This window comes from Neomonachus schauinslandi, chromosome 4 (genome assembly GCF_002201575.2).
Source record: "Neomonachus schauinslandi chromosome 4, ASM220157v2, whole genome shotgun sequence".
In the NCBI taxonomy this organism is placed as follows: Eukaryota; Metazoa; Chordata; class Mammalia; order Carnivora; family Phocidae; genus Neomonachus; species Neomonachus schauinslandi.
This window is the reverse complement of record NC_058406.1, coordinates 77,550,276-77,622,364: the sequence shown is the minus strand read 5'-3', so window position 1 is coordinate 77,622,364 and position 72,089 is coordinate 77,550,276. Positions and strand designations below refer to the sequence as shown.

Here is a 72,089-nt window from a genome sequence, read left to right as displayed (position 1 = left end):
GGGCGCCGGGTGAGGCGCGCACCTGGGCTCCGCCGGCTCGGGGAGGCTGGGGCCGCTGGGGTTGCGACGTCGCCTCCAAACCTGCAGCTGCGGGCCGCGCGCCTTCAAACACTTGGCAGGTGCAGCTTCATCCCGAGGGACGCCTCCGTCAGTGCTCCCGGCCGACAGCCGACCTCTCGGACGCACTGGACCCCTCTTCGTTGCGGGGGCCAGGGGGGTGCAGAGAAGACCAGCACCTCCCTCCCAGCCTCCCCCAGCCTCTGGCCCCCCTTCCCCCCACGCCGCGGCCAGGTGAAGACATAGTTTAATGAGAGATTCGCTTTTCCAGGGTTCTGGTGAAGGTAGTAGTAATAATTCACTTAGCTCTGAGGCTTGTTGACAGTAGGTTCTCTGTTGCTGTGAGGCGCAGGACTCCACGCTCGAATTCGGCTTTGGAATAAGGTATGCGTTCTTCTTGCTGAAGATTAATCTGCCTCAGTGTATTTGCCTGAAGACTGATCACTAGTTTGAGGTGGCAGAGATTAATCTGGAATTATCCATGTGATACATACTCGGTCCTCAGCTGGTCATTCCTGAGTGGAGAGTCAGGGTGCCCAGGGAATTGCGGAGGCATATAGGCGGTATAAGACGGTTTGGGTGCTGAAAAATAACAGTGAGTAAAAACAAACCTTTAATTTAGGAGCCGTGTGACTTTGGGGAAGTTACCTTCTCTGAGTCTGTTTATACAGCTTTGAAGCTGAGTAATGATAACGGTCTTCATCAGCTCACTGTGCGGATTAAAAGAGATAATATAGGACAACGCTATATCAAGATTTGATTTTATTTTTTTTTAAAGAATTTATCTATTTGATCGAGCACAAGTAGGCAGAGCGGCAAGCAGAGGGAGAGGGAGAAGCAGGCTTCCCGCTGAGCAGGGAGCCCGATGCGATGCGGCGCTGGATCCCAGGACCCTGGGATCATGACCTGAGCCGAAGGCAGCCGCTTAATGACTGAGCCAGCCAGGCGCCCCTTTTTATCAAAGATTTTAAACAAATCTTGATTAAAAGAAAAACTGTCTTATGCCATATTATGATATCAGCTGTACTCCTAGGCAGTTTTTGCTCTTTTATATAAGATGCTGATGGTAAACTATGCAGGAGCACATGACGTCCCTCTGAGTATGCTCTGGGCCTGTGAGCACCCATCAGATGAGAACTCTTAGTTGTAACTTTAATAGGAACCAAAACCTCTACCATATTCTGTGAGCAGGTTCCATCCATCTCAGTTTGTATACCTTTTTTGTTTAAACCACCCCACTTAGACTATTTCTCCCCCAAATAAATATTTCTGTATTTAGTTCTATTCTTTCAATTTCCTCCCAGAGCTGCTGGGTTCAGTACACCATTTTCCCTATATATTGACAATATTGGGTGAAATTTTTGCTCTCTTGTTTGACTACAACGCACTTTAAAGTAGTGGCCTTCGAAGTGTTTTGACTTTGGCAAACCCAGTAAGAAATTTTACCTTGCAGTCTAGTTAATAGTCCATAAGGACAGAAAGTAGGATGAGTGGTTGCCTTGGGCTGGGGTAAGAATGGGTAGTGACGGCTAGTGGGCACATGAAGATGTTCTAAAATTGGATTGTGGTGATGGCTGCAGAGCTCTGTAACTCTTTACAAAAAACTCTCTAAAAAGCATCGAATTGTGCACTTAAGTGAATTTTGTGCATAAATTATACTTCAATAAAGCTGTTAAAATATATCTCAAAGGTTTAATGGAGATATTAACCTTTAGTATATACTGTGTATTATGATTTTTTCTATCCTATTTTAATTTTTAAAAACTATTTCTTAATGTAACGAGTCCACAGTTTGAAAAACACACTCCACAGTTTGAAAAACATTGTTCAAAGGACTAATTCTAGTTTGTTGGGGGGGGGCGGGGGCTGCTACATAAGAGGGACAAAATAAGCTAGAAAACATTTGAGGAAAACTTGAAAATAGGGCAGCATATTGTAGGAAAATAGGACAGTTTAGTTAAGGAGAGACATGTTTTGTTTCCCTGTAAAACAAAACAAAACAAAACAAAACTTTGTAACAAACAGAGCTCCAAATTGGGATATGCTACTTGAAATGGTTTAGCCTTGTAGAATAAAGAAACTGAATAAATCACTCATTATTAAGAAAATTTACACATTAAGTAGGGAGTTAGTTTTCCTAAAAGGTCTCTTCTAGTACTAATGTGTATGTTTTTTTAAAATTCCATTATCTTTTAAAAAATTTTTTTCACTAGAACTTTATGAAATCAAATCTTGTTTTTTAAATGAGCCATTATAGGACTGTTCTGCTCAGTTCTTTGTTGTAAGAGTATTTGGCCAGATGAATCATGTAGTATATTTAAAACTCTTATATGGCTCCAGATCTAATGATACACTACATTATGATGATACTTACTTCAGTGATCCTATGTGTATATGATAAAATGAAGAGAACTAAGAACAAAATACAAGGTTAATGTTCAGTCAATATAGATAATATATAAAAGATTAGAAATCATTAGGTTTGTGATACAGTCAATGAATTTCTCATTGTAACATTGACTGTTCTGTGATTTGTCCTGACATTTTGCAGAATCCGGTATTAATTAAGTGGTTTCAAGAAGGGGGTGAATACTCTGAAAATATACTTACCTTCCGGAATTGGACTTTTTATCAGGAAAGCTTTAAGTACGCAAGTGAGCCATCCTTTCAGAGGAAAAAAAATTTTTTTTTAAGATTTTATTTATTTATTTGACAGAGAGAGACACAGCAAGAGAGGGAACACAAACGGGGAGCGGCGGAGGGAGAAGCAGGCTCCCTGCCGAGCAGGGAGCCCGATGTGAGGCTTGATCCCAGGACCCTGGGACCACAACCCGAGCCTAAGGCAGCCGCCCAACAACTGAGCCACCCAGGCACCCCCAGAGGAAAATTTCTTAAAATTCTCCCATGATTTGAGCCAAAGCACTCTTGATAGAATTGTTAACTTTTAGTCCTGCTGCCCCAACTTTTACCATTTTTGAAAAGAATATTGACTTGTAATTCTGTCTGGAATAATTATCAACTAATTTTTATTTAATATTTTAAATTTGATTATAAATATATTTTCCATGAAGATAGAGACCTTGTAGATTGAATTCATGTGGATTATTGTGGACAGCACGTAAGTTTTTGTTGTGGCTTATGAAGCTTAATGTAGATGACTCTGAGCTCTTAAATTGATAAACCAGTTGTCCCTTGTAATTATCTGTAGTAAGATAAAAGCAGTAAAGTGCTGTGTCAGTTTTTATCATAAGCAATCATAGATCAGTGAGTTCAGAAGTTTAGTCTGGGTTATTGCTATTAGGAAAGTGCTTTTGCAGTTTAGGGACTTGATCCCAGTTACTCATTTATTTTTTCATTGATTGCCCACAGAATGCAAAGCACTGTGTCCTTGGATGTTTATAAGGTAATGATTTCAAATTGCTAGTGTTGCCCATTAGTGGTCATAAGTCAGTTTGGTGAGCCATAGAACAGCATGTTTTTTTTTTCTAATTAATAGAAGCCATCAGAGTGCCTAGCATGTAGTGAACATACCATTTTATAAATTTTTTGTTCTATTTATTTAGGTCCTTACTCTATATGTGAATGTATGTAGGTCTTACTTTGGAGCTCTATCAGACAAGTTTGAAATACACCAACATAAGGGATGAAAGATGCATGAACAGTTTAATGGATTTACAACATACTATAATGTTAGTGTAAACAAGTTTTATTTGTTTGTATAAGAAAACATTGAAGACCGGTTGAAGGTATACCTAAGTGGTAGGAAATGACATATGGGCTGATATTATGCAAGTTGACTTACGTAAGATAGGACTGTGGTAGTTCTCAGACTTTACATGTTGATTTCTTGGGATGCTTGTTAAAATGCAAGTTCTGCTGCCCTTAGAGTGATTCAGCAGGTCTAGGATGGGGCTCAGGAACTGGAATTTTTAATGAACACCAGAGGTGAATAATGGAGTTCCTCTGGCCATACTTAGACAATCATTTATTTGTCTTTGAGGATTATCTCATAGTGGTTAATACTAATTTTAGTCAGGCTCCCTGGGCTTGAACTCACGTTCCTCTATTTATAAACCTTATTCTTGAAAAATTTTGTTTCTTTGTGAATGCTTTTATGTCTCAAAGGCTTACTTAAACTTTCATTGGTACAAAGACACTTTAAAAATAGATTACTGTATTACATCAGCATTTGAAGATTAAGGTAAAAACAGATCTAGGGGTGCCTGGGTGGCTCAGATGGTTAAGCGTCTGGCTTCAGCTCGGGTCATGATCCCAGGGTCCTGGGATCGAGTCCCACATCGGGCTCTCTGCTGGGCAGGGAGCCTGCTTCTCCCTCTGCCTCTGCCTCGCTCTCTCTCTCTCTCTCTCTCTGACTCTCATAATAAATAAAACATTTTATAAAAAAAAAGATAAAAACAGATCTAAACTTGTCTTTGTTGAAGAAAACAAAAACCTTGTAGAACTAAAATTTTGTTTTTTATGGTTTTTCCTATTCACATCTTCTTTTTCCAACTTATCAAACTAATATATTCTTATTGTAGAAGTACAGAAAGTGTATAGAGTTTGATTAACAGTTTCAAAATGCATTCCTTTTACAGCTTCGAGATTGTATCCAAAAGACCTTGAATGAGTGGAGCTCCCAAATCAGCCCTGATTTGGTCAGGGTGAGTAAAATGTGGATGAAGAAATCATGTAGGTCAAAAGGGAAGTGCAGTAAGCAGGAAATTAATTTCCCCAGTTTTGACAGGGAAATCAAATAGGCAATTAGCACAAAATTCCCTGTGGCTGATTTACTGAGATGGCTGTCTGACCCAGTATGCTTAAGCATAAAACAGAAAATCCAGGATGTGTCACCAGCTCTTCAACTAGACTAGATACCAGGATTCTCGGTGCTTAATTCCCATCACACTTTCTTCACTGTGTTCCAGTTTATATTTGGTCTAATAAAGAAATGACTATTTAACAGTTTTGGTTGTTAAATTGCTGTGGTAGAGTATCATAATAATATAGGCACTAGAAATAATTTTTTTAATGTCAGTTTCGAGGGAAACACTGGGTGTTTCATTAAATGTTAATAAGTGACTTATCATAAATGTTAATATACAGACCACCTGTCTGCAAACCACTCTTTGGAATCCAACTCAGCCAAAGGCTCATAACAAATTACATCGACTACTTTAAAACTATGGACGAGGACACGCGCTGGAAACAGTTGTTGCCGTGGGCATTCTGCAAGTTTAAACTCCATAGCTGCTAGGCAGATGTTGATTAATGTCTTCTATCAGTCTCTGTTTCTCTGAAATGACCATTTGCCTCTATTTATGCATGACTGACAAACACTAAGCCCTTGATATGTGCCAGGCATTGTAATATGCTCAAGAATTGTGGGAAAGGCCTCACTGTTTACTGTTTTAATCTTGTAAATGTGAGTTGATGTATTTCTGATTTATATATACTAACATCTTACCATTTTCCTCATAAATTATTAATTATAATGCATTAGAATTGCCTTTACTTTTTTATTGCACTCAGAAAAAAAGTCTTGGTTTAGAATGTTTGTGATTAATATAGGAAGCTTTTAACATGTCCTTATGCAGAATGGGTAAATATTTTCATTGGTTTCGTTTTTAAGTAAAATTATGTACTATGTTAGTGGTTATAACTCCTCACCTGCTGCCCCCACCATCACCATTTGTTTGCATTCCTCTGAGTACCTGATCAAAATGAGATCCTTTTCCCCAGAAAATGGATACACAGCATTTTACCTTTGTTTCAGGGCTTACAAACCTTTTGAAGCCCATCCAGACATCAGGTAAAGAACCCTATTATTTTATGGGTTCTCTGTTTCTAAAGGGCATTATGGACAATAAAAAACATATAGCTAATTAAAAACGTTAGTTTTATATTTACTGTAAACATTGTTTGTTATAGGAATTTCCAGATGTCTTGGAATGTACCGTATCTCATGCAGTAGAAAAGATAAATCCTGATGAAAGAGAAGAAATGAAAGTTTCTGGTAAAGTCCAGCCTTTACAATTTATTTTGTTATACAGTGGAAATGATAGTGAGGTTTTGTCAGGCAGGGAGAATAAGCCTTTCTTTGCTTCTGGTAATGAGTGAGTCAGTCACTAAGTGTGAGAAATAGAAAGATTCTTTTTTTTTTTTTTTTAAGATTTTATTTATTTATTTGAGATAGAGAGTGAGTGAGCAAGAGAGAGAGAGCACAAGTGGGGAGGAGAGGGAGAAGCAGGCTCCCTGCTGAGCAGGGAGCCTGACGTGGAGCTCCATCCCAGGACCCTGGGAAGGCAGACACTTAACCAACTGAGCCACCCAGGCATCCCTAAAGATTCTTTTTAAACATAATATAAACTCCCAAGAGGAGGTTATAGGAGGTCAGTTTTGGCTACTTAAGTGGAGTCAGAAGAGGACTTCACCTTCCTTTTCTTCATGATGGTCTCATTAATTTATATGTCAGACTTCAGGAATATTAAGATGGAGGAAATGGAAAGAATAAAGGGAAGGCTTAAGAGCAGTGTCTATCCAAAGCAAGCATAGGCCCTCCCTTCCTGGTGGAACACTGCTGAGCAATGGCTGAAGTCACCTGGAAGTGTAGACCAAAGTCTGGGCAACAAGTTGCACGAAGAGAAATAAAATCCATGATATAGGGCTCCTGGGTGGCTCAGTTGGTTGGGCGACTGCCTTCGGCTCAGGTCATGATCCTGGAGTCCCGGGATCGAGTCCCGCATCGGGCTCCCTGCTCGGCAGGGAGCCTGCTTCTCCCTCGGACCCTCCCCCCTCTCATGTGCTCTCTGTCTCTCTCATTCTCTCTGTCTCAAATAAATAAATAAAATCTTTAAAAAAAAAAAAAATCCATGATATACCCCTTCAACAAATGTATCAAGTCACTATTTACCAGAGACCATGCCAGCCTCAAGGAATGAAAAAATAAAGAGACGGGCTGTTCTTGCCCTCAGCTTACTGTCAGCATAGCATAGTCATTAAAAGCTTGAACTTAACTAGATCAGAATTCCTCAGTATGCAGAGTAGTGACTGGTATAATCTTGGACTAACAAGTTATTTGACCTCTTTGAGCCTCATTTTCTCATCTGTAAAATAGGGATGCATCTGTTTCAGAGGCTTCTTTGTAAATTAGATGAAATAACACAAAAAATGCACTTGGCACAGTGGTTGGCAAAAAGTTAAGTGCTAAGTAGCTGTGATTTATTACCATTTGTAGTTTTGTCTTGGTTGTTATATTTTATTACGATGGACATGTAAGGTGAGATACATACGGCATTTTTTTTTTTTAACTCAACTACCATTTATCAAGTCTTGTTTTGTACCAGGCACTGTACTTAGCACATTTTGGTTATATTTCTTCACATGATTCTGAAAACAATTCTACAAGGTAGGCCTATTATCCCCATTGCACAAGTGACGTTAAATAACTTGGAAGTTGTCTTATAACCAGTAAGTGGTTGAACCAGGAATCCATCCATGTATGCCTGACTCCAAAACCCATTTTTTTCTATTAATTTCATATTGTTATTTGTGTTGGAAAGGAATTAAAAGCAACCTCCTCTCTGTGGTTGATTGCAGTTCCTCATGGTTTAGATCCATCTTGGAGCTCTTACAGGTTGACCTCAGTTCCTAGCGGGCTTGAGATTTTTTTTTTTTTTTTTTTTTTTTTAAAGATTTTATTTATTTATTTATTTGAGAGAGAGAGAGCACATGAGATGGGGGAGGGTCAGAGGGAGAAGCAGACTCCCTGCCGAGCAGGGAGCCCGATGCGGGACTCGATCCCGGGACTCCAGGACCATGACCTGAGCCGAAGGCAGTCGCCCAACCAACTGAGCCACCCAGGCGCCCCGCGGGCTTGAGATTTTTAATAGGTATCAAAATTCTCCCCATATGAAGAGCTTTCCTTTCTCTACCTATCTAAGAATGCCTCTCATTTCGGAGAAGGACCATTTCAAATGGCACAAATTCATGGCCAGAGGGATAGTGGTAAAGGAGGGTTTTCATGGAGTATAACTATGGGAACTATGGATGGATTAAAGTGGTGAAGACTGACTCTCACCTGGTTGGTAGGGGAGTGGTGATGACTTTTAAATAGAGAAGTCAAGTAAGGAAAGCAATGCTTTAGGAAGATTATTTAGTAGTAGAAAGGAAAGGACAAATAAATGTACAAGGTAAATTTGTTATGTTTGTTGAATACCAGGCAATTTACATATACATAGTTCATTAGCCCTCTTTTCTTTCCATTCCCTTTTCTGATTTTCTCAACTACTACTCTACCTATTTGTTGAGTAAATTTAGATTTTGAACAGTGAATTTACATAAAGTAGATCTATGTAAATAAATTTGAGTTTGAATCAAGTTAAAGCCTCAATTTTAATAGAAAACTACTCAGCTTTCCTGGTAACCAAAGAAATGCCAATTAATGCAGTCCTGGACAGGTATATATTGTACATACTAAATTAGCAAAAACTATATATATTTTTGATAGTGTTGTATATTGTTAGAGCAATTCTTAACTTTTAGTTGTCTGGTAACTGGTACAAATCTTTCATATAAAAGTAGGAAGTAAATAAAATAGAACAAGATTCAGGGCACTTGGGTGACTCAGTCCATTAAATTTCTAATTTCGGCTCAGGTCCTGATCTCAGAGCCCTGGGATGGAGCCCGCATCAGGCCATGCTCAGTGGGGAGTCTGCCTCTCCCTCTCCCTCTGCCCCTCCTCCTGCTTGTGCTCTCTCTCTCTCTCTCTCAAATAAATAAAATCTTAAAAAACAAAACAAAACAAGATTCACAAAAAAGATCATACCCTTTGACTCATACACATTCCTGACAATTTGTCCTTGGAAAATGCTTCAGCAGAAAGTTGAGGTTACCAAGATGTTTATTTTAGTTAGCATTGTATATGATAACAAAAAACTGGAACTAATGTAAATGTTCAAAAAGTAGGAAATCATTTGAGTTATACCCTATCAAAATTACAGAATAATGTTTAACCACTAAAAATGAGTATGTAGGGGTGCCTGGGTGGCTCAGTGATTGTCTGCCTTCGGCTCAGGTCATGATCCCAGGGTCCTGGGATCGAGCCCCGCATCGGGCTCCCTGCTCCACAGGAAGCCTGCTTCTCTCTCTCCCACTCCCCCTTGCTTGTGTTCCCTCTCTCGCTGTCTCTCTGTCAAATAAATAAATAAAATCTTAAAAATAAAAAAAAATAAAAATGAGTATGTAAAATTATTCATTAAAAATAGAGTATACAAAAATCTAAACAGTGACTGCTTTCAGTGATGAGACTATTGGCAGTTTTTTTAGTCTTTCTACTCTTGGGTTTTCCTCACTTCTCTTTTTTTCCCATTTTTTAAAATTTAAATTCAGTTAATTAACATATAAGGTATTATTAGTTTCAGAGGTAGAGTTCAGTGATTCATCAGTCTTATATAAGACCCAGTGCTCGTTACATCATGTGCCCTTCTTCATGCCCATCACCCAGTTACCTCATCCCCCAACCACCCACCCCTCAGTTTTTCTCATTTCTAGAATGAATATATATTACTATTATGATAAAAAAAATGTTAAGAGAACTAAAGATGTAAAAAAATATTACATAAAGGTAAACTAAATAGAAGTAGAATAAATGTTATACCCTGCCTCATATGACCAAAAGCTAGAAGCTAATGTCTAAAAATTAAAATGGTTATATTAGGAAGGTGGGATCATGGGGTTTTTCTTTTTGTTTTTCTTCACATTACAAGCAGTTTTAGCTTAGCCTTTTATTTTAGTTTATTGGAGAACGTATATAATATGTTCCATTAATATTTAATTCATAAAAATGTACATTTTGAGTAATTTGTATATTTATGTGACCTGCCTTCTAACAAATGGAAAATTAATATTTGCTTTTTTTTTTTACAAATGGATATTTTTTAGCAATTGGCATGTAATTTAAAAATTACAGGGACGCCTGGGTGGCTCCGTTGGTTAAGCAGCTGCCTTCGGCCCAGGTCATGATCCCAGGGTCCTGGGATCGAGTCCCACATCGGGCTCCTTGCTCAGCAGGGAGCCTGCTTCTCCCTCTCTCTCCCTCTGCTTGTGCTCTCTCTGTCAAATAAATAAAATCTTAAAAAATAAATAAATAAATAAATAAAAAATAAAAATTACAATGGAAGGGTACTTTCATGTCTTAAAATGAAAACTATAAAATTATGTGAGTAGGAGGGCGCCTGGGTGGCTCAGTTGGTTAAGCGACTGCCTTCGGCTCAGGTCATGATCCTGGAGTCCCTGGATCGAGTCCCGCATCAGGCTCCCTGTTCGGCGGGGAGTCTGCTTCTCCCCCTGACCCTCCCCACTCTCATGCTCTATCTCATTCTCTCTCTCAAATAAATAAATAAAATCTTTAAAAAAAAAAAATTATGTGACTAGGAAAGGAAAAATAATTCATTCAGGATTCTCTGTCAACTTAGTATTGTTGGCAGTGTTAATACTGTCTAGTAGAATGTTACCCAAATTTAGTAATCAGTTTTGTTTTCTTTTGTTACCCAGCAAAACTCTTCATTGTAGGATCAAACTCTTCATCATCAACTAGAAATGCAGTTGACATGGGTAAGCAAAAATTTAACTCTTTACCTTCATAACTTTAAATTAGTATAGGGGTAGTAGTTATATCTTGTGTTCAGGACCAGGTGAAAAAGAAGATGAGCTCATTCCAATTTTACTTTCTAAAGTTCTAGCCTGATTAAGGCTTCTGTCAGATCATATTGACTTACGTAGGTTCATATTTTGATATATATGAGGAACGTAAAAGATGTAACATAATTGTTAACTATACGTTTGGAGATGAAATTCTCCTTAACCATATTCTTAGCCCTTGTAGTACTGTAGATGAAACACCATGACCACCACCTCCACAACAACAAAACAAGCACTCTCATCTTTGTTCGGCACTTGGTCAGATGATTGTGATGTTACAGTTATTCAACATTTTTTCTTTTAAAACATTCTTCCAGTATTATAGGTGTTGAACATTTAAATAATTAGCTCTTTAAGATTACTATGGAATGGACAATAATCATTTAAAATAAACCCTTTAAGTTATTTTTACAGGAATTAAATTATCTACCTCTATAGATTAGGACCATAAATTTAGTTTTTCAGAGTCTCAAGACTATTCTTTGCCATGACTACCAATTACAGAATATGAGGTCAGAATTCTTGTGATCATACGTACAAGATACTAGTAGAACTGGAGAAGAAAATTTTATGAAGATAAAGAAGCTACCAAAAAATTCCTGGGGCCTAGGAAACAAGGAGGCCTGTTCTCCAGAAGGACTGTCAGAGCTGTGAGTCCCTAGGAAGGAGGCAGGTCAAAGAAACTGACCTGTCTGCCACACAGACCAAGTAGATGAACAGGGACTTACACTTTTTTAAGAGATGGCAATGTTCTAAATGATAGGTAAATTATGAAACTGAATGAAATAATCTGCTATATTAGAAAACTAGTGAACTGTATGGACAGAATTTAGTGGAATACTTGAAAGACATTACTTGTTTTCATTATGTAACAAATATTTATCCTATTGTGTTTTCCTTCACATCAGCCTGTTCCGTCCTTGGAGTTGCACAGCTGGATTCTGTGATCATTGCTTCACCTCCTATTGAAGATGGAGTTAATCTCTCCTTGGAGCATTTGCAGCCTTACTGGGAGGAATTAGAAAACTTGGTTCAGAGCAAAAAGATTGTTGCGATAGGTACCTCTGACCTAGACAAAACTCAGTTGGAACAGCTGTATCAGTGGGCACAGGTAAAGCACAGCTAGATCACAGGCACTCTGGGAGGAGCCTGTCATTTACAGTCTTTGCTTCACACTGCTTAGTGTCATGCACAAGAGTGGACACTTAGAGTGGGGGGGCTATTCCAAATGTGGGAGTTTTGAGGCAAGCTCTATCTAAAGCACTGGCCTTTTTCATCTCAAATATATACCTAATTGACCTTAATATTAATCTCATTTAAAAGGAGTGACAAAAACCCTAGAAAATGTGTCCTGAAGCATTTATAGCCAGCATGAATTCAGGCCATTTCCTTCGGTTTTACTTTTGTGATAAAAATATTACATTTTGCTTTAGATATGCTTAGGTCTTGGTTCTGATTTCTTAGGTAAGGGAATATCATCTGTAACAAATATTTTGCTCTTACTTAAAGATATAAAATACTTTTGGTTCATAGAATTTGATAAGGAATAAGTGTCGTAAATTAATCACCACTCTCTGGCCTCTAATAATGTACAATATTATTAGGGAAATTGCTTACCAGTATTTTACCTTTACCCTCTGTATTTTTCTTTATTCCTTTTACTTCATCCCCAACCTTCTTTGCAGAGCTTTCAGTTTCTTATGGGCAGGAAGACCTTAGAGAAAGTATTGTTCCTCCTCCCTTTGACTTGGTGATAGCCAGAATGTGGCTAAGATTCTGCTGGAGAGACTTGGGTGATCTGGAATGTATCTGTAAATTAACCAAAGCAACTATTGGAAGTTATCGAATTCTTTTTCAAAATGTGTCTGATTTATAACCATATTTTATACTTTAACACTAAATGTTCTTACCATTTCTATTTGCTCCTTTACCTTTAAGACCTATTCCCTCTTGAGCTGGAATCATCACACTTAGAACCATGTTTGTTTCTGAGGCAAGTGTATTAGATTGCAGGAGAGTTTCTAAGGGTATAGCAGTATATTGGCTTTTCCCTCCATCCTAGAGCTTTCCTTTCCCTGTTATCACTGACATGAGTTAAGAAAGCATACATTAATATATTCATATAAAAATGTTTTATAAATTTTAAGCACTATAAAATGCAGTCTTTCGTATTTTCTAAAATTGTGTTCTTTTATTGCTTTCCACTTTTTCTAGTACTTAATTTAGTGCAATGTCATGATTTTTTTCACTTCTAGGTAAAACCAAATAGTAACCAAGTTAATCTTGCCTCCTGCTGTGTGATGCCACCCGACTTGACTGCATTTGCTAAACAATTTGACATACAGCTATTGACTCATAATGATCCAAAAGGTAAGACTGAGATTTTCATTTGTTGATTGATCATGAGCTTTTGTCTTACAAGAAGATACTTGTTAAAATTTAATTTTTAATTTTGTACAATGATAAATGCTACCTAGAACTTTTCTTAATAGTCCAAAATATATATGCATTTAGTTTCAGAAAGCTTTATTTTGTCTGTCAGTGAGCAAAAAATTGAAGGGATCATTTCCTGAACATCTAGTCTGTTGAAGTTTATAAATATTAAGCTACACAAAAAAGATCTTTTAAGATATTCTAAATAGTATCATATAAAATCTTGTGTAGTACAGCAAAAATGGTACCAAACAGCCACTTAAAGAGGGTATATAGCTGAAAAGAGAGGCAGATAAAATTTAATTTGAAATTTAAGCATCTTAGGATAGGTAATTGATTAGGTATTTTATTAATCATTTCTATCAAGACCTATATGTTTGGTGTCAATCAGAAACATTATTTGATTAATGAGAATGTCTTGTCCACCTTCTGTAGTATAATGTTTTATCAACATTTTACAGGATAAGTAGAAAAGCTAGGAAGAGAATGTTTTACACTTTATACGTATTTATTTAGCAGTCTGTCCCATTCTCATTTTTTCACTGTTTTGTAGGAAGAGGAGTTTTAATAGTTATTGCTCCTCAAATGTTAGGCATCATGCTAAATGCCTTAGAGGGATAATCTGTAATCCTCACAACAACTGAAACTAGGCATTTTATTGTTGAGGAAATAGAGCCTCAGAATTCAAGAAACTAGCCAAGTTCACCCAGCTGGCACGGGGCAGAGTTTAAATTAGGACTTGGTCATGGCTGAATTGGGAGGCTTTCCCCCTATTCTGTACTATCTTTTTAATTTGAGATGTTAGCATTGTAGTATTTCAGTCTGAAACCTTACTTTCTTATCAGTTTCTATTTAAATGATACCAGAATAGGAGAAAATGACTTTTGCCTCTCCCTTCAGTAATTACTTTCATAAGTAATTAGATTCACTAAAAAAAAGTCATCTTAGTGAAACTCTAACAAAGAACTTCTACGCCGATTTATTCTGAAACATAAACCATTTTTTTTTTTTTTAAGATTTTATTTATTTATTTGAGACAGAGAGAATGAGATACAGAGAGCATGAGAGGGAGGAGGGTCAGAGGGAGAAGCAGACTCCCTGCCGAGCAGGGAGCCCGATGCGGGACTCAATCCAGGGACTCCAGGATCATGACCTGAGCCGAAGGCAGTCGCTTAACCAACTGAGCCACCCAGGCGCCCTGAAACATAAACCATTTAAATTCCAACTTTATGTTAGCAGATATTCTATCATTTATCTATTTACTTTGGAGGGGGGGCTCTTCCAACAATAATTATTATCAACAGCTGATGGATGAGCCTGCACCCCGTTCTAGCTCCACTTGAAAAAAAAAACTCTTTCCTTTTTCTAGTAGGAAAGGAAATAGGAAAAGACTAAGTTGTCTGGTATTTTATTTCCATGGTAGATGGAAGGCATGTGGGTATGTGCTAATGTATTGTTCTTATTGAAAAATAAATTGTATATACATATGAGAAGAGAAATTTAATCCTTTTTTGGTATGTTTTTGCTTTACTGACATAACTTACATTTGGATGTCTTTCTAATTTTAATCCTAAACTCTTTGATTAGAATTTATAGGCTGATCCTGCATATACCATTAATGAATCTTCAGACACTTTGATCTGTAATGAAGCAATTATTTCCTTAAAAGATTTATTTTGTTTACTGATTCTAAACAGTTCACATAGTTAATTTAAAAGTATGTAATTAAGTTGATGAATAGCATAGCTCTCTGATTATGTGTCACATTTTATTTTTTAAGCAATCAAGTTGTAAAACATTTAACTCTACTTGTCATCTAAAATAGAGTTTTGTTTATAAGTCCCCTCTAAAACCCTTCCCCTGTTCTAAAATTACCCTATTCTTCAGAAAGTGCTTATTTTCCATTACTCTTTGTCCTAGAAGTTGTGGTAACAGTTTAACTACAGTCAGGGTGAAATTGTGAAGTAGGTGATCCTGACTCAGAACCTTTCCCTTTTTATTTGTTTTACCCTCCCCTCATTCCCATTAAATCTGATCTGCCTTATGCCTCATTCCCTCCAGGTCCTGTTCTCTGTCAGATAGACTGATACACAAATCCATGTTCATGTTACTTTCCCAAAGAGATATTTGCCTTCCATTTATGAAAGTTGCCATTTACTGGCTGCATGACCTTGGGCAAGTTATCTAACCTCTCTGCCTCAGTTGCCCCCTGGAAAAGGGGAGAATATTATCTATCTTGTAGGGTTAACATGTAGATTAAAGGAGCTAACACATGTGAAGTACTCAGAAAAGTACCTGGCACATGATAATAGCTAACATTTACTGAGAGTTTACTATTGATGTTATTCAAATATCACACAGTTCTTTTGGGTCAATTGGGTCCTATAGTGCTCCCAAATCATACTGTATAGATGGTCACTTAGTCTCTCTCTGTGTGGTTGGTTCTGACCGTGGTAGAATCTTTCCATATTGCTTGATTGATTCAACAGACATTTGCGTACCTACAATGTGTCATTCATTATTCAAAGTACTAGGAATGTAAGGACCAAGTCAGATAAATTCCAACCCTCATGGAATTTATATTCTGGTGGGAGGAGATGGACAATAAGGTAAATGTTAAATGTGAGAAATGATCGTATGTGCTATGGAGAAAAATTGGCTGAGGAAGAAAAGAGTGCCCAGGTTAGGGGTTGTTTTATATAGGGTAAGTCAGGGAGGCCTCTCTGCTAAGGTAACGTTAATCAGAGACCTGCAGGAAGGGTGAGAGCCCTGCGAGAATCTGGAAGAAGAGTGTTCAGGGAAGAGGGAGCAGCTGACTCAAAGGCCCCAAAGTGTGAGTGTGCTTGAGGATTTCAGGATACAGGTATGAGGCCAGTGTGGCTGGAGAAGATGCAGTGAGGGCGGGAGTAGTACATCCGAATAGGAGTCAAGGGCTTGGATATCAATGTGGAATTAGAAAATAATTATTTCATCAAAGAGATGCAAATAAAAAGATAACCGTTGCCAGAGTTTTTAAACGATTGCTGGTGCTCGTGAGGATATGATAAGATTGGCACTCTAACATTATCAACTGCTAGTGGAAGTGTAAAATATAGCCTTTCTGGAAAGCAATTGGCAATATACTGTCTATCAAGCCTTCAAAATGTACTTGTACTTTGACTTTGTCATTCCATAGCCAGGCATGCATTTTAAAGATGTTCAGCATAGCATTATTTTTATTAGCAAAATACTAGGAAAAACCTAAATTTTTTGGTCAACAATGAGGAAATGTATAAATTATGATATCTATATAATGTAGTATCTGGATAATTATTAAAAATGATGCTTCCACAGAATATTTAATTACATGGGAAGATTCATAATAAAAGTTGAAAAGATAAGTAAATTAGGTTGTAACTACAGCATGATTTTCAGTTTTTGACGTACGGAAAGGTACAGCAAAAAGTTGGAAGGATATACGTGGCAATGGAAGTAATCTATCTCTGCTTGATAGGATTATGGATACTTTCCTTTTTCTTCTGTGTATGTACTTTCCTGTATTTTCACTGGCTCTACATTAGAATTGCCTGGAAGTCTTCAAAAAAAAAAAAAAATTGCAGGCTCCACTCACCAGAGGTTATGAAATAAATAGGCTGCGGTAGAGGTGTAGGGACTTTCTAAAGAACTACCTGGATCTTTTTGATATTCTGGTTCAGATTCATAGCACACATGAAGGAAAAGCATATTTTATATTCAATTTTGAATTGTTTCTTTTGTTGTATTTAAATGCTTACCTACATGGTAAAGTGCTGTTATTTTCAAACTTAACACTTTGGGTTTTTATTTGTTTGTTTGTTTGAAGAACTGCTTTCTGAAGCCAGTTTCCAAGAAGCTCTTCAGGAAAGCATCCCTGACATTCAAGCACATGAGTGGGTGCCCCTGTGGCTACTGCGGTATTCGGTCATTGTTAAAAGTAGAGGAATTATCAAATCAAAAGGCTACATTTTACAAGCTAAAAGAAGGGGTTCTTAACTACGACTTAGGATCATAACCTACTGACTTGTATTTTCCTTGAATAGAAGATAAAATTGAGATGTATAAAAATTAGTTACTGCCTGTAAATGGTGTCATGGAGGCAGATATTCTTCAGTTATATTTGACAATATGTTATCTGTCAAGATTTGAATACTTCTCTTGCCTCCATATCAGTTCACTCACATGAACTCCACTGTATTGTTTTCATTAAACTATTGTTTTCTAATTGAAATTGTCTATAAAGAAAATACTTACAATATATTTTTCCTTTATTTTTATGACTAATAGAAATCAAGAAAAATTGTTGTTAGATATATTTTGGGCCTAGGTATCAGGATAATGTATATACATATTTTTTATTTCCAAAAATTAATGGCTTCTTATTCTATAGTATAAGCAATTTAATTACAATTGTTAAAACTGAAATACTGGAAGATATTTTTTTCTGTAATTGATAAGATGATTATATCCCAGAGTAACTAGAGTAGCTGGGATCTACTAGTAATATAAGTAAAATTCATTTCTTCAATACATGAATGAAAACTTAAACTTAACTGTCCTTGCTTGTAGTTTACCTATAATGATTTAATCTTGTATTCTTGTGCCATATTTTCCTTGCTATTATTTCTAAGACAAACCAAAGTGAATCTGAAAAAGGAGACTAGAAGCTTTGAAATTATTATTTGGGGGTTTTATAAAAGCAACTATTATCTCCAGATTCTTTTTAATACTTGATCCATCCTTAATATTTTGCTATTCATTCAAGAATATTCAATAAGTATTGAGTGTTTACCATGTGCTGGACACTGTGGGCTCTGGGGAGAAAGGGGACACAGGGAGTCAGAATCAGTTGAGTAAAATGTGTAATATTTGTTCCCCACTAATAACTGACTTGAAGGGACTAACAGCCAGAAAAGGAGTGAAAAAAATCTTTAATTCAAGGCCAACGTTGTCTATTTAGACAACTTTTTTTTGAGATACGGTCTTAACTATTTAAAAGCAAAATGATATAATCAAAACTTTAGAGCTAGAAGAGCTCATAGATTATTTATTATAATTCCTCATTAGTTTAAGAACCAGGAAATAGCAAACAAATAAGCTGTGGCCTTTGATATAGACTACAGGTCTCCTTAGGTCTATAAATTTGTATCTGTAACCCAAATAGTTTGAAAAGTTCTTCAAAAATCTCTTGTATGTAGGGCGCCTGGGTGGCTCAGTTGGTTAAGCGACTGCCTTCGGCTCAGGTCATGATCCTGGAGTCCCGGGATCGAGTCCCGCATCGGGCTCCCTGCTCAGCGGGGAGTCTGCTTCTCCCTCTCCTGCTCCCCCCTATTGTGCTCTTTCTCTCTCTCAAATAAATGGATAAATAAAATCTTTAAAAAAAAATAAAAGAGCTGACATTTCAGCTGAATATTTAAAAAAAATCTCTTGTATGTCAATCAGTACCTTTAAACCATGTGTCTTAATACATGGTTTATAAAAAAAAACTAATATAGGGTACCTGGGTGGCTCAGTCGGTTAAGTTTCTGCTTTCAGCTCAGGTCATGATTCCGGGGTCCTGGGATTGAGCCCTACATCGGGCTCCCTACTCAGCGGGGAGTCTGTTTCTCCCTCTTAGCCTCCCCCCTGCTCATGCTCTCTCTCACTCTCTCACGCTCTCAAATAAATAAATAAAATCTTTTTAAAAAATAAACTAATATATAAAACTAATTTTGCCCAAGTTTTTTCAACTTAGAGAAAAGTGGTTCCATATTCAAAGTCAATACACTAGGGGCACCTGGGTGGTGCAGTTGGTCAAGTATCCGACTCATGGTTTGGCTCAGGTCATGATCTCAGGGTCATGCGATCAAGCCCCACATAGGGCTCTGACTCTCAGCGCCAGAGTCCGCTTGGGATTCTCCCCCTCCCTCTGTCCCAACCCTGCACGCACACGTGTGTCTGTGCACATGCGTTCTCTCTCTCTCAAATAAATAGATCTTTTTTTTAAAAAAAAAGGAAATAGAGCAGACTCTTCCTATCCTAAATAATGTTTTGTAGTTTACTGGTTGGATAATTTGATCATAGAATTGTAACATGAAATCAGCTGATTTATTTGTTAAAATTCATTTAGACTTAGAGCTTCCTAAAGCCTTATATAGCCTTTATATTAATTGTATATAATGTTATGGAATGTATATAGTTAACTTTTTTATTTGGAAATGTGTAACATTTTTTCATACAACATAAGTCTTTAAACAAATGTTCATTTTAATTTAAGCCTAAACAGTGAATTGGTCAAGATATTTTAAGAGGGAACTTTATATCAATTTGTTGCTTTTTAAAACCCTAGACTTATAAAAATGGATTGTTTGAAGGGTTATTTTGAAAATGGAAAAAAAAAAAAAACTTATGTTACTAATTGATACAAACTTCAGAGGAACTTTTTTTGTGTACTTTCTCCCCCCTCTCTTCAGAAGCAAGATTATAGATTCATTTTGTGAAGGGGATTGTGTATGTATGGAATTTTAAAAAGAGTTTATTTGTTTAACTTCTGTACCTTTAATTTCTGTTATTGAATAACCATTTTAAAAAAAATGATGTTTTAAGACTTGACAATTTTCCAAACTGGTGTTCACATCTTTTTTTTTTTTTTTGTAAACTATCAGAATATAGTGAATGCTTTTCAAATATTTAAGGACTTAATGTTTAAAAAGCCATAAAATAAAGAACAGTAATACTACCAAATAATTGCTTAAAGCTGAAAGCTAAGTTATCAATAGTGTATATAACAGATATGTTTTCTGGGGAGAGGTGTATCCAATGACTCAAGGTAGAAAGAATTTGTGTAATTGTTTTTCTTTTTTTCAGTAAACATGAAAAGCTACAGTTTATTACATTTACAGAATGCACTGGAGCCTTACATTAACACAATGTACTGTAACTTAGAATTTGTTCTGTGATGAGTCTATCTTATATTCTCATCCAAGAAACTGTAGTCACCAGAAGGACCAAGGTGTCTTATAAAATATGTTCACATGGTGTAAATTATGCAGACCACATCAGTACGCTAGTAGAGTATCCATTTAGGGATAGCCAGTGCTATCCCTAGATTGAATCACAAATAGCTAATAATTTTTCTGTTCTCAAAGAAAATCACTTAAACAGCTATGTGTGGAATGGAAAATAAAGCTACTCTATTTTGAATGAATGGTCAGACTTTTCCCTACCAGAGCCAAGTAGTAACTGAAATAGGATCTCAGTTTTCAGTGATAAAAGGTCTAAGATTCATTTAATTACATCTCATTTTTGAACAGATTTTCTTTCCAGCGTTTCTACCCAGCATTTTCAGTATTGGGGAATGAAATGATTGACAGTTCATCTCTCTGCCAATTGTACATTTAGAGAAATTTGAAGTTGTTTTAATGAGAATTTAAACCATTTGTTTTCATAATCAACTATACCAACTTTTGATTCTGAACATATTTTTTAAAGTTAACTTCCTAATGTACCAGAACTTGTACCTGTCATTTCCTCATAAAGTTGTTGATGGGATATGTCAGTTTTATTTTTGAAAACTATGTAACATAACTTTCATTAATATTTTTTATAGTTTTCAGAATTAGAAATACACTTAGGACAGGAAAATGTTTTCATTAGATGTGTCTATAGTGGTGTATTATAAAATACAGGCAAAATATAAAGCATTAATATTTATAATAGTCTTTAATTTCACCTATATTATGAGTATTATGAATTAATTAAAATAAAGTGTGTTGTATATTGTTTAATTGAGTTGTTTGGGTAGTTGAAAGCATCCTAGAGTATTGATTTTGACCTATTTGAACTCAAACTGAGTATGGTTTGAAGATAAATTATGAATAATTTTTAAATATCCAAGCCATAAAGCTATTCATGCGTTCATTTATTCAAAGACTTATCAAATGCCTACTATATGCCAGCCACTGTGTAAGGTATTGGCAGACAGACACAGAAATAAACAACCTCTGTCTTCAAGGAGCATATAGTATAGGTTGGCGGGGGGGGGGGCGGGGGAGAGAGATCTGTACATGAACAAGAGTGGTAGAGTCCATGTGTTAATGATCAAAGTGGGGAAAAGGGATTGGGGGCAGATAGAAGGAAGTGGGGCTAGGGACTATCTACTGCTAGGAGACTTCCCTGAAGAAATTAGCCTTAGAGTAGGATGAGACTGGGTGGGCATTCTGGCAGAGGCCTTTGTTTGCCTTGTTTGTAAATAGGCTTTTATTGAATGATGAACAATTTATATGTAAACTTTAGGATCAGTGAAAACACGTTCTTAAAGAGCTTGCCCTTACAGATAGAAAGGAATGGCTTCTGTTGAGACAAGAGTAAGTAAGGTTGGAAACGTAAAATTTTATTTGAAAAAAGAGGCTAAAACTTGCCCAAATCCCCCAAATAGAATATGGCTGTTATAGTTTCACTACCAGAATAGCCAAACAAAACTTTAATATGTAAATCTCAGCAATGAATAAATGTATAAAATGTCATACAAGATTTTTATGTGTCTGTTGGTCCATTATTTTGAAAGGTTCATGTTTTACAATATGCATTACTTACTTTGACTCAGCTGTGTTTTCCTTGTTTCTTTCCTCACTGTTGATTCCTGCATCCTACTCCATTTAAGTTCGCTTTTTTCTAAGTATGTCACTAGTAATTCTTTCGCTGAAGGTCTTTGTCTTTGGGCACAGTAAACTTTGTAGGTCCCGTTTGTCTGCAAATGTCTTCATTTTGTTCTCAATCTTAAGTGATCATTTGACATTATAGAATTCTAAGTTTCCAAATACTTTCCCTGAGCAATTTGAAGATAATATTCTGTTGATTTCCAGCATATATACTCTTCCTGATGAAACTCTGGATTTCCTTCCCTAAAAGTAATGTCTTTTTCTCTAGTCTTTTTTTTTTTTTAGTTGAAAATTTCGACTTATTTTGAGGTGTATGGAATTAGAACAAAGCAGGAAAATTAAAACTGGCTGCAAAGCTTTTTGATAACAAAAAACCATAAAAGAAAACACTGATAACTGGATTTAATCAAAATTTAAATCTTCTGTTCCTCAAAAGGCACTTAAGAAAGTGAAAATACAAGCCATAGACTGGGGGGAAATATTTCCAATACATACTTCTGATGAAAAATAAGGCATAATCAAATTATTTTTAAATTGCACTTCAAAGGACACTGTCAAGAAACTGGAGAGACACCCCACAGAATGATTAACATATGAATAGCCAATGAAACATTAAAAGATGCTTAACATCATTATCAGGGAAATGCAATTTAAAACCATAAGGAAACATCACTAGAATACAAAATAGCTACAATTTTAAAAGGCTGACAGTACCAAGTGTTGACAAGGATATGGAGCAAACAGAATTCTCATATTGCTGGTGGGAACGTAAAATGGTATGACTACTATGGAAAATACCTTGGCATTTCTTACAAAATTCAGTGTTCACTTACCATATGGCCCAGCAATTATTCTCCTAGGTATACAGAGAAATACAGATGTCCAAAAAGAACATATATAAATGTTTATAGCACTTATATTAGCTGAAAACTGGAAACCACCCAAATGCTATTAACAGTTGAATGGATAAATGAACTGTATTATAATCATACAGTGGATACCAAGCAATAAAAATTATATACAGTAACATAGATGAATCTCAGACACAAGCTGAGTGAAAGAAGCTAGACATGAAAGAGCGTGTACTTACATGAAATTTTAGAGCAGACAAAATTATTTGGTAATGATATTTATTGCTGTTTCTGGGTACCTTAAGGTGTCTCAAAAGGTTGCAAAGTGTCAGCTGGGATTACAGTCTTACCTATATGCTTGATTGAGGTGGGTCTACTTCCAAGCTCGCTCATATGGTTGTTGGCTAGACTGAGTTCCTTGTTGGCTATAGGCCAAGAGGCCTCCCTCATTTCCTTGCCACATGGCCCTCTCCATAGAACAGCTCATAACATGCAACTAGCTTCCCACAGAATGAACAGGTGAGACGGTGCAAGAAGGTGGCCAGCTTTTTGGTAACCTAATCATGAAAGAGATCTATCACTTTTGACATTCTTTTCATTATCACCAGGTCCAGCCCCCACTCAAGGGTTTGAAACTGGGAGATGGGATCATTGGGGACCATCTTAAAGCCAACTTTAATTTTACATGTAATATGTAATAACTACATATTAGTTATTATGTAGCAGAATAACTACAAGTAGTAGTTATTTTTAGAAGGCTCATGAACTAAAACTCCCATCTTTTGGTTAATGCCTGAAATTCCAGGGAGAGATTCAACGTTTCAGTTTAAGGGTTTAATTAGTAAAATATTGACTATCAAGGGAGAGTTTCCCTTTGGGCCTGAGTGATAACTACTGTATTTTCATACTATATCTACCTAAAATTGTGTATTTGCCCTCAATCCACATTGGGTAAAGAGGGTAGGCAAAAAGGTAGAAATGGAAACAGGGCAGACCTGGGAAGCCCACTTAAAACAAAAACAGAACATGGTGCAGTTTTGCCTATTATCAGCCAACCTGTTGATAGTAGACCAGCTCAGTCTTCTCAGATTACGAATATGTACTGACGTTTTAATTTGTATTTTGTTTCTTAATCTTGTTAGATTGTAATGTTTGGGAGTTTTTGTTTTACTTTAAAATGGCCATGCTTGCAAGTGAATATTACACATTGATTTTTTAATATTCCCCAATTTTCTATACCCACTCCTGTGATCTTAATTTCATTTTCATGCATTTGCTCATGTTAAAGTTGTAGAGTTCATGAGTTAGTGCATGTAACCTCCAATAAGTTCACTTTCCTTCCTCTACACCATTCTACCTTCTCTTGGAATCTAACCTGTCTTATATTCTTCCTCTTACATGGTCTCACTGCTACATGGCCATACTAAAATTCCTTCTTTGGGGTGCCTGGTGGCTCAATCATTAAGTGTCTGTCTTTGGCTCAGATCATATGATCTTGGGGTCCTGGGATTGAGTCCTGGCATTAGGCTCCCTGCTCAACGGGGAGCCTGCTTTCCCTCTCCCTCTCCCCCCTGCTCATGCTCTGTCTTGCTTTTGCTCTCTCTCTCAAATATATAAATAAAATCTTTTTTAAAAATAATAAAATTCCTCCTTTTTGTGCCTTACCACATTCCCTACAAGGGTCAATCTAAACCTTTTTCCATCCCTCTAAACAGATGAATCTTCTGTTTACAGAGAAGATTGAAGTTATCCATCCAAAAGCCCCTCTTCTTCCCTCCACTTTAATTTCCTTGCATTCACATTCTCTTTCTACTTCAAATATTAACTCTTCCCTCCTGCCTCAAAGAAAGGAGCATTCTTCTGTGTCTAACTTCATCTCTGTTTTTTTATTCCATTCTTCAGTTGGATTTGGCTCAGCTGCAATAACAGAAAATCTCCAAATAAGTGACTTTAAAAAGTGATGAATCACTAAATTCTACACCTGAAATTAATATTATACTGTATGTTAACTAACTGGAATTTAAATAAAAACTTGGGGAAAAAAGGTGTTTCAGGTGAAACAGATGTAGAAGTGCGCTGTTGAAGACAGATATGGCAGCTCCATCAGTTGTCAGGGACTCATGTTTTCTTTCTCACTGCTCTGCCATCCCTAAAGTGTGGCCCTTATCTTCACTGCACAAACTTACTGCTTGAAACCTGAGAATACAGCTTTCCAGGGTGAAAAAGGAAGTTAAAGAAGTCAGGGAGGACCTCCTCTTTTCCTGTGTCCCTAAAGAACTACACAACAATTTATACTAATTGGCCAAAATTTAGTCAGTCACATTTGGCTGCAAGGGAAACTATGAAAGGACCTATTTAGCTGGTGGTCATGTACCCAATGAAAAAATCTGTGTTTTGTGACAATAAGAAAAAAATTGGTTTTCTGTTACATAGATTTGGTGAAGAACTCATCCTTTCTTGCCAACAGTAGCCCTTTCCATTCCCCTCAGATATATTCTAACTCTCCATACTTCATCCTAAAAGAACACCAAACACCGTCTCTTGATTCTGGTCATTCTCTTCACTGCAAGAAAAAAAAATTTTTTTTTATTGCTCTCCTTTAAAACTTAACATTTCTGGGGTGCCTGGGTGGCTCAGATGGTTAAGTGTCTGCCTTCCGCTCAGGTCATGATCTCAGGGTCCTGGGATTGAGCCCTGCATCAGGCTCCCTGCTCAGCAGGAGTCTGCTTCTCCCTCGCCTGATCCCCCTACTTGTGCTCTGTCAAATAAATAAAATCTTTACAAAATAAATAAATAGGGGTGCCTGGATGGCTCAGTCGTTAAGCGTCTGCCTTCAGCTCAGGTCATGATCCCAGGGTTCTGGGATGGAGCCCCGCATCAGGCTCCCTGCTCAGCGGGAAGTCTGCTTCTCCCTCTCCCACTCCCCCTGCTTGTGTTCCCTCTCTGGCTGTGTCTCTCTCTTTCAAATAAATAAAATCTTTAAAAATTAAAAATTAAAAAAATAAAATTTAACATTTCTTCTTTTCTGCTTATTTCCGATTCCTAGTCACCATCTTACCTTTAGACAGCCTCCTAGTCTCTGAGTTTCTGGAACATTTAAAAAATACATCTTTACCCTAACCGAGTCTTTCGACTTTATTAATAAAAAATTAATATTTAATTTCACGAATAAGACAAGAGTACGTCGTTACAAAAAAAAATAATAATGCAAACGCCTCACTGGGTCACACCCATGACTACATTAAGACCAAACATGAGAGGATGGTTGAAGTTGGAAAGAAGATGCGATTTTCCAATTCGTTTGTGTTAAACTGGGACGAGGGCCCTCCGTCACTGCGGTTTCGCCGCCCCAACGAAGGTGTCTCCCTGCCAGAGGCCGGTGGGTCTGAATTTAACCGCACTGGAGTGAACGTTCGAAACCGTGGCCTTAGGAAACCCTAGGTCAGACCCCCCCTCACCCAGGTCCGTGGGCCGGAGGCCAGTACGAGATTCTCGTTAGTTACGGGATCCTCGCGGAAAATGCGAGCGAGACGCTTCTTTGACGTATTTCCGGGGCGCCGGAACAGAGGCAGGCCGAGGTGGCCGCGAGCCGGGAGGATGGTGGTGACCAGGTCTGGGAGGCCTCAGGCCACGGTCCAAGCCACGTTGGCTGAAAACTCCCAGCAGAAGGTAGGAGATGGCAGAGCGCTCTCATTTCTGCCGCTGCTTCACAGAGCGGCACTTAGGGTGATAGGGCGGCGCGAAGGTCTGGCGGAGCAGCGTGAGGAGGAGCGGCGGAAAGGGCCCGAGCTTGTCGCGCGCTGCTGTGTCAGACCCAGTGCTAAGCCCGTAGCTTCCTCTTCAGTCCTCGCTATGGTCGTTTAAGACAGTCCTTAGCATGGAACAGAGAGGTCAGGTAACTTGCTTTGGGTAGTTCACCTTCGTAATGGCAGATGAACAGCTGAGGCCTTTTAACCTATTAAAACCGTACGAAGGAGGCTTAATTTCGGCTACCAAGTGTGAGTCTTAACTATAATTAGGGCTGAAGAGGAGGTTACCGTTGTCACGTGGGGAGCTGGTAGTGGCCCCACAGCACTTTATTCTGGAGTGGGGAAGGCTGCAGTGACGCCTCCTGGTGGCTCTCAGTGGTTCTAGTCGTCCGCTGGCTCTGATTCTGCGACGAAGGGAATAGAGCGTTAATTCATTTATGTATGTAAAGGTAAGGGTAGCGAATGATTCCATTTGTGTGTGTGTTCCTAAACACATCTGTGCTCAGTTAATATTTCTTCTCTCTTCCTCTCTGTGTCAGAATGTAGGTCCACCAAGCATATTTGGCATTTGATACTTACCTGCAGAAAATTTTTTCAATTAATTGTTTTGCTCCCTAAAATTAGATCTAGGTCTCGGGTGAGGCGAGTGAAGCAGGGTCCTGCAAATGCAGAGTCAGATCCAGTATATGTTTTTTGTTTTTTATTGTTAAAAATCATGGGTACTGGTGGTTGTGAGGCAGGGCCTTGCAAATGCAGTGTTCGATTTAGTATTTAGGTGTTTTGTTTTATGGGTGGTGGTAGTGGTTTTGTATTAATCTTGTTTACTGAGTTTTTTTAGTATCCTCTTAAAATGTTCTCCTGAGAGGAGTGCCCTAGTTCCAGTCCTACCTAAATTACAGTGTATTTATTCTGGCTTACAGAATTCTGCTAAAAGAATTCACGCACATCCAAAAGTCAGGAAGGAATGTCTACCTGTTGACCCAACTACTGCTGAATCACAGACCACTAGGGTACAAAGTCAAGTCTCTAGAACTCCTAAAACCAGAAAGAGGAAGAGCGAAACTACAGTCTCATTATCTGAAATAAACAAACCATCTACTGATGGAGAGACCTCTGAAGCAGAGTCAAATTGTTCTTCTGTATCTGAGCTCCAGGATCCCATTTTAAGAGTAACTAGGAGACGGCAGATCTTAGTTGCATGCACTCCAGTGCCCAGTGTTCGGAAAAGGCTGAAAATAACTCCAGTAAATCAGTCTCATATTGAAGAAGACAATGACGATGACTCTGAAGCTGAATCACATGTCTCAGGTATTTCTAGAATTGTGCCGCCCACAGTAATAACTACAAGGACCAGAAGAAGTAAGGCTAAATCTGTAAGAGACCCAAGCCAAGAATTACATGCAGAAGCTATTTCTGATGCTGAGTCATCATACTCAGACATTTCTTCATTTTCTGGAGTTGCAACTATGAGAACGAGAAGTATGCAGAAGAAATTAAACGCACAAACTGAGGAGAAAGATACTGACATTGTACCAGAAAATGAAAAGCAAATCATAAATGTGCCTATGAATTCAAAGGATTCAGATACCAGACAAACAACTTGTTTACTGGTAAGATCTCTTCCTCAGATAAATAAGCCAAATTTCTATAATGAAATTCATAATGACTTCGATGATGATTCCTTCCACAGAAATTCAGAAAAAAAACAAACAGTGCAAAAATGCCAACGTTTTAATATAAGAGAAGAGAAAAAGGCCAGTGTTGCATCTCTCAAAGAAATAAGGCAGAATAGTAAGAATTTAGATGAAGAAACCAAGGGAATAGTAGATGAGGAAAAAGAAATAAATAAGAAAAATTCTCAGTTGGAGAGCCTTTCTGAACCTCAGGACACTGGCATTCAGCAGTTAGTTTCTCAAAGGCATTCAACCCCCCAAAATAATAAGACCACATCAGAGCCCTCAAATCTGAACTGTGAGGCTATAATGAAATCATTAGCTCAATCATTTGCAGTGGTGGAAGTGGACAGATGGAATGAAGAGAGAAAGAGCACCATAAAAACAAGTGACTTGACAGGATTTGGTGATACTGGTAGTGATGAAGAAGAGTGCACAGTTACAGGTATCAGTGAAGATAGGAATGAAGGAAGGGATGTAGATTTTGAGTGTGAAACCAAACTATTCAAGTCTGAGCTCCACACATCCCTGGACAAAGGTGATTCTGTTTTATTAGTTCTCAGCAGTGATGAAAGCCAGCAGTCTGAAAATAGTGAGAATGAAGAGGATACTGTGTGTTTTGTTGAAAATAATGGTCAAAAGGAATCATTAAATGGAGAATCAGAAAATATGTCATGTGACAATGCATTGTTTGTAATTGACACAACTCCTGGATTGAGTACTGATAAACATTTTTACTTGGATGAGGGAGACAAGGCAAGTGAGGTTGCCATTGAGGAGGAAAAAGAGGAGGAAGAGGATGAAAAAAGTGAAGAACCATCAGACCATGACAGAAACAAAGATAGTGAGTTTAGTGATGAAGACGAATTACTAAATAACACAAAGTCTAAACTGTAAGTTTTACCTCTATTTTTAAAAGTAAGTTTTTGATACATATTTCAAGCGGCTGATTTAAAATATAAAAATATAAAATATTAGAAAACATGAGAATTGAGAAAGCTACTGCCTCAGGTTCTTTATGGAAGAGCTCTTTAAAAAAAAAAAAAAAAGATTTATTTGACAGACAAAGCGAGAGCGGGAACACAAGCAGGGGGGAGTGGAAGAGGGAGAAGCAGGCTTCCCGCGGAGCAGGGAGCCCGATGCGGGGCTTGATCCCAGGACCCTGGGATCATGACCTGAGCCGAAGGCAGACGCTTAACAACTGAGCCACCCAGGCGCCCCTGGAAGAGCTCTTTTATCCAGCATTTCCCTAGTCTATGCGTGCCTGTTAGTCATATTTCTCCCACCAGTGATCTATTCGAAATCATCTAAGATTTTCCTGCATGATTGTTAAGAGCAACATAAAAGGGAAGGAAAGGAACTTTTATCTTTTCTCCAACCTAATTGTAGAGAAGTTGAAAAATAATCACCTATAATCCTGTCACCCATTGAAAAGTGCTAACTTTGGGGGCTATTTCTTTAGTTTCTTTTTTTCTGTTTTAAATTTGTTTTTCTTAGGCACAGGGCTCTGGTGGCCCTGTATCCACTGGAAATACATCCTTGGCCAGAGTCTATAACAGATGCCCAGTTTTCACTCTAAACCAATGAAAGAAATCTCTGAGGCTAGCCTCAAGCATATTTATTTTTTAAAAGCCACACTCCTCCCCAGGATAATTCTAATATACCTTTAGGGTTGAGAATCACTGCCAAACCACTGCAGTAGAATGATTTCACTTTCCAGTAGAGGTTGATCAAAGCTTTCAGCTGCTCAGTTTATATGAATAATTAGGGAGGAAAGTATCTGGAAGTCCAAATGTATTTGCTTATAAAAAGGACTTTTCAGTAATATAAAAGTAGAAATTCTTATTACATAAATATAGCAGGAGCCCAGATCCAACTGATTTGGTAGATATGGGCTATGATTTCTGTATTTTTGAAAATCTCTGGTGAGAAATACAGATGTTCACCACTGTTTAAAACTCACTGATTTAGGGCCGCCTGGGTGGCTCAGTCGTTAGGCATCTGCCTTCGGCTCAGGTCATGATCCCAGGGTCCTGGGATCGAGCCCCGCATCAGGCTCCCTGCTCAGCGGGAAGCCTGCTTCTCCCTCTCCCACTCCCCCTGCTTGTGTACCAACTCTCTCGCTGTGTCTCTCTGTCAAATAAATAAAATCTTTAAAAAAAAAAACAAAAAAAACTCACTGATTTAGAGGCACTACCAAATACCCTTATTTACCCAGAAAAACATTCTAAGTTTGGATAACCTGGAAGTTCAGAACCTGTCTTTGTCATTGGGTTTTAGAGATAGAGGTATGTACGTTTGTTAACTCATCTGTATATGAAGTTGAGCTGAATTGCCAGATTTATCTCCTCTTTGCAATTCTTTTCTTTATAAAATCCCTTTATGAAGTCTACTGGCATATAGTCTTAATCCTCTTTAAGTTAATCTGAGGAATAGATTTAGATGTGCTCCCAAAAAACTTTTTTCATTCATTATTCATCCTGGAATTTTCTTCTAAATGATTTTACTAGATTTAAAAACATGTGTTTCAGTTTTTCAGAAACTCCATTGTAAAAATAAGATGTCATTTTTTGGGGGGTATCATTGGCAGTAAAAGGGGAGAGAAGAAAAAAGTAATTTTAAAAATACAGCCTCAGTTGTTTCCATTTTGATATGATTACTTGATCTTTAAGTGATCATTCTCTTTCAGCCTGAAGTTGACAAGCAGTAGCATAGACCCTGGTATGAGTATCAAGCAGTTGGGTGGTTTGTATATTAATTTCAATGCAGACAAACTACAGTCGAACAAGAGAACCCTAACACAGATCAAAGAGAAAAAGAAAAAAGAGGTAAGTTACATAGTGTACTATTGGTTTTCATAGAACTAACCGATCACTTCTAGACATGATTAGTCTTTGGTAAGAGACTAATTTTCCTGCAGTGAAACCACATTAGCCTACCGTGCTCCTTTTTTCCCCTTAAAGTCCTAGCTATAAAAGATAACACTTGAAAAATAAATTAATACAGGATCAGCATTCCTCTTGCACCCATCATTTATCCTAGGGGTTGTGTTTTCTTCTCTTTTCTTGCTGTATTTTTCGTTCATAACTGGTATGGATACTGTTGAGAATCTGAAAACTGTGGGTGCCAATTCCCCCCACCAGGAAAAATATACATGTTCACATAGGCATAAAATTGTACATGAAATTTCAGAAGGGAATTACAGGGTAGGTCATCTCATCCAAACCCTCAGCTTAAGTCTCATGGCATGGCTTCTCCAAATCTGTATTCTCTAGCCTTGCTGTCCTTCCAGGTCTTTAAATCCTGTTGTGTCTCTCGTCTGTTTATTCGTATGTGCTCAGGCACCTGACCTCCCTAATTGCCCTCCTTCGCTTCCCTACCTGAACCAGCTGCTACTTTAGTATTCTCTGGCCTGGTTAATGATGCCAAACTCTTTTCCTTTTGCAGTCAGTCACTGAACCTAGCAGATGCTGTTGCTAACATACTCTACTTTGTTCCCTCCTTTTCACCCCACTGTCACTGGCCAGTGGCAGGCCTTTGTTTTTCATCTACACTTCTGCAATAGCCTCCTTACTCTTTTCTCCAAGCCGCCCTCTGTACTTTTGGTAGATTTCTCTTTTTAAAAACAAAAAAGGGTACCTAGCTGGTTCAGTCAGAAGAGCATGCAACTCTTAATCTCCAGGTTGTAAGTTAGCACCCCATGTTGGGGGTAGATACTACTTCAAAACAAAACGAAATGAAACACAAACCTGACTATGATATTCTCCTGTTTAAGTCCCTCAAAACGTTCAAGGTGCTTCTGTTCCTTCAGCTCTGTCCACCTGCTATGTTCTACCACTGAAGACTACTGTAGTTCCCTGAACATACCCTGCTCTTTCCCAGGCCAGTGCAGAGATCATAGATCACTGCCTTTGGGAAACATTCTCTGACTCTAGTCCTCTCCACCACCTCCTCTGTGCTTCTGCAACACCAAGTATAGATTTGACTCATTATTGATCATATTGTAATTGTCATTTTACTGTTTTTTTAGCTTTATATTCCTAAAACAGGATTTCTCAACCTGGGCTGGATGATTCTTTGTTGTGGGAGGCTGTCTTATTCATTGTAGGATATGTAGCAGCATCCCTCATGTCTACCCACTAGTTGTCAATAGCATCCACCCCCCCACACCCCTCTGCACATACACCCCAAAAGTGTCTTCAAACATTGTCATTTGCTCCCAGTTGAGAACCACTGTCCTAAAGCTCTTAATAATCTGGCAAATAAATATCAAGCTCGAAAGTCTAGACTGCTTCTCTACTATCTAGAAACTTCTAGGGGATTTGGGGATTTCTGAATTGATAATTTCAAATGTTACCAAATCAGTATTTCTGTGAACTGTTTCGAGGGCCAAGGAGCAGTCTTCTTTAGTTCATACCCTATGGGAGATGACGAATTATCCTGAAGACCTTTTAGTGACGTAAACAGTATTAATGACAGTATTTGTTCATCCTATGCAAACAGAATGCAGCAGTCATTTAGGAAAAGATTAACAGGTTTGACTACACAAAATTTTAAAACTTTCACAATTAACACCTTAACAAAGACAAGTAAAAGACCATAGGTTAATACCACTAAGATACAAAATACCAGTGTTCTGTGAATACAGGTGTTCTCCCACAAAACACTTATACATAGCTAATAAATACACAAAAAGATGATCAACAGCAAAGGAAAACAGCCATGAGGCACCAGTGAGAACACACAAAAAGATAATCCCAGTGCTGGTGGCAATGTAAAGGAAAAGGGCACTGATTAACTGTTGGTAGGACTTAACAAATTACTTGAATGCAAGGCAATTTAGCAGTACCTGTCAATATTTAAGTGATGCATTTTGGAATCATACAAAAATAATCACAAGTGTGCAGAGATGATGTTTACAGTGTTCAATGGAAAAAGGTTTGATGGAGACTTAAACTAAATGTCAGAAGAAAAATGTTAGTGTGTAACAGCTATTAAAAGGAATGAAGTTGATCTATGTGTGAATTAATACTGAAAGAGCATCTAAGATATATTGTTGAATTGCAAAAAGATTTATCTAGATAGATGTATATGTTGTTTAATCGAATCTGTATCACTGTACGTATTAATAATACAGTCTTCTTAGATCCGAAGAAGCTGTTTTACCAACATCAAAAGAACTTATTAAAGACTAGTTAGGGTTGGTTGGTTGGTTGTTTTCAGAGACTTCAAGAGCCATTTTGGCATTTGTTCCTGTTGACTTTATTTTCCAGTTTGGTGCAAGTGGCTGGTTTAGTAAGCCAATAAATACGTTAGACACATTAATGTAAATCTGATATGTGCTGATTCAGTTTAGAAAAAGAAATTTAAAATAAATGAAGTTTCCTAAAATAATCCTTCAGTGTGCCTTCTAAAGCATTTTTATTGTGATATAATTTACAGACTTAAGGACCGAAACAACTTTGCAGTAGTATGGTTGTGTATAAAGAGGGTTAATATATTTGGAGTAGTCGTCAGTGTGGGAGATACTTCTCTTATAAGGCAAGAGATGTTGGAAAAAATTATATGGTATCTGGGGGTGCCTGGGTGGCTCAGTTGGTTAAGCGACTGCCTTCGGCTCAGGTCATGATCCTGGAGTCCCGGGATCGAGTCCCGCATCGGGCTCCCTGCTCGGCAGGGAGTCTGCTTCTCCCTCTGACCCTCCTCCCTCTCATGCTCTCTGTCTCTCATTCTCTCTGTCTCAAATAAATAAATAAAATCTTTAAAAAAAAAAAAATTATATGGTATCTGATACTATCTTAAAACCACTTTAATATTTTTATAGCTTTTGCAGAAAGCCGTCATTACTCCTGATTTTGAAAAAAACTACTGTGTCCCACCATATAGTGAATCAAAGCATCAACTTCAGAAAAAACGCAGAGTAAGTATAGTGACTCTCATTATTTAAATTGTTGAGGTGTGTTTGACTATATATATTCGGCTTATACAACACGGTTGTATAATTTAAAAATATGTATTTTCGGGGCACCTGGCTAGCTCATTCAGTAAAGCATGCGACTCTTGATCTCAGGGTTTTGAGTTCTACCCCACATAGGGTGTAGAGATTACTTTAAAAAATTAAATTTTAAAAAATAATAAAAATAAAATCTTTAAAAATATATATTTGCAAAGAAAGTTATCACAAATTTAAGGGCCCATAAAATATAGTTCCATAAACACAATTGATATAGATTTTCACAAAGTGAAAGTGCACCAAGTGGTGCACATAGAGAACAGCTTTTTTTCCCCCCCTTTCTTAAAACAGTGACAGCCAGCATATAAGGTCACTGTCCATACTTCTTGGCTTATAGGTACTGTTCACCAAGAGCTAAGAGCTCCATTGCAGGCCTTTGTAGGGACCTTAATGTAGGCACCTAAAAACCCAGGCCTCTGTAGTCTGCCCAGTGAGAGGATAGGAAACTCTTTTCTTTTGTAAAAATAGGGGATTGTTTCCATCTGCCATTTCAGCTAATAAGTGTAAAGAAGTTATTAAGAGAGCTTGAAGGAAATTTGAGGGTGGTGCACCAGTAATGTCTCATCACTAATAGGGAACATGCTGGCACATGGTAGACACTCCATAATGTATGAATGAAATAAAAATAAAATTAAGTAAATAACTTGCTAGGAGTTTCCAAAAAAATGTAACTTTTTTTTAAATTTTAGAAATAATACAGATTTCTGGACTTGTTGGAGTGACTTTGAGTCACCTTGGTGACTGAATAAAATTGTTAATATTTAAATATAAGCTCCAGAAGTGAAAATGTTTTTATACATTATCTCTTGTGTAGGCTGTACTGCACAATAAAAATTGAAGCTGTGTATTGTTCTCCCAGCAAGTCCGCCCTTCTTTTTTTTTTTTTTTTTAATTTTTATTTATTTTACTTGAGAGAGGGAGAGAGCACAAGCTGGGGGAGCAGCAGCAAGAGAGGGAGAGGCAGACTCCCTGCTAAGCAGGGAGCTGACTCGGGGCTCAATCCCAGGACCCCAGGATCATGATCTGAGCTGAAGGCAGACACTTAACTGGCTGAGCCACCCAGGCGCCCCTGCAAGTCAGCAGTTCTTACTAAGATAAAAAAAAAATAAATTTTAAGGAGCCCTCATTTATGAAACTGATAATACTGTGCCTAATTTACCAAAGAAAACACTGTGATTTAGCTTCTTTTATGAAAAGTGAATCTGGGGACTAATACATTCTGTTAAGTAACCTCATTTGTTTTTAATTCATGAAGTTTTTTGTGTATATCATTTTGGAGGGAATGAGATATAGTTTATACATTGCTTATTAAAGTTAGAATTTTCTGTTTAATTATTTTTGAAATCTGAATTTCAGAAAGAACGACAGAAAACAGCAGGTGATGGCTGGTTTGGTATGAAAGCTCCAGAATTGACAGATGAACTAAAAAATGATCTCAGAGCACTGAAGATGAGAGCTAGCATGGACCCAAAAAGGTTTTACAAGAAAAATGATAGGGATGGCTTCCCCAAGTACTTCCAGGTATGAAACAAATGGCGGTGATGTTCTGTGGATTTTAGTTCAGAAGGCATTATAGTGTTCTTACTGTTTACTCTTTAAATAGGTGAATATTTATAGGGCACATCTGCTTACGCTGTATAATAATGGGCAGAACCCAATTCAGACAACCTTTTGGCCACCAGCTTGTAATGGCATTCCATATAGAGAGAAGGTGTTGCAGATAGTAACTAAGTTTCCAGGTCATACCTCTAAAAGTTATGGAACCTCTAAGCTGGGTGTACCATATATGAATAGTATTAGCCTAACAGTATTAGCCTAAAGTTTCCAGGTCATACCTCTAAAAGTTATGGAACCTCTAAGCTGGGTGTACCATATATGAATAGTATTAGCCTAACAGCAAGAAGACTTACATGATGGAGGAGGAAATAGGGAATCATTTGCACCAAACTCTTCTTCTCCAGATAAAGGGGCATCCCCAGGCAAATGCTGAAAATAAGTTAAAAGTTGGTTTTCAAAGTGTTTCCAGATGAAAATCCAGATGATTCACCCTCTGGTAGCCGTCACCTTCATTCTGTTCTTTCTTGTCACTTATCTGAATTACTCTAATAGTCCTTTACCTCCAGGTCTGCTCTCTGTCTGTAGAATAGAGTCTATACAGTCTGCACTCAGACCCGCTCACCAGCTCTTCTGTCACGTAGCCCTCTTAAGCTCCAACACACTTGGAGGAACCTTGACTTCCCTTAGGTAGAGTTGGTCACTTTTTTTTGAGGGCATCTATAGTGTTTTGTTTAGCATAATAATTATGTTATGCTTTAATCTTTTAGTTACTTGTCTGTGGATTTTCCTTAAGACTATGGGCTCCTTGCTGGCAGGGACCAGATATTCTTTGTCTTTATTTCCCAAACACTTAGCACAGTATGTGGCACATAGTGGACACTGTAAATTTTACTTGGTTGAATGTAGGAACAAATGCAGAGTGGTTACTAAGAAGGTTCTATGCTGGTAGCATTTATGATGACCTAGGAGACCAAAGAGGTATATAGTAGAGTTTATGTGTCAATTTTATTAAATTGGGAGACTAAAAAAAGAATTGATATTCTCTGTCCCACTTTTCTAGTTACAGTGTTCATCAAGAATTTACTGTCCTGCCTAGTGCTAAATTATATAAAAGGATTTTTGGCCTTTTATTATAAATTCTAATGAAATGTCATTAGTAGGACCCAGTGCCAATTGAATAAGTGACTTATTTTTGCTTTAAAAAATGGCAAACTGACTTTAGTATTGATATCATTTAAGTTGTGTTTTCCATTCCTTTCTATAAATAGACTTTGTTAGAGCTACCCTGAAATACGAAAGCAATTTAGCATTCAAGTATTGCATGACTTATTTCAATCAATTGCTCATAGATTGGAACCATTGTTGACAATCCAGCTGACTTCTACCATTCACGAATTCCCAAAAAACAAAGGAAGAGAACTATTGTGGAAGAATTGCTGGCTGATTCTGAGTTCAGAAGGTAAAGGAATTTATGTTTCACTTTGTATTATGTATGTTTTCCTTTAGAATATACATAAACCTTAAAATTTCAAGTAATTTTTAAATGGCTTTAGCACAGTGTCTCAACAGCAGCACTATTTACATTTTGGGTGGGATAATTCTTTATTGGGGGGAACTGTCCTGTGTATTGTAGAATGTTTAACAACATCCCTGGCCTCTACCTACTAGATGCCAGAAGCACCCCATCCCCAATTTGTGACAAAAATGTTGGGCGCAACATTTCCACATATCCCTTGTTGGGCATAAGCATTCCCAGTTTAGAACCATTGCTTGAGATGGAAGCTTGAAAATATTTGACTGGCTAGAGGAGAATGAGCCTGCAAAGGAGACTAGGAAAGAATAGCTAAGAGGTTATTAAGAAAACCAGGATGGCATAGTGTCACAGAAGTCAAAGAAGGAGAATATTTCGAGCAGATACAAACTGGAGGGAGTGGTTAACAGGAATAATTGCTGCTGAGAGATCAAATTGGGTGATGGGCATTAAGGAGGGCATGTGATGTAATGAGTACTGGGTGTTACATACAACTGATGAATCACCAAACTCTACCTCTGAAACTAATAATACACTGTATGTTAATTAATTGAATTTAAATAAAACCAAAAAAAAAAGAAAAACTAAAAACTTCCTTTGGATATACATGGAGGTCAAAATATTCTTGCCAGGAGTTTTAGGGGAGTGATGAGGAGGAAACCAGACTGGAGAGGATTGGAGAGTTTGTTGAAAATGAAGAAATGGAAACAGTTCTTTGAAGTTTGAGAAGAGGGAGAGAGGCAAGACTAGTAGTAGGCATGGAGTTGGAGGTTTTTTTTTAAGATGGGAGCATTTGGGAATATGTTTAAATGTACTTGAAGCAGTTATGTATATATTATAGGAGATTTAAAAGCATACCTCATATAGAAACCCTTGTTGAACTTCCAGATTGGTTTAATAGCAAAAGTGAAAAGAACTGTTAAGCGTTTTAAAAACTTTGTCAGCATGGAAAACAGATTTAACACAAATGTTATGTATGTAAGCCATTTAATTAGTCTGGGTAATGGTAAAGATTTTTAGAAATAAGCAGTGCTCTTTTCTCACTTATTACGCTCTCCTTGGAAATCTCATCCCCTGCAGGGTTTTAATTATAATGTATATACTGTTGGCTTCCAAATGCAGGATGTGTAATCCAGATCGCTCCTGAGTCTAGACCCACATATCCAGCTGCAGCCTCAGGAACATCCAGGGGTTTCTCATAAGCACCTCTATGAGTTAACTTGGCCTTTCCTGTACAATCTAATCCTCTCCTAGTGCTCTGTATCTCATGACTGAACAGCATGACCATCCATCCATCACCCAAGTCCTTGACACCTCCTCCTTCGGTCCACATTCATCCTGGCAGTCTCTCCCATTTCCTAACTATCTCTCAAGCCTTTTTCTCCATCCCCACACAGGCATGGTGCAAGCATGTTAACTGTGTTCTGGTTAAAAATTGACCTGTATTTTGTAATCTTGATGATAGCAATCTCAGAAATCACAGCAGTGTTGATAGTGCTTTCACTAAAAAGTAATAGCGTGAGGAAGTTGGGGGAGTAAACTAGAAATTTTGTAGAATGAAACTCATAAAATTGCAGGTTAGAGGTAGTGTTCTTAGTTCATTGTTCCCATACTTTAGTCACTGAGTACCATTTTCACAATGTTTGCATTATCTGTATGCTGCCTGCTTTATTTTAAAAGGAAACTTTATATTGTCTACTGTAAATGGGTTTGTTGGCTTATAATTTCTGTAATGCCCATGAGGATAAATACGTTGCTTAAAGTGAATATTGTCTACCACCTAAATTTATGTATCACACTATGTGAAACCTCTACTAGCCCATCTCCATGGAATGTTTTAATTCCTTCTACAACATTCTCTTTAAGAAGTTTCTGGCCTCTGAACACTTTGGGATAGGAAACTTCATTGAATGTATTTAATGCGGCATATGTTCATTAGTAGGAATGTCTTGGGACAGAAGAAGTAAGTGTAATACACAGGAAAAATGTGATTTTCTGTGTTGTATGTGGTTTTTGGTTTTGTTTGTTGAGGTATAATTGACTTAGAGTGTTCCATTAGTTCCAGGTATGCAGTGTAGTGATTTGACAATTCTGTACATTACAAAATGCTCACTGCTCCAAGTGTAGTCACCATCTGTCACCATACAACACTGTTGTAATATTATTGACGCTATTGCCGATACTGTACTTTTCATCTCCAGGACTTACTGTATAACTGGAGGTTTGCAGTATCCCCTTCACCTATTTCACCCATCCCCCACCTCTGGCAACCACCAGTTTATTGAGGAACCTCCATACTGTTTTGGTGCAACCATAGTGGTTGTGCCAAATTACATTCCTACCAACAAAAGCACAAGGGTTCCTTTTTCTCCACATCCTCACTAACACTTGTTACTTCTTTTTGATACTAGGCATTCTGACTAGTATTTGAGAGTTTGTTCTGTTTGCTTTTTTAGATTCCACTTATAAGTGAAATCATATGGTATTTATCTTTCTCTGCGTGACTTACTTCACTCAGCTTAATACCCTCTAGGTCCATCCATGTTGTCCTGAATGGCAAGATTTCATTCTTTTATATGGCTCAGTAATATTCCATTGTGTGTGTGTGTGTCTGTCTGTATATGTCTGTGTCTCACATCATCTTTATTCATTCATCTATTGATGGGACACTTGGGTTGCTTCCATATCTTGGCTATTGTAAATAATGCTGGGGTGCATATATCCTTTTGAGTTAGTGTTTTTGTTTTATTTGGGTAAATACCCAGTAGTGGAATTACTAAGTCATATGGTATTTTTATTTTTAATTTTTTGAGGAACCTCTATACTGTTTTCAATGGTGGTACACCAATTTACATTCCTACAAACAGTACATGAAGGTTCCCTTTTCTCCAAATCCTTGCCAACATTTGTTATTTCTTGTATTTTTGATACCAGCCGTTCTGACTGGTATGATGTGATGTCGCACTGGGATTTTGATTTGCATTTGCCTTTTGATAAGTGATGTTGAGCATCTTTTCATGTGTGCGTTGCCCTTCTGTATATCTTCTTTGGGGAAATGTTCAGATCCTCTGACCATTTTTTAATCAGATTGTTTGGTTTTTTGGTGTGAGTTGTGTAGGTTACTTATATATTTTGGCTATAACTCTTTAATCATTTGCACATAAATCTTCCATTCAGTAGGTTGCCTTTTTGTTTTATTGGTTTCCTTTGCTCTGCAAAAGCTTTCTATTTTGGTGTAGTCCCACTTGTTTATTTTCAATTTTATTCCCTTGCCTGAAGAGACCTATCCATAAATATTTTATTGCTAGGACTTAATGTCCCGAGAGATTGGTGCCTATGTTTTCTTTTAGGAGTTTTACGGTTTTAGGTCTGACATGTAGGTCTTTAATCCATTTTGATTTTTGCGTGTGGTATAAGAAAGTGGTCCAGTTTCATTCTTTTGCATGTAGCTGGTTTTCCCAACACCATTTATTAAAAAGACTTTTTCTCCATTGTATATTCTGGCCTCCTTTGTCATAGATTAATTGACCATGTAAGTGTGTGTTTATCTCTGGGCTCTCTTCTGTTCCACTGATCTGTTTTTGTGCCAGTACCTCATTGTTTTGATTACTTTAGCTTTGTAGTATATCTTGAAATCTGGGTTTATGATACCTCCAGCTTTGTTGTTCTTTCTGAAGATTGCTTTGGCTATTTGAGGTCTTTTGAGGTTCCATACAAATTTTAGGATTACATGTTCTAGCTCTGCAAAAAGTACTATTGTGATATTTTGCTAGGAATTACATTGAATCTGTATATTGCCACTGGGTACTATGGACATTTTAAGAGTATTCTTCCATGAGCATGATATTTTTCCATTTGTTTGTGTTGTCTTCAATTTTTTTCATCAGTGTCTTACAGCTATCAGAGTATAGGTCTTTCAATCTCCTTGGTTAAATTTATTCCTAGGTATTTTGTTCTTTCTGTGGTACAATTGTAAATGGGATTGTTTTCTTAGCTTTTCTTTGTTACTTTGTTATTAGTGTATAGAAACACAGCATTTCGGTATATTAATTTTGTATCCTGCAGCTTAACTGAATTCATTTATTCTGATAGTTTTTGATGGTGTCTTTAAGGTTTTCTTTATGTAGTGTCATGTCATCTGTAAATAGTGAGTTTTACTTCTTCCTTCCCAATTTGGATGCCTTTTATTTTTCTTATTTAATTGCTGCAGCTAGGATTTCTGGTACTATATTGAATAAAAGCAGTGAGAATGGACATCCTTGCTTTGTTCCTAATCTTAGAGGGGAAAGTTCTCGGCTTTTCACCATCGGGTATCACGTTAGTTGTGTATTTTTCATATGTGGCCTTTATTGTGTTGAGGTATGTTTCCTCTAAACCCACTTTGTTGAGTTTTTTTTTTATTATGTTATGTTAATCACCATACATTACATCATTAGTTTTTGATGTAGTGTTCCATGATTCATTGTTCACATATATCACCCAGTGCTCCATTTAGTACGTGCCCTCTTTAATACCCATCACCAGGCTAACTCATCCCCCCACCTCCCTCCCCTCTAGAACCCTCAGTTTGTTTCTCAGAGTCCATAGTCTCTCATGGTTCGTCTCCCCCTCCGATTCCCCCCCTTCATTTTTCTCTTCCTGCTCTCTCTTTTTTTTTTTTTTTAACATATAATGTATTATTTGTTTCAGAGGTACAGGTCTGTGATTCAACAGTCTTACACAATTCATGGCACTCACCATAGCACATACCCTCCCCATTGTCTATCACCCAGCCACTCCATCCCTCCCACCCCCCACCACTCCAGCAACCCTCAGTTTGTTTCCTGAGATTAAGAATTACTCATATCATGAGATCATATGATACCTGTCTTTCTCTGATTGACTTATTTCGCTCAGCATAATACCCTCCAGTTCCATCCACATTGTTGCAAATGGCAAGAGTTCATTCCTTTTGATGGCTGCATAATATTCCTCTGTGTGTGTGTGTGTGTGTGTGTGTGTGTGTGTGTATACACACACACATCTTCTTTATCCATTCATCTGTCGATGAACATCTTGGCTCTTTCCATAGTTTGGCGATTGTGGACATTGCTGCTATAAACATCGGGATGCATGTACCCCTTTGGATCCCTACATTTGTATCTTTGGGGTAAATACCCAATAGTGCAATTGCTGGGTCGTAGGGTAGCTCTATTTTCAACTTTTTGAGGAACCTCCATACTGTTTTCCAGAGTGGCTGCACCAGCTTGCATTCCCACCAACAGTGTAGGAGGGTTCCCCTTTCTCTGCATCCCCACCAACATCTGTCGTTTCCTGACTTGTTAATTTTAGCCATTCTGACTGGTGTGAGGTGGTATCTTGTTGAGGTTTTGATTTGGATTTCCCTGATGCCGAGCGATGTTGAGCACTTTTTCCTGTGTCTGTTGGCCATGTGGATGTCTTCTTTGGAAAAGTGTCTGTTCATGTCTTCTGCCCATTTCTTGATTGGATCATTTGTTCTTTGGGTGTTGAGTTTGATAATTTTTTTATAGATTTTTAGAGTTTTTAAATCATGAATGGATGTTGCACTTTGACTTTCTTTAAAAGATGGGGGGCGGTGGTCAGAGGGAGAGAGATTGAATCCTAAGCAGGCTCCATGCCCAGCAGGAAGCCCACCACGGGGCTTGATCTCACTACCCTGAGATCATGACCTGAGCCAAAATCAAGAGTCCCAACGCTTAACCAACTGAGCCACCTAGACACCTCAACAAATGGTTTGCTTTTTTTTTTTTTTTGATCACCTATTAAGATGATCATACGGTTTTTATTCTTTTCTTATCAATATACATTGATTTGCAAATATCATACTGCTCTTGCATGCATGGATTAAATCCCACTTGATCATGGTAAATGATGTTTTTAATGTATTGTTGGATTCGGTTTGCTAATATTTTGTTGAGGACTTTTGCGTCTTTGTTCATCAGGCATATTGACCTGTAGTTTCTTTTTTTGTAGTGTCTTTGTCTGGCTTTGGTATTAGAGAAATGCTGGCCTCGTGAAATGAATTTGGAAGTTTCCCTTCCTTTTCTATTTTTTGGAATAGTTTGGGAAGAATAGGTATTAACTCTTCTTTAAATATTTGGAAGAATTCAGCTGTGAATCCATCTGGTCTTGAATTTTGTTGGGAGTCTTTTGATTACTGATTCACTTTTGTTACTAGTAATAGATCTGTTCAAATTTTCTATTTCTTCCTGATTATTTAGTTTTAGACGATTGTCTGTTTCTAGCAATCTATCCATTTTTTTTCTAGATTGTGTCCCAATTTATTGGCATATACTTTTTCATAGTATCCTCTTGTAATTCTTTGTATTCCTGTGGCGTCTGTTAATTCTTCATTTCTGATTTTGAGTTCTCTTTTTTCTTGATGAGTCTGGCTTTTTTGTTTTATTTTAATCTCTATTTTATTTCTGCTCTAATCTCATTTTTTCCATCCTTGATTAGGTTCAAACTGTACTGATAAGCCCTTCTTTTGAACTTCTGTGGACTACATTTATCAATATTTGCCACAGTGGCAATTAAAATTTAAAAACTTTAAAAATATTTATTGATTCCTTTTAAAATAAAACATCCCATTACACATTGACATATATTTTCATGAACAAAACAAAAATGATTTACTGCAGATCTCTTTAATGTCTGGCTTAAAGATAGTTGGAGCCTCATACCTGCTTCTACATCAGTCTGTTATTTTTACATTTTCATCCTATAAAAATCTTTAAAGCATTTGATATCATCTGGTAACTGGATATGGTACATGGGCCTCCAGTGGTTGAAAGTTTTCAAAAGCCCTCCCTTATAGTTGCCATTTTTTTCTCACTAGACTGCAGGCTTTACGAGGGTAGGGACTATAGTTGTCTTGGTCACTGCTCAGTCCCCCAGCTCCAAATATGGCTCCACATGGTAATTTAGTACAAATATGCTAAAATAGTGAAAATGCAAACAATTTTTTGAGATTTACTAGTTACGCCACCCCATCACCACCCCCATTACATTAACTTCTGTTATACTTCAGAACTTAAAAGTTTGGTTTTCTTTTTAGATATAACCGAAGGAAGTACTCAGAGATCATGGCTGAAAAAGCAGCAAATGCAGCAGGAAAGAAGTTTCGAAAGAAGAAGAAATTTCGCAATTAAGATTCACCAAGCAAGCCATAGTATTTTATATCTCCCTTTATTTACTCAAGATGTTTTGAAAATTAACATCATCATACAAATTAATATAGACTGGCCCTGTTTGAAAAAAGTTAACTTGAGGGCAAATCAATCATATACTCTTTGGGATAAAAACAGGTGTGTCTACAAAAGATCCACCCATGCTTAGACGCTTTGAGGGAGAAAAAGGGAAACCTCAACCATTTTAAGATGAATAACATTTTTGTAAAGTTTTCAACACTTGGTTATTTGAAGAAAATTGAATTAAAAACATTTAGAAGGTATAAAGTTTGTTAACATATACAGAAAACTTTAAAATTACACGAACAAAGCTAAACAATACAGTAGAGTAAGCACACGCGTGCGTGTGTGTGTGTGTGTGTAGGGGGAGATGGTATACCAGAAATGCCATGTGTGTTTGTGTGTAGAGGGGATACGGTATACCCGAAATGCCCTTTTCTAAGTTCAGGTCCAGAAAATTGGTAAAGCTGGGATACAGAAATCTGCTTGTTGTGAGCATAAAAGTCACAGTTGAAACCAAAGTATTCTTGGAGCAAATGTATGTTAGTATATGACAGAAGAACTAAATGAAGCTATATAAAAAGGACTTAAAAAGGTAATGAAGACTTCCTAGAAAGTTTGGGTTAAAGGTGGACGAAGCAAGAGAACTGTTTTCTTTAGGAAATGAAACAGGAGGAAAGATTAATTTTATCCAGAGTCAGTGTTGTGTTCCAGGTGAATTAGGCTTATTAAATCAGTATAATTTTAACTTGGTCAGACATAATTTTAAAGTGGTTCAGTTTATTTCATCTCCAATAGCAGTATACATCCTGACTAATCTATTTGTGGTACCTAAGGAGTGTTGGCCATTTCTCGTAATGCTTCTTAGTGGGTTCTTCCTTTAATATCATTATTTATGGAACCTCTATTTTCCCAGCAAACTGTTGGGATTTCAGTAAATATAAAATTTCGTATTTTGTATTTATTGCTTGGGATCATAACCAACCTAGTAATAGAACTGACAATGATATTCATAGGTGGAGTTAGGCAAGTATCTTATCTGTTCTCTTTTACAGAAAAACTTTTATTCCAAGAATATTAAGTTTTGCCTTCCACTGGGTAAAATAAGGACCCACTATGAAAGAATTAAATACCAAAACAAGAAGAAGAAGTAATAGTTAGTTTTACCCTTTGCATATTCTTCCAGAAGGAGTCGTTCTCAGAACATTGCTTCAACTCATGCTATTCTGCCATAAGAACACTCAAAATTGTTAATCATTTGGTTTGATGTCTCTGTGCACAGAAAGTTGAGGACTTACCCAGTTTTTCTCAGGGTCAAGGCGTGGATCAGCTTCTTACCTACCATATGATTTTTGGGATGGTTTCTGACTCATGAATGCTACTATAGGTTGAATTATTTGGTACTTGAAAACTGCAGCCATGACATATTTGTGATGTTACGGTTTGTATTACAAGTAAAACAACATTAGTGACCTCTAATCTTTGCCACACAAAAAGCAGCATTAGAGCTTTCTGGATTAGAAGGCAGTGCTAAGGAAAGAGAACTGAGCCTAAGCTCTAAGTCTGGCTCTGTCCTTAAGCCACCTTAGATGTATGTGTTTTCAGTATTTACTTTTAGTTACATTTTAACATGCTCTCTTTTGTTGTCTCCACAGATTCATTTTTAATTTTATTTCATTATATACATTTTTGTAAGCCACTTAGAACAAGATAGAGTTTTTAACAATTACAAAGTACTTAGTGAAATAAACTGAAATGATTCAACTAAAAATCATTTAAAGTCACCTCTGTTAATGTTTATTTTAAGGAACTGAAACTGCTAATACAGCTTCTTCATCTCAAATGTGATCTTCAGAAATTTATTTTAAATCATCAAAACTAAAGAGTAACAAAGTATAATTACAGGTAAAGGTCAGAAGGATCTTAGTGTTCCCAGCCTTCTGCAAATATCTGGATATTTGAATAACGGATGTATTTTCCTTGGTTTTTTAAGCAAAGCAATTCTGTTGAGAAGCAGGTTTTAGTGATTTTTGGCTTGTGTCACTGAAGGTTCACTTACTAGAACTCGTCTAAGGCTTCCTGACTATGAGGAAGTACCCTGACTCAACTGAGAAGCATTACAAAGCATACAAAGTGCGGACATGGTAGAGTGCGAATGAAAGAAGGGCCTTTAAAATACTGTTAAGAGCTCGAAAGATTTCTGAAACACCCCATCTTGCTGCACACTGCTTTTAAGACCACTTATTAAAATGCCTATAACACAACTAGTTTGTTAAGTGAGGAAATTAGGGAGAGAGGAAAAGGACAGTGGAAGAAATCAGATGGAGCCAGGGTAAAGTTAATAAAATGATTCTGTGATACCAATACAATTGGTAAAGGTGGGCCCTGAGCTTCCTAGTATCTAAGACAAAAATCAGTTCTGTGTTCATTATTATTAGAAGATAAAAACTGCTTTAGAGAAACCCCAGTATTCCTAAGACCTGAGAAACTTCTCATGGGTCCGCATAAAAGGATGTCTGATAAGAGGCTATACTTGGCTGCCCAGAGGATACATGGCAGGATTTTAAAGAAAAAGAAAAGGGGGGTTCAATACAACCTTCAGTAACTGGGATAAACTTACAGGATCCCACTCTTAGTAAGTTACAAGAAAACATCAAATGACAAAAATGTTAATACCATTTCTGAGGTATGTACTTTCAGTTCAGTCTCTCAGTCACTGACAACTATTGTTCAGAGTGATAACCTAGAACATTTTACTGAAAGATTTCAGTAAGGGTTGAAACAAAAAATGCTTTCTAACAAGCATCTGACCAATTGAGATGTAAAATGCAGGTCTTCTCATGATTGCACAAGTTAAAAGTGAGGAAGAAGTGTTTCTAATTTAAAAGTGAAGAAGGAATGCTTCCAATTACTAATAGCTTCCCAAGAAGCAGGGTTAATAGCATGACCTGTAATTAAATGTCATAGCAGATCAGTGTTTTATCAAAGAAATAAAACCTCAAAATGAACTTAGGAAATGTGAAGTTGGATAACAGTGGAGAGAGGTTCTGAAGTGGAAAAAAGTTCTCAGTAAATACTTAACATGAATGGTGAGGAAGGCAAAATTATTTTAGGTGATGGGTGGTGGACAGTAGATGTTTCAGTTATCGGTGCATAACAAATTACCCCCAAAACTCAGTGACTCAAAAGCACCACCATGTTCTCACATATCCTGATTTGGTGGGCCAGGGCTCAGCTGGGTGGTTTGTACTCTACAGCGTATCGAATGAGGTCACTCAGTGACTCAGCTAGTAGTGGAGTTGATCTGGAAGGTTCAAGACACTTCCCTAACATGCTTATTAGCACCTTGTAATTTTTTTTAAAAAATGAGGACATACGAAATTTTTCTTCAGGATAGCACTGAATTGCTCTAAAACCAAAAGACCCACACACTTTGTGTGGCACTGAAGGCTCTGGCCTGGTTAAGTGGACTGAATTCATAGTTATTTAGGAAATTGTACTCCCCACCTACCTCCTTCCTTTGTCCTGAGGGAGGAGTTGCTGCTAACTAGATTGAAGTGAGCCCAAGATTCTGGGCTCTGTTTTACAAATGAAGAGAGTTACTGTATTAACAGGTCAGAAAACGTGCCATCACTCTTCCTGTTAGGGTGCAGGCCTGTCATCCTTTCTTCCAAAAAAGGTGGGAAACTGGACTTGGGGCTTTCCTGAGCCACGCTTTCTCTACTAAAGGTAGGGGGTGATGGGAACATAAGTTGTTCCATCACAACTTAGCTGAGAAGTGATACAGTCGAGGCGTTTCTTCCAGCTATGAGCTGAGTGGTGCTTTCTTCCTCGGGGAAGAGAACCCTCGGGGCTCTTATGGTTACAACCAGGACTGCAAAGGAGGGACTGGCAAGGCTTAGACACCAAATCCTGACCTTAAATCCCATGCAACATACGGAAATTCTGAGGTCTTGTTCATTAGGTGTTTTCCTGACCTTTTTAAAATGACAGGAAAGAAATATGTGTTTGTAGTTGTCTATGTGAAAAGAAATGTTTGAAGCTTTGTTCAGTCTCTCATTCCTACACCTACCGCCCCACCTCACGCCCCATAACTCAGGGAAGTTCAGAAGAGTAACATATTAAAGTACAAACAAGACACATTGTGATTAACTGGACTTTTTCTGTATCTTAAAGTCAGTATACTATCAGTAAGACTTATTTTATCCTTAAGTGTGTGTGTGCATATATACACACATTTACACACATACACACACCAAAACAGCAATGAGATGAGGAGAACAAGTCATAGCTTACTTCTGGAATGTGAAGCTCATTAAAACCTTGGCTAATTTATCTAACAGCTGCCCTTCCAGCCAAATCTGCCACTTCTCCCCACTTCAGCTTCACCACAGGTCATCTCACCTGCCTTGATGTGGAGGGGACCGGGTATCAAAGTGAGATGAAAGGGTACTAAACAACTGGGCCAGTGCCTTCCCCATGCCTTGGTGACCACAACTGCTGCCCTTTTTACATATTTTACCTTTAGAGAGACTCTTGGTTTTTCCTTTAGTGAAATCACTATCCTGATTTAATGAAAAACATTTCAAGATGACCCTACAGTTCCTCAGTCTCAAATTCAATGTCATCAATTCCAGTTACCCTCATTTCCACTCCACTTCCGCCAATTGCTATCATTGCCTTAGACTTGTTACTTGAAACTGTTCAAAGGTCAAGATTCTGAACTCTCAGGGTAGGGTACCCCAATCTGTTAGTCTTTTTTTTTTTTTAAGATTTTATTTATTTGAGAGAGAAATTAAGAGAATGAGTGGGAGGAGGGGCAGAGGGAGAAGCAGACTCCCCGCTGAACAGGGAACCTGACGCGGGACTCGATCCCAGGACTCTGGGACCATGACCTGAGCCAAAGGCAGATGCTTAGCCAACTGAGCCACCCAGGCGCCCCAGCCTTCTTCCTTCTAATCTAACCTTCGCTGCACTTTGGAATTACCTGAGGTGGCTTCAGTAATACAGATGCCTGGGCCCCACCCCCAAAGATTGTGAAGTCCTGATCTCAAGCATTGCAGCCAGTCTTACTCTCCCAATCCTCCACCCCATCAGGATACATTTTCCTCCCTAACCAATCTGGACCCAATTGGTCAGACATCTCAAAAATTCTCTGTATTCCCCTGGTCTCTCTATTCTCTATTTTTTTCTGTTACTGTCACCTGTGAGGCCCAGCCAGGGAAACACTGTTTCTTATCTGTCCAGATTACTGAGATTTGGGAAACTACCATAAGCTACAGACCCTAAGCTGGACTTTCACTGCTGTTCCACAGTTCTTTTATTCAAATCTGATTACTTTCCACTAAATTCATTCAGTCTGAAAGTCAGCCAGTCGCCACAAAATTGAGTCCTATAGATTATTTAAGCACCAGGGTACATCAGTGAAGAAGACATAGCCCCTGAACCCAGATTCACTTACCAATTGGTTTCCCAGTAAGGCAGTGACCCAAGACAGGAGGGCAGGAGAAAGGGAGAAGTCAAGCTATTTCTTTCCCTCTGCTTTAGATTGGGTTGGGGCTCAGCCATTTCCCAATCCCCACGAGGCAGCCCTCCACCACTGAATGGCCCAGGCCTCTGGGTTTAGTAACACCATCTCCCAATGACCCTGTGGCACTAAGGGAGATAGAGGTTTCCTACTTCTCCAATCTCTGGGTTGCCCATACTTTCAGCACTTCCATCACCTGCATAACAATTCCCTATATTAAATTCTCTAGAGTGAAGCATTTTTCTGCCTGGACCCAACTGGTACATGTCAGCCAAACCAAACTAGCTGATAGGGAGTGTTCAGTCACTGAATACATATTAAGTTCTATGCATGCCAGCCACTCTGCCAGATACAGTGAGTTTTTCCCCTTTTATGTCTTTGTTCATATGGTTAACTCCACCTAAAATATTCCTTGCTGCTTTCCCACCTAACAAAACACTGCTGACCCTTCAAGTTTATAAGAAGCCAGTATTCTGAGCATCCACTCTGTGCAAGGCACGCTGCTGGGGGTACATCCCAGGCATCACAGAACTGATAGTCTGTGTTTCTTCATGAAGTGTTTTATCAGATTTTCTCTACTGATGTGTACACTCTCGAAAGTCCCATTTGACTGCTTTTTTTTAAAAAAAAAAAACTTGTATTTAACATCTATGTAGCACTTACTACTAGGCACTGTTCTAAGAACTTACAAATACAGCTGGTTTTTATGTAACTGTATGAAACATTATATTCATATATAACAATTTAGGTAACCTTAGGTAAACCTGTGAAGTAGGTGCTACTATTGTCCTCATTTTATAAGTGAAGAAATGGAGGCACAGAGAAGTTAAGGAACCTGCCTAAGGTACAGAGCTAGTAAGTGTAACTGTCACACTTTCATTTTAACCTTGCACTATGGCTATCTGCGTACCTGTTTCCACATCACCAAAAACTGCTGAACTTTTTCCCTTTCTTTACCAGTTACAGAACACATGATTTTTAGCTGGGAATGTGGCTTCCTGGGGGAAAAAAGCTATGATTCTCCCCTTCCCATGGGATGTAAATGAAAGCAGTATGGGCAACTTCTGGGAAGTGTCCCTCAGAGAAGGGTGAGCTTGAAGTGGGGCTCTGTCCCTTTTTCTTCTCTGCACTAACTAGTATGTTGACCTGATGGCAGGGGAGGAGCAATCTTCTTGGAACATCAGGAAAAAAGCTGCATTTATAAGGTGAAAGAATAAAAAGGAGCCTGGATCTCTCATGATCAAGTAGTTGCCACTGCCTGAACTTTCACATGAGGAAGAACCCTCCACCTTGCCGAATCCATTGGTATTTTGAGCTTCCTGTCACTCCTACCAAAGCCAATCCTAATTAATGGGATCATCGATCCATGGCTCCCTGCCCCACACTAGGGTGAACTCTAAGAAAATGCACTCTATCTCACTCACCTTTGTATTTCTTTCCAATGTGGTTCTTTGAACAAAGCTAGTACTCAAAAATATATATCCAATTGAGGACGAATGCGATTACAAAATATTTTTTAAAATGCTGATGCATGTAGAAAGCCCCAGATCAAGGAGGAAGCTGGAATGAAACCACTCTTGGCCTCTGGTACTCAGAGTCTGGAGCACAGGCAGCAATAAGATGGGCGTGCTCTCCACGCCCTGGGGCAACCCCCTCTTTGTCAGTACCTTCCTGGAATCCTGGGGATGTGAGGCCGAGCTGTAAAAGAGCGCAAAGAAAATAGGTCTTCAAAATGGAACACCTTCAGTTCCCCCTTCACCTTCATGCTTTTATCCCTGCGTTCCTCCTGCCTCAGAAGAGCAGATGTTTTCCCATCATTCCTAGGCTAAGCTTTTCACCTTCCTCCCATAACATCTTTGCATCTTAATTTTCTCATCTGTAAAATGGGGATAATTATTACTTAGTAGGACTTGGGGAATAATTAAATGGCAAGGGATAAATAAATTTGTTGGCATTTAGAAAAATGTTAGAGGTTCTTTTCCTCTTGATTCCCTTCTCTAGAGGCAGCTTGCTTCGTCAGTTTTTGGAGAGACTACTTTCTTCTAGTCTTCTTCCTACCTCTCTGGCTGCCTTTTCTTGGACTCTGGAAAAACTCCTTCTCCTATCCTTCAAATGTCTGTGCTCTGGGTTTCTCCCCGCACTTCCTCCCTAGTTCCAGCCTCCATCATTTTCTTACCTAGGTAACTCCAACTGCCCTAAACTGGTCTCCCAGCTGCCAGGCCTGCACTCTGCCAGCCAGCCATCCACACTACAGCCAGAGCGGGGATAGAAGGCACACATCCAAGCACACTGCTTCCCACCTGAAAGCGATTCAGTGGTTTCCTACTGCCTTTTGGGTAAAGTCCACAGTCCTTAACATGTTGTACAAGACTTTCAGGACACGCTGCCTGCTGGAATCACTACAAAGAGAGATTTTGTTCCGTTTCTCCACATTTAACCGGGGGCGGGGGGGGGGGGGCTCCTAAAAAGTATACTTATGGCTGAGATCCAGCATATAGTAAAATGTAAGGAGTCAATAAATGCTGAATGCAATTCAGAAAATCTTCAGTGGATAAGCAGTATCAGAGTGATCTAGGAACAATGTTTCTTTTTCCCTTCATCATTAGTATTGGGTTTTGGGTTTTTTTAAACTTGACTTTTTTTTTTTTTTTAAGATTTTTTATTTATTTATTTGAGAGAGAGAGAATGAGAGACAGAGAGCATGAGAGGGAGGAGGGTCAGAGGGAGAAGCAGACTCCCTGCCGAGCAGGGAGCCCGATGTGGGACTCGATCCTGCGACCCCGGGATCATGACCTGAGCCGAAGGCAGTCGCCCAACCAACTGAGCCACCCAGGCGCCCTAAACTTGACTTTTTCATTACAAGGATAAGATTGGCTTATTATGAAAAACTTCAAACATTACAATGAGATATAAAGTAAAAAAGGCCTTCCGTCCCTTCATATCACTGCTCCTCCTGCTCCAGCACTGTTAGCTGTATATGCTTTCAGAAAGTTTATATGCACACACATAGTAATGCACGTTATTACTATTATTAGTAGTATTATTTAACACAAGTAGAATCATATTAAACATGCTCATTTTCATATCAGCTTTTTTCATATAATCTTGGATATTTTTCCATAGCAGTATATATACATCTTCCTCATTTTTTAAAGGTCTGCATTGTATTCAACTATATGACTCTACTACACTTTCTTCAAAGTTATTTTTTTAATTTTTTAATTGAAGCATAGTTGGCATACATTAGTTTCAGGTGTACAACACAGTGATCGACAATTCTATACGTTACTCAGTGCTCACCATGATAAGTGTAGTTTCCACCTGTCACCATACAGAATTATTACAATATTGACCATATGCACTATGCTGTACTTTTCATCCCTGTGACTTATTTTATAACTGAAGTTTGTACCTCTTAATTTCCTTTACCTATTTTGCCCATCTCCTACCCCCAGCAACCACCACTTTGTTCTCTGTATTTATGAGTCTGTTTGTTTGTTTTCAAACAGTTCATTATTGATAGAGATCTAGGTTATTTCTAGTTTGTGGCCATTCTAAATAATGCTGCATTTATGGGAGATAAATGTGAATTTTTCTAAATACACAAAAATGCAAAGTATTAGAATACTAAAATAAATATACATCACAACCAAGTAGGATTCACTTCAGAAATGCAAGAAGGGTTAAATATTAGAAAATCTGTTAATATACTGCATAGTATTAACAGATCAAAGGAAAAAACCTCCATAGATTACTGACAACTAGGGATAGTTTCTTAATGTGATAAATTGTGTGTGTGTGTGTGTGTGTGTGTATGCATGCATGCGTGTGCACCAACCCCAAAAGCTAGCATCATGCTTAGTGGAGAAGCAGTCCTATAATGGTTAGAAACAGGACAGTTCAGTCTACTGTCACCATTATCACAAAAATTAACATTTTTCTAGAGATACTAGCAGATGCTATTACAAGAGAAATAATGAGACATAAGAATTAGAAAAAAGATAAAATTATAATTATTTGTGAATGATATATTACCAGAAAACACAACATACTTAACTGAAAAAACTACTTTTCCTTTTAAAAAACTGAGATAATTCACATATCATAAAATTCATCCCTTTAAAAATGTGCAGTACAGGGGCGCCTGGGTGGCTCAGTTGGTTGAGCGACTGCCTTCGGCTCAGGTCATGATCCTGGAGTCCCGGGATCGAGTCCCGCATCGGGCTCCCTGCTCGGCGGGGAGTCTGCTTCTCCCTCTGACCCTCCCCACTCTCATGTGCTCTCTCTCATTCTCTCTCTCTCAAATAAATAAATAAAATCTTTAAAAATAAATAAATAAAATAAATAAATAAAAATAAAAAAATAAAAATGTGCAGTACACTGGGTTTTTGTATACGCAAAGTTGTGCAATTATCACCACTCATTCCAGAACACTTCTGTCACTCCCCCAAAATGCCATTAAATACCCACTTCACATTCCCCTTAGCCCCAGCACTTGGCAACAATTAACTTCTGTCTCAGTAGATTTGACTATTTAGGATATTTTATATAAATGGAATCATACAGTATGTGGCCTTTTATGACTGGCTTCTTGGCATAATGTTTTCAAAGTTTATCCATGTTGCAACATGAATCAGTATTTTATTCCTTTTTATTGCTCAATAATAATATTCCATTGTATGGATATACCACATTTTGTTTATCCACTCATCAGCTGATGGGACATTTGGATTGTTTTTACTTTTTATTAAGAATAATGCTACTATGACTGTTGAATCTCAGATCTGTACCTCTGAAACAAATAATGCAATATATGTTAAGAAAAAAAAAAAAGAAGAAGATAGCAGGAGGGGAAGAATGAAGGGGGGGAAATCGGAGGGGTAGACGAACCATGAGAGACGATGGACTCTGAAAAACAAACTGAGGGTTCTAGAGGGGAGGGGGGTGGGAGGATGGGTTAGCCTGGTGGTGGGTATTGAGGAGGGCACGTTCTGCATGGAGCACTGGGTGTTATGCACAAACAATGAATCATGGAACACTTCATCTAAAACTAATGATGTAATGTATGGGGATTAACATAAAAAAATTTTTTTTAAAAATGTGAAAAAAAATGCTACTATGAACAATCATGTACAGATTTTTGTGTTAACATAGTTTTCACTTCTCTTGGGTATATACCTAGGCGTGAAATTGCTGGGTTATATAGTAACTCTGTATAAATTTTTGACTAACTGCCAAACTATTTTCCAAAGGGACTGTACCATTTTACATCCCCACTGGCAATGTATGAGGGTTCTAACTTCTCCACATCCTTGCCAACAATTGTTACTGTCTTTAAAAAAAAAAAAAAAGATTTTATTTATTTGAGAGAGGGGGAGGGAGCACATACAAAAGTTGTGGGGGAGGGAGGGAGAAACAGACTCCGGGGGAGTGGGGAGCGGGGAGCTCAACCTGGGCTTTATCCCAGGACCCTGAGATCAGGACCTGAGCCGAAGGCAGATGCTTAACCAACTGAGCCACACAGGTGCCCCTGTCTGTCTTTTTTATTACAGCCATCCTTGTGGATGTGAAGTGGTATGCCATGGTTTAGAACTGAAAAATCATTTTTTTAAAAGATTTTATTTATTTATTTGAGAGAGAGAATGAGATAGAGAGAGCATGAGAGGGGGGAGGGTCAGAGGGAGAAGCAGACTCCCCGCTGAGCAGGGAGCCCGATGCGGGACTCGATCCCGGGACTCCAGGATCATGACCTGAGCCGAAGGCAGTCGCTTAACCGACTGAGCCACCCAGGCGCCCTGAAAAATCATTTTAAATAGTAAAATAGTTCAATTAAGATGTCTGGATATAAATTTATTTTTTAAAATATCAAAAGCCTTCTTATATACAAACCATAATCACTTAGAAAATATAATGGAAGAAAAGATCTCAACATAAAAGAAACTATCTAGGAATAAAGTTAACAAATAAGATATATATAAAGAGAAAACTTTAACATACTTCTGAAGTACATAGAAAGACTGAATAAATGGAAAAGCATATGTGTTCTTCTTCCCCCCGCTGCTGCTCTTAAATAGGAAGATTCCACAGAGTTAGTTCAATTCTCCCTATATTAATCTATAAAATAACATGACTCCAACACAAATATCTCCTAAGATTAGAACCAGATTAGCTGTAACTAAGGCTCATGTGAAAAGACAATACAGAATTATGGTTTTACCTAAAGACCCAGGCATTCTGGCAAGCCGCTTATTAGCTGTGTATTCCTGGACAAGATACTTAACCCCTCTGTCTCAGATGCCCCTTCCATGAAAGGGGATACTACCAACCTGGTAGGGTCGTCAGGAGGATTAAATGCCTTAAAATGCATAAATTACTTATAACAGTACCTGGTATATAACAAATGCTACATAAATGCTAGTTATTAACATGTGAGAAAAACAATTGAAGAATAGATGAGGAAAATTTTTAAAAAATACAAAAGTATATTCTGGATGAAATAAAGATTTAAGTACAAAAATAAAACCATATAAAGCACTAAAGTAAAACATGATGAAATTATTTAATAATCTGAGTGCAGTATAACCCCAAACCTGGAAGTCATAAAGGAAAAGACTGATAAATCCTAATATATGAATTTCTGTAAAGCAATGAAATACCACATATGACATCAAAAGGCAAATATATGAAGAAAGAATAATTGTAACATATATTATAAACAAAGGACTGGTTTCCATAATATGTAAAGAACTCCTACAAACCAACAACATAATGACCAATTATACAGTAGGAAAATGAACTCAAGAAAAGATAAATCACAGAAATACAAATTAGTCTACATATGAAAAATGCTCAGCTTTCCCTCATAATAAAAGACATGACACTGCAACTAGAAACCATCTTTCACCCTCTGATAACACATAGGCTGTGAGGAAAAGGGCACTCACACACTGCTGGTGAGAGTAAATAGGGCATAATCTCTGTGAGAGCAACATGGCAATATCTATCAAAGAATGCACAAACAAACCTTTGACCCAGCAATCCAACTTCCTAGGAATCTATCCTATAGATATATTTGCACTTGTATACACTAATGTAAGAATGAGCATGTTCACTGAAGCATTGTAAGAGGAAAATACGCCTAAATGTCCAACTATTGGGGACTGTGAAATCATTACAGTACATATATGCACCCTGGAACAAGGCAAGGCAGCTCCACCTATATTAATAAGTGAAAGAGGGCGCCTGGGTGGCTCAGTTGGTTAAGCGACTGCCTTCGGCTCAGGTCATGATCCTGAAGTCCCGGGATCGAGTCCCGCGTCGGGCTCCCTGCTCGGCGGGGAGTCTGCTTCTCCCTCTCCCACTCCCCGTTTGTGTTCCCTCTCTCGCTGTGTCTTTCTCTGTCAAATAAATAAATAAAATCTTAAAAAAAAAAAAAAATAAGTGAAAGAGTAAGTATAGCATACTATCAATTGTGTGTCACCTATATCAACATAAACACAGAGACAATATATGTAAAAATGACATGAGCATAAGATAAATCTGAAAATATTTCCCAGAAACCATTTTCACTAATAGCTTACAGAGAGAACTGCAAGGCTAAGATATAGGAACAACAACGATGCTTACTTTTCTCTGTACCTTTGTTGACAATGTTGGATTTTGTATTTTTTGCAAGGAGTTTGTTAACAATGAATTTTGAAAATTCCATTCATTCATTCATTGGTTCCCATTTAGTGAGGAGGAACCCAAATCTCATGCAAACCCATGAGCTGTCAGGGGAAGAGTGACAAGATAGCAACCCCTGCCTGGAGGCGGGCAGAATGGACCTCGGACCTCTGCACCGGAGTCATGGGGGGGAGCAGCGGGCATTCTTATCAGAAATGCAGATTCCTGGGCCCCGTCCCCGATCGACTGAATCCGAGTTCCGCGGTGAGGCCCGGAAATCCGCATTTCTGACAGGATCCCACTGGGGATTCTGGGCTGGAAGGGCAGTCAGCCAGCAAAGCGTAGGTCAGGGTGTAGGCGTGTTTTCTCATCCTTCTTTCTCCCTGCCTCGCCCCCGCCCCCCCAGCAGTCACGGTCGCGATCCGGGCAAGGGGGTGTCAGCCCTGGAGCGTGGGGGCAGCTCCTCGGCACACTTTGGGCCGAAACGGCGAGGCCTCGCTTGGCCGCCGCCCGGAGCCGTTCCTCGCAGTTCCCGGGTCAGGCTCCGCTGGGAGCTGGGCCCAGACCCTGAGCCACCGAGCTGAGGAAGCAGAGCGGGGCGGGGGGCGAGGGCACCCGCGCGAGCGGCCAGAGGTGGAACGGCCGCAGAAGCCGCAGGCAGAAGGAGAAAGGACAAAGGAGGAGAGGCAAGTTCAACCGTGTAGGAAAAAAAGAGGGAGGAGAGAAATGACGGGGTCAGAAAATAAATTACGGGGAGGGAAAAACTGCGACTCCGCCGGGACTCGAACCCGGAACCTTTGAATGCCTTCAGCCTCTAGAAGTCCAATGCGCTATCCATTGCGCCACGGAGCCACCTGTTGGAGTCCTCGCGCATCTGCTGTGTTAAGCCAGAGGCGACGGCCCCGCGCTCTTCCCACCGCCCCCTTAGCCGCCCCCCCGGCTTCCCGTCTGTGTCGCCGAGGCCAGGGCATGGCTAGCCTGGGCAGCAGCCACCGAACGCGAGCCGCAGGCGCCCGTGCTTCGCCGGCAGCCGCCTCTCACAAGGTCGACGAGTCCCGCGCGTCCGCCGGGCCCCGATCGGTCGGTCGATCGGTCTGAGGGCTGCCACAGCCCGGTCTCCGGCCGGCCCAGGACGCGGCCGCGTAGGACCAATCACACCCGCGCTCTTCCTCCCCGGTCCCTTCCTGCCCCGAGCGGCCCCCGCCTACCGGGTCTCTCCGGCGGCCGGTCACGCCCGGCCCGGGCCCGTATTCGGGCCCGGGCCCCGGACCCGGCGATGCGGAACCAGGCAGGCCGTTGCGCCGTTTAGCCGGGCCGGTAACGCCGGGCACTTACGTCGCACCTTTTAGCGGCCGATCTCGAACGGCGGCCCCTCCCGGGTGCCGGACTCTTCCCTGGCGGGCCGCGGCGGCGTCTGTGTGCGTGCTTGTGCGTGTTTTATTTGCGCAGGGTTCAGTAAAACGGGGTTTGGGTTGCATTTCGCTCCCCACAGACCCAGAGCCGAATTTCTGAGGTATCCGGGCTCTGGTGGACTGAGGGGGGCGACGCGCCCCGCGCCGCAGCATCCTCTGAGAGCGCATCCAAGTGCCGGGAGCTGCCTCCGCGGCCGCCGTGCACCCGCCCCCAGCCCGCGCGCAGCTGAGTGGGCGGCCCCCGCGAGGGTGGCTGCGCGCGTGGGAGCGCCGGGAGCATGCGTGTGCGGGTGCGTGCGGTTGGAGGGCGCGCGCCCGACCGCGGCCGCGGGCGTTCCCGGGGGTGGCGGGCGGCGGCAGAGCCCGAGGCTCCTCGGAATGGCGCGGTCGCCAGGAATCAGGTGGGTGACGGGGTGGAGGGTGGGTTCTTCAGTGCCCCAGTCGTCCCCATCAGCACGGCCCCGAAGCCACTCGAAATAAACAATCTAAGTAAATACTGCGTGGTTATTATGCGACCGCTGCAGACAAAATCTCTGGCTTCCCGCTCCAATCCGTTTGCGGCTTTCCGAGAGCCGCCCACGTAGAAATTGCGGCGCTACCGCGGTGCGCGCTCTTGCGGTCTGTCCACAACCCACTTCTGCACCAAACCAGCGTCAGCCGCGGCCCACACCGTGGTGCACGCCATTCGTCCCTGCCTAGCATCATCAGGCATCAAAGCAAAGTAGTCTCTGTCAGTGTTCTAAAGAGGGAAAGGGAGCTCCCGGGAAGAATCTAGTGTGGCAGGGATCTTTCCATTCTTATATTTAATCCCACAACATGCCATGAGGCAGGTATTATTGTCCCTATAAAGAAGGGACACTGCAGCTAAGAGAGGTTAAATTAATTGTGTAGGGACACCCAGCTAGTAAGTATCAAGAACTGTGAAGAATCTGAGATTTTACCCTCCTTGCAGGCTAACATGTCAGCTTGTCAATTTCATGGACGCTGACCGAGCACGCGAGAGAATACCGGGTCAGCAATGAAAGACTTACAGCAAAAGCAATAGCCAGAGTGTCAACATGTTTGTGTTGGTTTTCTGAACCCCAGTTTTCACAGGAATGAAGCAGATGGGCCCAGATGGATGCTTGCTCACAAAATGGATTGCGTTACAGAGGAGGACTGCTAAACTTGGGGAACCCACCATTATATAGCGAGCAGTGAGCAAGCCTTCCCTTTGTCCTGTGGGGAGACACCCTCATCCCTCAAGTTTGGTCACTGCAAGCACAAACCCAAGAAATGGCCCAAGTGAGCAGGGTCTTGCATTCTTAGCATATGTGGCAGGAGTGTGCAAGGGTGCTAAGGGCCCATGGTAGATTGCCTCTCCAAACAGTAAGTGACAGAAGCCTGATTGCTGCCAGGCCTGTTTCATTCCACTGTATTATAAGTAACATTCCTTGACAACAAACATTTTGTGTATAGCATTGTTATGCCCTCTTTAAGATTAATGAAATAAAACGCATCTTTGCATACATCAAGGAATTCTCACATATGCAAAATTAGCCCACAAAGTAGAATATTACTTTCAATCATATTTATGTAAACAAATCTTTATTGAACTCTGCAATGTACCAGGCACTGGCAGCATCTCAGTCTTCACTGTTCCTTGGAGTTGAACATGAGGGAACAGGGGGAGAGATGCCTCAGTGGAACCATACAGAGGGTTTCTGCCTGGGGGTGTTGCAGCCAATTCTCAAATAATCAGTCATTGACATAACTAAGTAACAATTTAGACTCATATATAAAAGTTCTGGGAAGGGGCGGCTGGGTGTCTCAGTCGGTTAGGCATCTGCCTTTGGCTCAGGTCATGATCCCAGGGTCCTGGGATCGAGCCCTGCATTGGGCTCCCTGCTCAGCGGGAAGCCTGCTTCTCCCTCTTCCTCTGCCTGCCGCCACCCCCACCCCCCCCACCCCCCCCACCCCCCCACCCCCGCCGCTTGTGTGTTCTCTCTCTGTCAAATAGATAAATAAAATCTTAAAAAAAAAAAAAAGACAACTCTGGAAAAGGGGCACTGGGAAAGACACAAAGTGCTAGGGAAAGATGTGTGTGCCCCTAATCCCACTTGATGAATCAAACAAAGAATCTTAGATATTTGATTCCTCTCACTAGTTGAGACCCTGTCCTGTCATGGAAAACATTACCAAGATACAGGGTTAGCAGACAGTGTGGGAAAACGAGGCTTGTGTGACAAACCCTGCTAGCAATCGCGGTTGTACTTTTTACCCCCTAAGTCAGAAGCCTGGGAAAAGCCACAGCGGAACAAGCCTAGGTGTGTTCTCTGACAATTAGTAAGCGGTTTATAGTGAATCTAGTTGCCATAGGAGGAGAACGATTCAGTAAGTTTTCCTAAACCTTTTCTCACCCTGAGATGAATTTTCTCAGGCCGTACATGCAGTAAACAGCCGCCATTATACAACCTGAACCAAGAATTTCTCAAAAAAAAAAAAAAAAAAAAAAAAAAAGGCAAGAAAAGAAAAGAAAATTACCTCTTCCTTCCTGCCGGAAGAGGGAGCCAACGCACGCACTATAACCACCTCCAAGCAGGCTGATCGCCCAGGGGCAGTTGGAGTTTCCTGGACAGCAAAACCCTAAATTAAAAACAACTTCATTTTGGTGTTTTAAAGTTCAAATGCATTGTACACCCTCCAGGAGTTTGCAGTAACACTTTTCATGTTTGTACGGCAGAATTATTTTTAAGTTACTATGTTCTATTTGCAGTGCTTGGTAGCAGCTCCAGCTGCCCCAGAAGGTCTAGAAATCTATACTGTTACATATTTTCACTAGCTTTGCTTTGCTTCAGAGGGAGAAGGTCGTTGGTGTTGGTGTATCAGTTTAATTCAATTCAGTGAGTATTTAGGGAGGGTATACTTGGGCCTACTGTGGGAGACTGAGTGAAAGTTTAAGTCACAATCCAAAGAGACTTCAAATTCCTTGGGAGAAATATGACCAGTGAAAATGAAGCAATAAGCAAATAATGCTACACAGCATGTGAAAACCAATGGCAAGGTGTGGTGGGCACTCCTGCCAGTAAAAGGTTTCTGAGTTTGCACTCCCAAGTAATAAGTATGTAGGATTATATTCATTATGAAGCATACCCCAAAAAGAAGTTTTAAAAGGATGAGATTTTTAAAAAAACAAAGATGTGAGATGTGGAGCACAGACTATGGAGTCAGACTCCTGGTGTGCACATCTTGGCTCTGATTCTTACTTGCAAGACATGCTCCTCAACTTCTCAGAGCCTTCTGTTCCTCATCTGAAAAATCCCAAAGTTGTGAGGATTACAGGAATTAATCTTTGCAAAGATTTATCTCAGGCCTGGCACATAGTAAGTGTGTAACAACTGTTTGCTGTTATTATTAGCAAGCAACTCCCAATAAAGAAATCCCACACCCTGCAGGAACAAACCAAAGTTCAGATACAGCATCAGCTAAATTTGTTGCAACCCAAGACCCATTACCCATCTCCCCACCCAGCTTCTACTGGACTGTAGACATCATGTCTGTTCCCAAACAGAACACGCAGCCTCTCAGACTGAAAACTGCAAACATTTACCTTCAGCTTCATGATTTCCTCACAGTTCTGTCCCAACCTTGGGTGGATTATTTTCACGTGTGCTACCGCATGGTTTTCCAAAGCAAGGATTTTTTTTTTTGCCAGACAAAATCTCTCAACATTTACATGATGGCCCTTCTCATCCTAAAAAATCTTAGCACTGAGTTCTTAGCCAGACCAATAACCAAACTACATAGGTGGCAAGACAGGAATGAGGAAAGGAAAATAAAATTCTCCAGGATGAAGAAATCTAGACATTAACATAGAAAAGAGGGACAAATCGGCCCTTATAGAAATACTGTTGGGGGTGAGGAGTTGAATGTGTCGAGAGATGAGGAGAGACAGGTAGGATCGAAGCCAGTTGTGGCAAAGTGGCCCGGGGAAGGCTTGATTCAGGATGAAGAATGTGGATTTAACGCTACAGGCAATGGGGAGCGACTAGTTTCTTTGGCATGTGCTTTAGAATGATTACCATAGAGGGTGGTGGGCAGGCTGAGTGGGGTGGGGCCCAAGGGTCAGGGAGACCATTCAATTTCATTGAATTTGTGCTTGGTGTTTTCCTGGGCTTCCTCATCTCTTCAGCAAGCAGTGATTGAGGGCCTACTTGAGATACAAAGAAAGAAGACGTGTGCCTGGTTTACAGCCTAATAGAAATGACCACAGGTACACAAACAACTGTGATGCAAGGTCAAGAGGTCTCCAAGTGAGGTGCAGGCGGTATGGGACTTCAGGGGAGAGAGGGGTCACATCCAGAACGAGGGAGGGAGGCTGCATTTGAAAAGACTCTCTAAGCTAGGGCCGGCTTGTGTGAGGTTACTGGCAGGGATGAGCATAGGGCCTGGGGAATGTGAGGAAGAAGACAGGACAGGCTAGGAAAATGCAACATGATCCAGTCCCCAAAGGGAAGGGCTTGAGAAGAGCTGGTTGAAAATCTCAGGCTCATAGGCTGGTGTTCAGAATGGGGTCCAGTCACAAAGGGAAACTGGGTAGAAGCGGGTATATCGCGTCTGCGGGAGGCTGCACCAGTTCTGGACCTTTGGCTGGGGTGACTGGGATGCTGAGCAGGCTTCTAAGCAGAGCTCTGGAAGGATGGAGGACCATCCTGTAGGGGGCAGTCACCTTCTGCCTGAGAGAAGGCTGCACAAAGTCCACGCCTGACCTGAGTCTTTGAGTTTGATCAGGCTTTGAGCCTGCCAACAGCACATTTATTCATTTACGCATTGGGCCGGGCTCTGCACTAATCTCTGCAGACGCCGGTGAGGAAGACAGATGGTGCCCCTGCTCCCATGTACCTTGCAGTCTTGAGCAAAGTCAGACAGGAGAGTGTGGATGGGTAGAGGAAATGGGCTTGACCTGGCAGGAGGGACCTCTGAGAGAGTCAGTGGGGCGAAGATCCCGAAGCACTTCGAATGCGAGGCTGTAGGGCTTGAATCCATCGGCCCACATCATTTCCTTCAAGAATATTCCCAAACATTCTTCTGTCTGGAGCAGAGGCTGTGGCATAGGGGGCGACACTTTTTTTTGGATTCCTGAAGCACCTTGGAAGCTGTATAATTTTCTGTTTGGTTTTCTGCCTCCTTTCCCAGACTATATATAGGCACCTTGCGGGGAAGGAACCATGCCTTCTTGTGGCTAGCTCGCAGCCGGCTCCTTGAGGCCCTGGCTGAGTCCTCCAGGCAGTAAGGAGGCTCCGCGACCACGTGCCTAGCCTGTCTTCTGTGGTAGACTAGAAGCTCTTGAACACTGGACACCCTGGCTTTCCAGCTCTAGGCAGTTCTCCCCGAGGCGCAGCACAATGCCCTGTCCACAGCGGGCACTCCATAAACGCTCCCTGAACAACCATGTGGAAGTAGGAGTTGACCTGCAGTGTCCTAATTCTTTCAGCGACCCAGTTTGGGGGAGCAGGTCTTGAACCTCCCCCCATCTCTTCCTTGCAAGTTCTCAACAAACAAAGACATTCCCCCACTCCTGGGCCCAACTATGGAAAACCATTCACTAAAGTTTAACTAATTTTAATCCTTTAGCAGTTGAGAGTAACCGTGAAGTAATAAATCATGCCAGGCCCCGTTCTGAGCCTTCCCTGTGTATGCGAATGGGCCTCACCCTTACAACAACCCTCCAAGAGGCATTGCCCCTGTCCGGATGGGAAGGCAAACACAGGGAGAGCAGCAGGACTGGGCCAGGCCCCTGTCCCCAAATTCACAGTTACTCTGCACTGCAGCCGCTCCGTGGAAGGAAATCGGGAGGGAACCAGCAACTGGGGACAGGCTTGTTAGACCAGGGGTCCTGAAACTCTGCTGCACGCTAGAATCCAATGCCCAGGGTGTTCCCAAGACTAAGGAAAGCAGAGTTTCTGGGGGTGGGGCCCTGGCATCAGTTGATTCCCATTGGCAGCCAAGTTTAATAACAAATGCTTTCTGCCCATTCCTACGACAGCGGTGACCATGGCCCAGGAGCATCAGCATAGCCTGTGAGCGGGGGAGAAATGCAGGCTCTCGGACCTCCCCCAGACCAGACTTGCTGAATTCAGAATCTGCATTTTTCTTTTCTTTTTTTTTTTTCCTTCAGGGAAGGTGGAGTGGGGGGGTGGGTTTCAGGGAGGTAAATAGGGCTCACAGGGTGCAATATGTGGCTTGGGGTATGTGTGGGGGTAGTTGGGAGGAAGGAAGAGGATGAGCAAGAGTGGGCTGAACCAGAATCTGCATTTTAATAAGATCTGCCAGGTGATTCATTTGCATTAAAGTTTGAGAAGCGGTGGTTTAGGATTTAGGTATTCAAACTCTCATTAGTCCACTTCAGCTTCTGTTATCAGCATTAATTTAAATCCTTGAGCAGATCTCAAAACTACATCAAAAAGCTCAGAATCAGAGGTGCCTGGCTGGATCAGTCGGTGGAGCAGTGGAACATGACTCTTAATCTTGGGGTTGTGAGTTTGGGCCCCATGTTGGGTATAGAGATTACTTAAAAATAAAATCTTAACAAGAAAAAAAAGCTCAGAATCAATCTGATTTATTTGCCCAAAACATTAGCACAGAGGAAATTATGCCCCTTTACTTCCCACTGTGTAGGGAATTGGGGAAGAAAAGGTACATTGCTAATGATGTCCAGCAGAACCTAGGTCGGGTCCATTCTACAATCCCTCCAGGCTGCCTTTCTCCTGAGTTAGACTGAGGGACAGGGCTTACAACCTCAATTCCATCAGGACGGCACCTTGGCCCTCAAGATGAGTTGAGGAGGAAATCCCTCCAGCCAGAGGTATCCAAGCTTTTAGGGCCTCAGCTGTTTCCCCATGGTATGTCTGTCATAGACCCACAAATGACACCAACAACCCTTTGTCCCAATGCGGTCTTGTTATTTGTCCATCAGATTTCTGACTCTGATTAGAAACATTGTCCATTTTTTAGTTATTTCGTTTGTCATTGCTTTAAAGATTTATTTATTTGAGAGAGCGCACACCCATGGTGGGGCGGGGAGGAGGAGGGGGCAGAGGGAGAGAGAATCTCAAGCAGACTTGATCTGGGGCTTGATCTCACGACCCTAACATCATGACTCTGAGATCATGACCTGAGCCAAAACCAAGAGTCAGACGCTTAACTGATTGAACCACTCAGGCGCCCGATTTGTCATTGCTTTAGAATGCCATTTACTTCACCTTGTCTCCACCAAGTTCTCAAAATTGCTTCACAGGGTGTGTAAGAATAATATTTTTGTAGGCAGGGGTAGTTTTCAAATCCTCATCCACTCCATCCCTGTGGTGGTATAATCTTGTCATTAAACCTGAGACCCCTGTCGGTAGGACAGCCTGGCTCATCTCTGGAGGTCAGTGGGAGGAGGAGGGAGAAAGTCTGAGAAGTGTGACTGAGTGAGGCAACATGGTTGAGTGGGTTTTGAGACAGTTTATGACCCTGGGAAATTACCTGTCTGAATTTTCACTCCTCAAAAATGGAGAGAAAATAATTTCTGTTTCACAGGATGGTCATGGGAATTAACTGAGCTTCTAACATACACTGACATGACAGTAAGGGATATAGTAGTTGTCTATTGCTACATTAATATACACCCCAGACCTTAGCAGCTTAAAACAATAAGAATTTATTACCTCACAGTTTCTGTGGGTCAGGCAGCCGATGCTGAGTGGTTCACACTCAGGGTCTCTTGTGAGGTTGTTTGGGGTTGTAATTATCTGAAGGTTTGACTGGGGCTAGATGATCTGGTTCCAAGATGACCCCTCCCATGGCTGGTGGCAGGAGGCCTCAGATCCTTGACCTCTCCACAGGGCTGCATCTCCCAGAGTGAGTAATCTAAGAGAGAGAGTGAGGCAGAAACCACGTGTCTTTTATGACCTGGCCTCAGAAGTCACATACCATCACTTCTGTTATATTCTATTGGTAACACAGACCAACTCTAATACAGTGTGGGAAGAGACTACACAGTGGTGTGAATATCAGGAGGTAGGAATATTGGGGCCATCTTGGAAGTTGGCTTCCACAGCATCTATAACATTCATTCCTGCCCCTTTTTAACATGACAGCTATATTCTTGTTCCTCTACTTCAATCACCAAAGACTCTGAAAAGGAAGACAGTTGAAATGATTCACCTTTGTTCTTCTCACACTAAATTACTTTGACTAAGCTGGAAGCTTCCACCCTCACATCAGATTTGCAATCATGACTCAGAAATTTGGGACTAGATTTATAATTTCTCCCAGTTCATGTGAAGGACACGGAGACCCACTGGGATGTTCCTTGTTTTACTATTCCTTGGTCCTTGCCCACTTTCCCCTTGAAATGATTCTTTCTATGCATTTTATTATATTCTCAAGATGTCTAAAGTAGTCTCAAGCAGTAGCAAATGGCTGGCTGAGTTCCCCTCCTTGTTCTAGAATACTTGCTCTTGAATACAAATGATTTACTCTTGCATCCCTAACGTTGTGATTATAAAACTGTGAATACATTTGTATAGTGGTGGGGTCACTATGACTTTTTTCTCAGCTCTCCAGTAGCAGACTTGAAATTCCCAGAAAGGAAAGGGCTAATAAATATCAAGTTCTTCAACACTAACAAAGAGGAGGCACAAAGAGCTATAAAGAGAAGGGCAGCTCTTCCCCTCTGTTTCCCTGGGTAATCCTACTTGGTTGCCAAGGGTTTGTCATTTTTAGGCCTGGGGTAAGCAATAATGATAAATTGAAAGACCTCCAGGTATTGTAATAGCAGATTCCATGCTAGAGCCTTGACCATGACACATGTAGGTGTTGAACAAATGGATGCATGGATGGAGGGATGAACGCTTCAGGTACAGTATGACCAGGGCTAATGCCCCACGGGTAGTGCCTGTGTGGAGTGAGGGCCAGGGTCCATTCCCATTGGCCAAGCCTCCATTCAGCTGGGCTGACACCCATACTACACTGGTTATTACAGATAGCATGTAGTCTGGGACAGTGTGGCTCCACGTTGCAAACGGGGTTACAAAGAAATGTTTAGAACCCAAATGATATGGCCGACTCCTAGGACTGGTTAGAACACGAGTGGCCGGGAATCCGGAAGGAGCAGGACCTGATAGTCTCAGAGTTGCAATAAGATGGATCTTGGAGCAGGTGTCAGAATTCAAAGTATATCAAACTGGGAATAAAGGAAGATAGCGGTCACTTAAATCTGGGGACAAAACCTGGGAGCAACTGAGGAGTACAAAGGGAGGAGAGATGAGGAACAAGGGCTAGGTGAGCAGAAGCTCACTGTAGTTGACATGAATGGAAAAAAGAGCAAGAGGGAAAAGTATATTAATTAAGTTCAGCTGTAAGTGACAGAAAACCAAAGCAACAGAGGCTTAAATGAACTAGAACTTTATTAAGTTACAGGTAATGAAGTCTGGAAGAGAGCTGTCCACAGCTGGGATGGCAGTTTGGGGATCATCAGGGATCCAGATAACTTTTGTTGCTTCATTGTCCTCAACATGTGACTTCTACCTCATGGTCAAAGATGGCAGTTCAGGCTCCAGCCTTCACATCTACAGTCCAGTCAGGAGTACGGGGGAAGGAGTGAGATGAGCATGTCCTCTCCCTTTGAGATAGCATTTCTCAGTCTTGGTACTACGGGCATTTTGGGTCAGATAATTCATTATTGTAGGGGCTATCCCGTGCATTGTTGGATGTTTAGCGGCATCATTGGTCTCTACCCACAAGATGCCAGTGTTTACTTCCTTCTTCTCAGGTATGACAGACACACATGTCACCAGACATCCCCTGGGGGCACAATCTCTCCAGCTGGAGAACCACTGCTTTCAGTTGACTTTCCGAGGCTGCACCTGATCCCTCTGTTTACATGCCTTTGATCAGAATTTAGTCGCAGAGGCAGCTCAGCGACAAGGAGCTGGGAAATGCAGTCTTTATTCCCGGCAGTCACGTGCCAGCTAAAACTCAGGAGTTCTCTTACTAGAAGGAAGGAGACAAGAGATATGTGAGGTAATGCAAGTGTGAGGACTCAGACAAACTTTGGCTATTTTGTCCTGGTTTCCCAGCTCCTGCCTCCTGGCTAAGGAGGGAACAGCCTTAAGCAGGAGGTTGTGTGGTCCCACCTGCAGCCAATGGCATCCTGGCTCTCCAAGGCAGACACTCACCGCAGAGCTGAGCCTTCCACTGAGAGTCGAACATTGGGTTCTCTCTTACTGCCTTTCAGCAAGCTGTTCGCTGGGGGCAGGAGCGTGTAATAAGACACTGCCTCCTAGTCACCCTGGCTCACCCTTCTGTCCCCCTCTCCTGCTCTCCTCTCTCCCTTTCTTCCCTTTAGATGTGCTTATAAGAGGCCCCGATGTAGAACCAGGAGGCTTAGAGCCCGCCTGGAGGGTAAGTCACTCAACGTCTCTGGCTTCAGTGTCCTCACCAGTAAAACGAGGGGCTGACTAGAGGACCCCTAGAGTCCTCCCTGGCTCTGAAATGCTTTAATTCTCTGAAGTCCACCAGGCTGCAGGGAGTAGCAGAGGAAGCCCCGCTCTGATGAGCAGCATCAAGACAGCCCCTGGCTGGGTCTCTGTCGGCCAGACTTCCCTGCCGCGTCACGTCCCAGCCTGGCAGATGTCACTTAGATTCCCCCCACTGGCACCAGAGAAGCCTGCTTTGGATACCTGGCACACTTGTCTTGCGAAATCTGACCCAATCAAATCATGCCATATGTGCTCATTACAAACCTGTCCTCGCGTCAGTCAGATGGATGTGGTGCTTCCTGGGCTCCCAGCAAAAGGTCGAAATGGCTCGCATGGGGGCACAGCCGGCCTTGAGCGGTGGTTTGGTTTCACTTGTCACATCTCCATGTCCTGTTTAAATTCTGTTTCTCTAGTTAAAGTGTTTTCATTGCTTTATTTATTCAATAAACACTTCTGGAGCACCTGTTACTCTGTGGGGCCCCAGGAATACAAAAAACCAAATGAGACCCTCCCTTTCCGGAGCTGGTCCTGAACAGGGCCTTTCCCAGTGTTCCCTGATCTTTTCCTACCTGATTCTACAGGCTGTTTCCCTCTCGGCTGCATATTCTGCTCGGGTTCCTCCTGCCTGGCACACTGTCTCTTTCTCTGTGGAGGTTTTGCTCATGCACCTGCCCAGTGTGAACTGGGACCCCACCCCTCTCTCTCTCTCTCTCTCTCTCTCTCTCTCACACACACACACACACACACACACACATACCTACCTCTCACTTTGGACTTCCTCCTTCTCTAGATTTCAGCTTAAATGTTCTGTCTTTAGGGAGACCATCCCCGACTGTCCCACCCCAAGCCCAGACTAAACACACTCCTGTCTTATATACTCCCACAGCACCCTGACCCTTCTTTTCTTCTCTTTTCTTTTTTTTTTTTTTTTTTTAAGATTTTATTTATTTGAGGGGCCCCTGGGTAGCTCAGTTGTTAAGCGTCTGCCTTCAGCTCAGATCATGACCCCAGGGTCCTGGGATCGAGCCCCGCGTCGGGCTCCCTGCTCGGCAGGAAGCCTGCTTCTCCCTCTCCCACTCCCTCTGTTTGTGTTCCTGCTCTTGCTGTCTCTCTCTCTCTGTGTCAAATAAATAAAATCTTTAAAATAAAAAAAATTCTTAAAGATTTTATTTATTTGAGATAGAGAGGATGCACGAGGGGGGTGGGGAGGGGCAAAGGGGGAAGCAGGCTCCCTACTGACCATGGAGCCTGATGCAGGGCTCAATTTGGGGCTTGATCCCAGGACCCCGAGATCATGACCTGAGCAGATGCTTATCTGACTGAGCCACCCAGGTGCCCCAACCCTCCTTTTCAAAACAGTCACCATCTCATAACTCCTCCTTGAGTCTGCTCCTCCATCACTGGCCTGGGAGCTACCTGGTGGCCCTGGGGAGCCTGGTCTCACTCTGTCACGGCTGGGCCAATTCCAGGGTGAACAAGGCATGAATGTGTACATGAACGAGCAAAGCTGTGAAGCGTGGAGACGTGGAGACAAATATATCCAGCCAAGCGCTACTCCAAGAATGTGGGCAAGGCTGATGGCCAGTCCAGTAGGAGGGGTCCCAGCCGCTGGGACTGGAGGCGGGGATGGTGGGAAGGTCTCGCAGGACATTTGTAGCTGGTCTTGAAGGACTAGGAATGGGAAGTGTGAAGAGGAGAGGAAGGAACAGCCCAGGTAGAAGAAAGTACAGGAGTGAAGACAAGAGGTATGGCCCTGGTGTCCCCAGGACCGGCACAGAGGAGCTGAGGGGCAGACACGGAGTGGCCAGCACTTGGTCCGCCTCCTCGCTGGAGCATGGCAGCTTGTCCTTTCTGCTTGGCCTCTCCCCCTGCCACCCCCCACCCCAGACACCTGGCTTAAGTAAGCTGCCAGAGTCTCTGGCTCTGGGGTCCTTCTGGTGGCAGGCCACTCCAGGCAGCAGACTGCTCCCTCCCTCCCACCCTCCCTTCCTTCCTGCGTTCCTTCCATCACCAAATTCAGCTTATGTTTCCTGAGCTCCCTGTGCGTTCAGAGTTAGAGAATTTTCTTTCTTTTTGAAAGCTTTGAAAAACGAATCCAGCACTGGGCTGGAACTGTGGTTGGGGACGCCGAGGAAGGCTTGCAAGTGGGCAGACAAGGGCAGAAACAGGCTTCTGGCTGGATCCCAAAATAGGCACAGATTTAGAGAGGCCAGGTTAGCTGAGTTGCCCAGAACAGAAATGGCGCAGAGAGAGCCAAACAAGCCCCCTCGTGTTGCGTGCCCCCTGAATGACTCTCCTCCGCTCCCGGTGGGTGTGCCTGGCCAGTGGCGGCTGCCACCAAAGCCTGGGCTCTGGGGAGGGAGGGAGGCTGAGCTCAGGAGAGAGAGAGGAGGGCCATCCTGGATCTCCACCAGAAGGGGCAGGCAGAGAAGGCCCAAAGGCTGGGAGCGTGGCCTTGTTTGCTTTCCACAAAAGAAGTATTACTCTCTCCTGCTGCATGACCTCTGGCTCTCTCTCTGAAGAGAACTTGACCTTTAAAAGCCTTGGTTG

The 72,089-nt window shown here is 40.5% G+C and overlaps 2 protein-coding genes and 1 non-coding gene across 4 annotated transcripts in view; 2 read left to right on the top strand and 1 right to left on the bottom strand.

The window, feature by feature from the left end:
* The window catches only part of GCLM (glutamate-cysteine ligase modifier subunit), a 17,891-nt gene extending 452 nt beyond the window's left edge, over positions 1–17,439 (top strand). Inside the window, exons 2-7 of one of the 2 annotated variants that reach the window (XM_021690155.1) lie at positions 4,656–4,721; positions 5,989–6,073; positions 10,612–10,671; positions 11,667–11,869; positions 13,014–13,128; positions 17,033–17,439. In XM_021690155.1, coding sequence (XP_021545830.1) covers positions 4,656–4,721; positions 5,989–6,073; positions 10,612–10,671; positions 11,667–11,869; positions 13,014–13,128; positions 17,033–17,202 — 699 coding nt within the window. In that variant the 3' untranslated portion in view covers positions 17,203–17,439. The remainder of the gene's footprint in view (positions 1–4,655; positions 4,722–5,988; positions 6,074–10,611; positions 10,672–11,666; positions 11,870–13,013; positions 13,129–17,032) is intronic. The other variant, XM_044914068.1, reaches the window with a different exon arrangement.
* An 8,820-nt stretch (positions 17,440–26,259) lies between these two features.
* DNTTIP2 (deoxynucleotidyltransferase terminal interacting protein 2) lies at positions 26,260–46,209 on the top strand. The gene is made up of 7 exons (XM_021690127.1): positions 26,260–26,365; positions 27,366–29,011; positions 30,808–30,946; positions 33,943–34,038; positions 35,488–35,652; positions 37,038–37,147; positions 44,298–46,209. Exons 1-7 carry the CDS (start codon positions 26,294–26,296, stop codon positions 44,389–44,391), a joined length of 2,322 nt encoding a protein of 773 aa, XP_021545802.1. The 5' UTR covers positions 26,260–26,293; the 3' UTR covers positions 44,392–46,209.
* A 12,180-nt stretch (positions 46,210–58,389) lies between these two features.
* TRNAR-UCU lies at positions 58,390–58,474 on the bottom strand. Its single transcript is given in 2 exon segments — positions 58,390–58,425; positions 58,438–58,474. It is a non-coding gene; the product is annotated as a tRNA-Arg (tRNA).
* Positions 58,475–72,089: the final 13,615 nt, after the last annotated feature.

Coding starts and splice junctions, on each gene's coding strand:
- DNTTIP2 (XM_021690127.1), top strand. CDS start 26,294: ATGGTGGTGACCAGGTCTGGGAGGCCTCAGGCCACGGTCCAAGCCACG. Junction 26,366..27,365: donor CTGAAAACTCCCAGCAGAAG/GTAGGAGATGGC, acceptor TCTGGCTTACAG/AATTCTGCTAAAAGAATTCA. Junction 37,148..44,297: donor GCTGATTCTGAGTTCAGAAG/GTAAAGGAATTT, acceptor TTTTCTTTTTAG/ATATAACCGAAGGAAGTACT.